General features: G+C 37.5%; 1 protein-coding gene and 1 non-coding gene across 2 annotated transcripts; one reads left to right on the plus strand and one right to left on the minus strand.

Annotated features, from left to right (window-relative positions):
* The first annotated feature begins 26,168 nt into the window (after positions 1 to 26,168).
* Positions 26,169 to 26,275, plus strand: LOC141644737 (small nucleolar RNA R71). Its single transcript, XR_012544346.1, has one exon. It is a non-coding gene; the product is annotated as a small nucleolar RNA R71 (small nucleolar RNA).
* A 10,812-nt stretch (positions 26,276 to 37,087) lies between these two features.
* On the minus strand, positions 37,088 to 58,358 carry LOC141641048 (uncharacterized). The gene is made up of 4 exons (XM_074449725.1): positions 57,884 to 58,358; positions 56,873 to 57,125; positions 56,392 to 56,740; positions 37,088 to 37,180 (listed from the first exon to the last, which is right to left on the minus strand). The coding sequence occupies exons 1-4, from the start codon at positions 58,356 to 58,358 to the stop codon at positions 37,088 to 37,090; spliced, it is 1,170 nt and encodes a 389-aa protein (XP_074305826.1).
* Between the last annotated feature and the right edge of the window lie 13,731 nt (positions 58,359 to 72,089).

Raw genomic sequence — 72,089 nt, forward strand, 5'->3', positions numbered from 1 at the left:
CATTCAACTCCACTCTACCACTTTGCTTTTTCACGTTTGTCAACGCGTGTTTTACGCGGTAAATATCGTTAGCTACGTATTTGCAAAAATTATAAAAGTTAGATATTTTTAATGTACTCGTAAAGACGAATTAAACAAGATCACACATGAATATATTTTCACTTATGTATTGAGAGAAAATCGAAATTGAATGTGTATTTGTGAATAGTGTAGAAAATGAAAATAGGTAGAGTGGAGTTGAATGGAGGAAGTATAAGGGAAAATAATATTTGAAGGGCAAATCGGTCCATTCACATCATATTTCACCGGATAATGTCACTGGTATCAAAATTTAAAAGTTGTCGATTTAAAGGTAGTAAATTTTAAAAATATTTATAAAAGGGAGTAATTTTTAAAAAGTTGTATATAAAAGGGAGTAATTTTTAAAAAGTTGTATATAAAAGGGAGTTTTTGATAATTTACTCTTAATTAATAGTTTTATTTTAACTTTATTAAAAATTGTATAATAGGGTATAGTTATGTAATTTAATTATTAGTAATTAGATGAAGCTTCTAAAGACGGAGTTTTCATGAAGACGGTGTTTTCGGAAAGGCGTTCCGAAATCCTAAAGAAGGAGGCCAATTTATGAAGACTCAAGGACCAAGGAGTTGGTTTCCGAAGTGTAATAATTTTAGTTAATTAGATTAACTAGGTGGCCATATTAGGACTTGTTTGTTTTAATTCTTTTATGCATTCATGCCAAATCGTCACTACATGTTTTATTTTTGTTGTTATCGATTTAATTGTCTAGCATTCACCAATTTAGTTCACTTAAAAGTGATAGACAATTAAATTGATAAGATCTCTCACATTTTGTTTAAAATTGAGATTAAGCCTTACCAAATAATAGCACCTATGAATCCCTTCTTCATTAGAGGTAGGTTCGGATCACCGAGGTACACTCTTTTTACGTTGGGTAAGTAGGGTAATAAAAGTTATTACACGTGAAAATTGGTTGGACTCAACGGGATAAATATGGGTTGAATCGGTCCACCGTGCCCATATTTATTCTGGGGCTAAAAGATATATTTTAAGAAAATCCGTCAACCAAGAGTTCTAGTAGTAGAATCGGTCAAAATGTTGACTCACCAAATTTCTATAAATATGGGTTGAATCGGTCCACCGTGCCCGTGTTTATATAAAATTGGATCTTGGAATCATTTATATAATTCAGTGGGAGATCATTATATAAATGGGAACTTGTTAAATAGTTTCACAAGTTAAATATTTCTAGACGATAAATGTTAATCTTTCCTTTATTTCCTTTGTAGTAATCACGATGACTTCTACTAGTGAAACCGCCACCATAGCTAGAGATTCATGGCTACGTTCTTTTATGGACAAATATGTATTAAAATCCGACGGTAGTAATTTTAAAGATTGGGAGGAACAACTTCGATTAGCTGCCGCAGGTGATGGCAAATTACGCTACCTTGTCGATCGCTCTCCCCCTTCACCTAGTACTAGGGCCACTGCCGATGTAAGGGAGGCTTTTCAAATTATCAAAAGGAATCGGCTGCAATAAAAAATGTTTTGATTTTTTCAATGGATCCTGCTTTACAAAGGCAATGTGTCAAGTTTCGCGATGCACGCGAAGTATTCTCGAGGCTTTCTACTATGTTTTCTTAAGCCTCGAGAATAATTCAGTATGACACCGCTGTTCGTTTCTTTGAGGCTAACCTCAAAGATGGTCAACCTTTAAGTTCACACGTACTTAAAATGATTGAGTACGTGGAAACTTTAGAGGGGTTGGGATGCAAGATCCCCGACGAACTTGTGGTGGACCGAGTGCTCCACTCTCTCTCGCACGTCAAGGGATTTACCCAATTTAGGGTAAATTACAATATGACAATCATGAGAAAGAGTTTACATGAGCTCCATTCTCTGCTTGTGCAAGCAGAGAAGGACATGGGATTGAGTGGGAGTACGAGGAAAGATGTGCTTGCGACTAACGTGAAGGGGAAGAAGCAGTTTAAGAGGAACGCAGGTAAGAAGGCCGTTCAGGTGGAGGGCAAAGGTAAAGCAATTGCGAATTGCTCTACCAAGCAAAAACCTATAAAGGGTAATCCTCTTAAAGATACTTGTAATTATTGTAATAACAAGAGACATTGGAGACGTAATTGTACAAAGTACCTGGATGACATAAAAGCTGGCATTGTGAAGCCGACATGTAATTTCTCAACTGAATCTTTTATGATAGACATAAATTATGCTTCAAATACAACTTGGGTATTAGATACTGGTTGTGGTTCTCACTTTTGTAATCATTTGCAGGGCCTAAAAAGCATAAGAAAGCTAAACAAGGGTGATGTCGATCTCCGAATGGGAAACGGGTCTAAAGTAGCTGTCGTCTCTGTAGGAACTTATGTACTTAGTTTAGCTTCAGGGTTGGAGTTACATCTTAATAATTGTTATTTTGTACCAACGCTATCTAGAAATATAATATCCATTTAAATGGTGTGGCTGAAAGGAGGAATCGAACTTTATTAGATATGGTTCGATCGATGATGAGTCAAACAGAGTTACCTAAGTCATTCTGGGGTTTTGCCATTTTATCTGCTGTACAATCACTTAATAAAAGTCCCACTAAAGCAACTGATAAAACTCCATATGAGATATGGAAAGGGAAAGTCCCAAATCTGCGATACATAAAAGTATGGGGTTGTGATGCTTATGTCAAGAGTAAGTCTCACGATAAGCTTGCACCTCGTTCTGAAAAGTGTATTTTTGTAGGCTACCCTAAGGAAACTTGTGGATATTACTTCTACAATAGTAACGAGAACAAAGTGTTTTTGGCTCGTGAAGCTGTCTTTCTAGAAAAAGAATTTATTTCTAGAAGACGGAGTGGGAGAAAATTTGAACTTGACGAAGTTCAAGAGCCACAAACTGATATGACAATACAGGAAGATGTTCCTTCTACGTCTGAATCGGTTATTATTCCTTCTGAACCTAGGAGGTCATAAAGGGTTAGTCGCCAACCTGATAGATACCTTGATATTATCGAGGAAGATGGTGACTATGAGGTTTTACTTTTAGAAAGTGATGAACCCAAGACCTATAAAGCAGCTATTATGAGTTCTGACTCTAAGCTATGGCTCGAAGCCATGCAATCCGAAATGGATTCCATGTACAATAATCAGGTATGGGACCTGGTTGACTTACCTAAAGATGTTTGACCTCTTCAGTGTAAGTGGATATTAAAGATTAAAATCGGCATGGATGGACATAAAGATGTCTACAAAGCTAGATTGGTTGCAAAAGGTTTCACTCAGGTTCATGGTTTACACTATGATGAAACTTTTGCACCAGTTGCTATGCTTAGATCTGTTCGGACAATGTTAGCGATTGCTGCATTTCATAATTATGAGATATGGCAAATGGATGTCAAAACCGCTTTCCTGAACGGGTTTCTGGAAGAGGAAGTGTTCATGACACAACCTGAGGGTTTTGTGGATCCTAAAAATCCTAACAAAGTATGCAAACTTAAGAGATCCATTTATGGTCTTAAGCAAGCGTCAAGGAGTTGGAATCATCGTTTTGATCATGTTATTAAACAGAATGGTTTTTCTCGAAGAGTTGAGGAACCATGTTTATACATGAAGTTTAGTGGGAGTAAAGTTGTTTTCTTACTTCTTTATGTGGACGACATATTACTCATTGGGAATGATGTTGATATGCTTGCTTCTGTTAAGAAGTGGTTGGGAAATCACTTCCAAATGAAAGATTTGGGAGAAGCTCAGCGCATCTTGGGTATCCGGATCTATAGGGATAGATCCAAAAGGATATTAGCATTGAGTCAAGAAGCCTATATCGATAAGATTCTTTACCAATTCAATATGAAAAACTCCAAGAGAGGTTTTCTACCTATGGGCAGTGGGATCACTTTGAGTAAGTCACAGTGTCCTACTTAGCCTAAGGATATTGAACGCATGAAATCGATTCCCTATGCTTCTGCTGTTCGATCGATCATGTATGCTATGATGTGTTCTCGTCCTGATGTCTCGTATGCTTTGATTATGACGAGTCGTTTTCAGAAAACTCCAGGTGAGAGTCACTGGATAGCCGTCAAGAATATTCTGAAGTACTTGAGAAGGACTAAAGATTCATTCTTAGTGTTTGGAGGAGAATCTGAATTACGTATAAGAGGTTATACGGATGCAGGTTCCAAACCAATAGGGATGATTTGAAATCCCAGTGGTTTTGTCTTTTTCTTTGAAAGGGGGGCGGTTTCTTTGGAGAAGTTTCAAAGAGTCTGTGATCTTGATTCTACAACGGAAGTTGAGTACATTGCGACCTCCGAAGGCGCAAAGGAAGTTGTTTGGATTAGGCAATTTTTAGAGGGACTGAAAGTAGTTCCAACCGCTGAGGATCCTATCACTTTGTATTGTGATAACAGTGGGGCTATTTTTCAAGCAAAAGAGCCGAAGTCTAGTAACAAGTCTAGGCATGTACTTAGGAAATTTCATGTAATTAGAGATTTAATCGAAAGGAAAGAAATTACAGTTTGTAAGGTCAGGACAAATGACAACATCACGATCCTTTAACCAAGCCATTGTCTCAAGCTAAACATGATAGTCATGTAGTTTCGATGGGGTTGAGACGAATGCCAGAACTGTTGTAAATTATATGATATGTAATAATCAAAATATTGTATTTATTATTTCATATATGATAAGTTGCATTTATTGTTATATTCAGTTTTATGTCTGAATTTATATACTTTGTTTTCTCCAAATAGGTTGTAAAGACAATGTCGAACCCTATTAAGTGAACTGGATTAACATTGTATTTTGTCCCTAGTTACTTAATGAGGTGACGTCTCGGAGTGACTAGATTGTAAGGCGATAGATGACAGGTTCGACTGTCATATGGTCATACTGGTGACTGGTCGATTACATAGGCATATTGTGAGACAATTTGTCGGACAGTGACCATTTATAGAGTCCTTTTGTTGCTAGGTCGTGGTGAGGATTTCTATATATTCCCTCGAGTCAATTCTTTAGACTGGTGACTATTTGTCTGACTTGGTACGGTTTTCTGGTGACTTTGGTTTTTGTTTTAGGTCGCACCGTAAAAGGAGGCCGATGAGCATTTACTGGGTCATTGTGATCTATATCGAATGAAGAAAATAGGTCAACAGGATTGTCCTTTTAAGTCATATTTTATCTCAAGGCAACTCGAGGAGAGATGACAATGAATGCGTGGCCACGCTCGGATGAGATCTATAGTAGATTATCCGGTCAGACAGTCATTCTCCTAATCGAGGAAACCACTTTATGATATGATCACGTGCAAGAACGACCTGAAAGACATCTTGCATTGAGTGGGAGATATTATTGGACAAGAGAACTGGTAACACACACTTGTGTCAGACAAGTGGGAGATTGTTGGAGTAGTGTCCTCCACAATAAGCGCGTTTACATATTAAATCTCGTAAAAGGAATATCAGGGATTTATTTATTTATTTGTCAGCTGATCGTCGTTAATCGGTAATGATTGGCTGACTAGAGTTTGACATTACTGTCGTGTGACGGCGGTGATCAGCTGATCCCTTTAGGTCACACCTATAGGATGACGCCCAAATAGAATAAATTAATTGTTTGTATGAGATACGAGATAATTAATTCCTTGTATTATTTGACTCTTAGTTAGTCACATAAATGTATTATTTGATGACGGGTTACGAACTCGGGACAAAGGGATTTATTATTTAATTATGAGATATTTAAATAATAAATGATTAGAATTTATTAATTAATTGTTAATTAATTAATTTTATACGATATGTGTATATGTTTTGAGGTGGAATTAATTAGCTATTAAATTTTACAAGAGGTTGTAAATTAGCTAAATGGGTTAATATTGACACATTGAATGTTGATAAAATGGTCTTATGATTACTTAATAGTTAAGTAGTCATTGGTAGTTAATTTATATTATTTAAGGGTTAAATAAATTAAATTAATATTTAATTATGTAAGATAATTAAATATACGACTTATAAGCATTTGTGGGGCAAATATCGAAAACCGAAATGGACCAAAAGTAGTCCACATATACTGGTTTTTTGAGGACATCACAAGTGTCCTTTAGGTAGATTTTTCCACTTATAATTGTCCCCTCAAATTGCCTATAAATACCATTGAAACTCCATCATTTCTCTAGTTGGAAAAATTTGAAGAAAAATTGGTCTAGGTTCATATACACTACCTAAAGACCAAATTTTTCTTCTTATTTTGTTCATCTTTTATATCAAAAACATATATAAATATTAACTAATAATATTATCAAAGTAATAATATTTATTAGTACATCATATATACAATTAAACAAGGTTTACTACTACATATATCTAGTTAGTATTGTAGTAGTATTTTGGGTTGATTCTTGGGTGTATCCTTAGGAGACCATGTTTTTGGTGGTTTGTTGTCTTGGAGGATCATCCATTTTCATAGCTCAAGAACAACATCATGGAAGGAGTCCTTGAGTTGTGCCCAAAACTTGCCTTATACAATGTAAGGAACTTTTGTCTTAAGATGGTTTAATACCATCTTTTATACTTTTATTTGCATGCATGTAGATTTAGACCATTTTAAATTAATTTGCAATTTTAATATCATAAGATGAGTATTAATATGGTCTAAATAACTAACAGGCACGTGATTGATTAATTCCGTGAAAGGAATTGAGACTTCTAAATTCTTCACAATTTCCATAAACTTTCCGAGTTGGTCATCAAATTTGGGCTTGGCTTGACGACTTGGAAAAGGAAGTCTAATCACAATGGGCTCCTTCTCCTTGACCTTGTCTTCATTTTTCTTTGAAATTTCTTCTTTTGTTGATTCTCCATCTTTGGAGTTTTGCACAATTTCTTCCTTATCACTAGCTTCCACAACTTCATCCTCAACTTGCTTCTTCGGTGCTTCATACCTTGTACCACTTCTCAAGTGAATGGCACTAACAGTTTCATGTCTTGGGGGATTACTTTGAGGTGGTAATTGCCCCTTTTGTATTTATGAGCTTGAAGATGCTAGTTGAGTTAATTGTGTTTCCAACATTTTGGTGTGAGCTAGGATGTTGTTGATGGTGGTTTCCTTTGCTTGACTATGTTTTTGAATTTGAGTGAAAAATTCTTGTTGATTCTTTTGCATTTGAAGGACCGCTTTTTGAACATCAAAACCATGGTCATTTTGTTGATTGTACGGATTTTGATTTTGGTAACCTTGGTTTTGGTTGTAAAAGGGTCTTTGATTTTGGTTTCTCATGGGAGGTGGGGTGTATGTTTTTTGAGTGTTTTGAAGATTTTGGCTTTTGTATGAGAGATTTGGATGGAATTTGGTGTTTTCATTGTAATAGTTAGAATAAGGGGTACCACTCTTGTATGCTTGGAAAGCATTCACTTGTTCATTTGTTCCTCTATGACACGTCTGTCGCGTACCTGTCAAAAATAACCAACTGGTTCTAACTAATATAGCTAGGGAAGTCGGGTCGAATCCACAGAGAGGTAGGAATTTGTCGGCTGAATTTAAGTTCGTCTAAGTAACCAATTTGGGGGTTTATAAAATGTGATTTCTAAACTAAGAGAATAAGGAAAAGTGAAATAAAGGGAAGGAGTTTAACAGATAAAGGAGAATAGCTAAGACAAACGGTTCACCATAATCATCTGGTCGAGTAATCTAGGTCCCAGGTCAATGCAGTGCGTCTAAGGGGTAGCGAACGTCACCTTTCGGTCCTTAATTCACCCTAAAGTGTAAACAGTTTAACTTTCGCCCTCGCTGCAATACTCTATTGTTCGCTACTAGTCTGCCCCTTCCAACCTTTCGGTCCAGGTCAAGGTCCACTAAGAATAAGGGTCTAATTGCGTCGACTCAATTAGGCAATTACAATTATTTGTAGCACTTAAACAACAAAGATGGTACTGGCATTAACCTAGTAGATCGATTACTCTCCCTTCAAATTATGGATCCCCTATAGTCTTAGCATAGGGAAATTAGCTACTCATAATCGTCAGATTAACAATTACGATAATCAAATAATTAAAACTAAGCATGATGATAATACTATGGGGGAACGATTGAACAATTATAAAGCAAAGAGAAAGAGAATTTAGAAGCAGTAAATACGATTAAGAAATAAAACTAGATTGATAATACCGAAGCCGAATAGCAAAGTAGAGAATGGAAATCCAAAACAGTGACAGAAGTAGCAGTCGAAATGTACGTGGTGAAGAGATGGGAGTAACGCGATGTTCTCCTCAGCCTTATACTGAAAAATCGTCTTAAACCTAATCTATGGACTAATTACAAAAGCCCATAAAAGATTAGGCGGAAATAAACTAAAAGCACACGAAAACCCCTCGATCGAGTAGAAAGATTACTCGATCGAACGCAAATCACTCGATCGAGCTAGAACAACCTCTCGATCGAGCATTGCTTGCAGAACTTCCTCGATCGACTCCTTTAAACTGGTCGATCGACCAATCTTGAGTGTATAGAGCATTCGATCGAGCAGTAGACCACTCGATCGAGCTATATGGGCACGTTAGGACTTGAATTGCTTTCAAAACTCAACTCATACGTCTTCCAAATGTTAAATGTCCAAGCTCCAGCTCCTTATTTTCCTTGAATGCACACAATTGGGACAATTAAGGCTCGATTTAGCTCCTCTCCAGTCAATTCCTGCAATTTACAATAAACGGACCAAAGTAGAATATTCGGGGGTATTTGTAGCCAGATGCTACATAAAAATCATAGAAATACGTGCTGAAATAGGCTAAAAAGACTATACATTAGGCACGTATCAAATCTCCCCAAACCAAACCTTTGCTTGTCCCCAAGCAAAAATGAATGCAACTAAGGGTGAACAATGGAACGAGACCAACGCATCAGCTACAAATCATCCACTAGAACCAGTTTAATGCAACAAAATGACAAAATGGCAACTGAAACGTGCAACCGAGTTAAATTAATGTTTCAAGCTTACTGAACCGTCGACCTTGCAAGACTCGAAGATGTCGGACTCTCACGGGTCGCTCATCACTCAAAAACAGGCACAGGCGAGTATAAACGTGAAACATAGGAAAGAATCAGACACTCGCCTAACTCGACCTATAAGAACATGCATGCAGTTAACATGAATAAAGTCTCTATAACCGTACATATGCATTCCAACCATACTAATGACCAAGACACGTGCCGAGGACTTACATTTGGGTTAGTGAGGTAACGGGTAAAAAGGGGCTAAAATGAATTTGGATATGTGGGGTTAATAGCCAGGCTAGCAACAACGGATCCAAATATAGACTGCATCCCAACTTCGTACTTATAACAGCAAGATGAAACGGTGCAAAATTATGCACTAAACTCACAAAACACCAAAAATCGTCAACTCCCCATAAAATATAAATAAGGCATGGGAGTGTGAAACATTGTGCAATTCTCATTCTTTTTTTTTTCTTTTCTTCATTTCGAATTTTTTCTGTCTCTTTTTTTTCTTTCTTCGCACTTTTCGTTCTCTTTTGTTTTCAATTCAACAATTTTTTTTTCTTTCTTTCCCTTCAATCTTTCCACCATCTTCTGAAATCAGATAAAATAACCATATTGCAATAAAACATTCCAAGAACTACTCGTTACTAGCTCAGCTAGGGTAGGAAGTATTATAGAAGGTAGTTGATAGGACAAAAAGGCAATTTAGCTATGTGAGGCTCATGGGTAGAATGAAATAAGGGGGAACTGCCTCTCCTAACACGTGTCACCATCCACAGACCGAATGCATACAGGTATTAAGAAGACTAGACTCATGGTTATGCAAATTGATGTTACATGTCTTAAAGAGAGTACTACTTACATCCTAAATGAAACCGGTCATGAATGTCACCAGTTTAATAAGCTCTAACCTCAGAATGTAATGTAGCTTGCCGACATAGTGAATCAAGTCTATTCGTTCAGATAAGAGAGAAACAAAAACTCGTAGATTATGCACATAATCAAGCCAATTAAATGTCAAGAAAATGCAGGGCTCAAATAAGGATTCAATGTAGCGTCAGTGTTCAAACGTTCCGACTCAAATTAAACATGAAATTTTGAAATTTTTTGAAATTTTTGAAACAAACAACAATGCATGCGGAAATAATAAATATGGAAGTAGAAATGCAATGAAACATGCAGACACAGATATGGATGCATACCTCCCCAAACCAAACCGTGCAATGTCCTCATTGTACTAAAAATAGGGAAAGAAATGCAAACTGAAAGGAAAAAAGAGAGGCGGAGTCGGAAAACTTACAAAATGTCATAAGGAGGGACCTCCCCAAACCGACCATGAACATGGGAGGTCAAAGGAAGTCAAGCAGTGTCTCCATAGACGTAAAACAGCAGCTGGAGATCATAACTACTCGATCGAGCGCCTGGAACAGCTCGATCGAGTGAACCGGCGTATTGGGGGAGCTCGATCGAGTGACAACCCACTCGATCGAGTAAGAACGGGTTTGGATCTGGTCGATCAAGGAGCACATCACTCGATCGAGTAACAGCTGCATCAGAAAATGCTCGATCGAACACAAAATCATTCGATCGAGTACTGTGACCTGCAAAAGACGCATTAAAAAGTGGGAAAATACAAAGGAGGTTCATAAAACAGCGTCTAAAGTGTAACGTAAAGCTAAAGGAAAATAAATAGTTCAACAACAGTACAAATAAAACAGTCCGGGCTGCCTCCCGGAGAGCGCTGGTTTAAGAGGTCCCGCACGACCTTTCTGGTATCAATTAACTGGCGCATCGAGCTCGTCGAAGCGCAAGACTTCAACGCGGTTGTCCGCTTCACTCGCCTCGTGGTAATGCTTCACATATTGGCCATTCACCTTGAATCTATGACCCTCGGAATCTTCAAGCTCTACGGATCCAAATTTGGTAACAGCTGTCACCGTATATGGACCACTCCATCTGGACTTGACTTGCCGAAATAGTCTCACCGGGCATTAAACAACAAAGACACTTCTCGCCCCATGAAACTCCCGAGGTAGGATTCTCTTGTCATGCCATCTCTTCGTCTTTTCCTTGTAAATGCGCGAGCTGTCATAGGCGTTAAGCCTAAACTCCTCTAATTCATCTAGCTGCAAAAGACGATTCTGACCACACAATTTAGGATCATAATTAAGCTCACGAATTGCCCACCAGGCCTTACATTCCAGCTCAACAGGTAAATGACACGATTTCCCATAAACCAACCTATAAGGTGATGCACCAATTGGTGTCTTAAAGGCAGTTCTATAAGCCCATAATGTGTCATCTAGCTTAAGACTCCAGTCTTTCCGTGATTTAGAAACTACCTTAGACAAGATCTCTTTCAGCTCTCGATTAGAGACCTCTACCTGACCACTAGTTTGGGGATGATACCCGAAACCACGCCGGTGTTGGACACCAACTTTAGACAGTATGGAAGTGAGTTTCTTTTCCTTAAAATGCATCCCCCCCATCACTAATGACGACCCTAGGGACACCAAAACGAGGGAAAATGATCTTTTTGAACATTTTTATCACGGTCTTACCATCACAATGAGGTGAGGCAATTGCCTCAACCCATTTTGACACATAGTCTACAGCTACTAAGATGTACCTGTTACCTTTACTGGACGGGAACGGTCCATGGAAATCAATGCCCCAGACATCGAAAACCTTAACCTCTAAGATGCCGTTTTGTGGCATCTCATGTCTCTTCGAAATGTTCCCTGATCGTTGGCAAGCATCACATGCTGAAACAAAAGACTTGGCGTCGGAAACAAAGAAGGCCAAGAAAAAAACCAGATGAAGTACCTTAGCCACGGTGCGCGATGGACCGTGGTGACCACCATATGAAGAGGAGTGACAGCCTTCCAGGACTATTTTGGTCTCCCACTACGGAATACACCGTCAGAGAGACCGTCTGCACATTCCTTAAACAAGTAAGGATCATCCTGTATAAATCGCTTAGCGTTATACGAAAAACGCTTCTTTTTCGATGAGAAAGGTCGGGCGGCGACTTGCCACTGACAACGAAGTTAGCGATATCTGCATACCAAGGTTCTTGGTCAACAATAGACGATATAACAGCAATTAAAGTATCGTCAGGAAAAGAATCATCAATAGGTAGAGAGTCTTCCCCTTCTTGTCGCATCAGTCGCGACAAGTGATCGGCTACAACGTTCTCAGCTCCTTTCTTGTCCTTAATCTGCAAATCAAACTCCTGAAGAAGGAGTATCCATCTCAGTAGCCGTGGTTTAGCCTCCTTCTTAGCAAGGAGATGCCTCAAAGCTGCATGGTCGAAAAAACAGACTTCGACCCAACTAAATAAGTACAAAACTTCTCTAAGGCATAAACTACATTAACGGCTCCTTCTCGATGGTAGTGTACTTCACTTGAGCCTCATCCAGAGTTCGGCTCGCATAGTAAATAGCATTCAAGGCTTTGTCTTTCCTCTGGCCAAGCACCGCTCCTAGTGCATAATCACTCGCGTCACACATGATCTCAAACGGCAAGTCCCAATTGGGAGGTCAGTATGATCGGCGCGGAGATTAAGGCCTCGCTTTAACCTGTTAAAAGCGAAAAGACAAGCGTCAGTAAACACAAAAGGGGCATCTTTAAGCAACAGCTGTGTAAGTGGTTTAGCAATTTTGGAGAAATCCTTGATAAACCGGCGATAAAAACCGGCGTGACCAAGGAAGCTCCTCACCCCCTTAACATTAACGGAGGTGGCAATTCTTTGAATCACTTCCACCTTTGCTTTATCAACTTCTATTCCCCTATCAGAAACTAAGTGCCCTAAAACAACTCCCTCGTTGACCATAAAGTGGCACTTCTCCCAATTCAAAGACAAGGTTAACCTCAATACAAATGTGCAAAACTTTCTCAAGGTTAGACAGACAGTTAGAAAAATCACTTCCGTATACACTGAAATCGTCCATAAAAACTTCCATGATAGACTCAATATACTCTGAAAATATCCCCATCATACACCTTTGGAAGGTGGCGGGGGCATTGCACAAACCAAAAGGCATTCTCGCGATACGCAAAAACGCCCTTAGGACGGGTAAATGTAGTCTTAGCCTCGATCGTGCAGGTGGATAGGGATCCGAAAGAACCACGAGTACCCGTCTAAATAGCGAAAAAATTTATGAGCACTAACCTTTCTACCATTTGATCAATAAAAGGAAGGGGAAAGTGATCTTTCTTGGTGGCGGCATTCACTGTCTCAGTAATCTATGCACATCCGCCAACCAGTCACTACTCGAGTAGGTATTAATTCATTCTTCTCATTCTTAACTACGCTTGTCCCTCCTTTCTTCGGGACTACCCGTCTTGGGCTTACCCATCTAGAATTACCTACGAGTAAATAATACCGCATCCAAAGCAGCTTCATTACCTCAGCCATCACAACATCCTGCATCTTCTGGTTTAGCCGGCGCTGACCCTGTCTGCAAGGTTTGTGATCCTCCTCCAGCTCTATCCTGTGCATACAAATATCGGGACTAATCCCCGTGATATCGTCCAGTGAATAGCCCATTGCTTTCCTGTTTTTCTTAAGTACAGCTAACAAAGAGGTTAGCTGATCATCACTAAGCTTGGCACTAACGATGACAGGATATTGCTCTGTATCGTCTAGAAAAGCATATTTAAGATGAGATGGGAGAGGCTTACGTTCCGGTACCTTTACCTCAATGGAGCAAAGAGTGCTGATCATTTGTTCCACCTGCTCCCCGTCATGCTCATCTAAATCATCAACAAGCAAATCCAACGCAGCGTCATCGTCTTACGGGCTATCTCGCACACTCATCAAAAAGCATGAGAGCTTCCGGTGGGTCCTTCATAAAAGAACCCGACCAGAAGTCATAAATAGACTCATCAATGATATCGACCGAATAGCAAGTGTCCTCTATCATTGGGTGGGCTAAAGTACTGGGTAAACTAAATGTGATAGCGTCATCCCCTACTGCAAGAGTCAGACGCCCTTGTCTGACATCAATAACGGCCCTAGCTGTACAAAGGAATGGTCTTCCTAAGATAATTTGGGTCCGGGTGTCCTCAGCTATATCCAAGACAATGAAATCTACTGGGATGTAAAGCTTGCCTATTTTCACAGGCACTGTTGGGGTTGGTGTCCTTAACAGTTAGTGCAAGGACTTGTAAACCTCTAAAAGGATCAAAGGGCATACTTTGGTATTATTATCAGTTGATCCACGTTTATCAATAACGGTTGGCTTGCTAGATAAGTTTGACGTTATTGTCATACGGATGGCGGTGATCAATGGTCCTAAAAGTCACACCTATAGGATACGTTCGAGAGATGTGACGGTATGAAAATACTTGTCATGTAGATGCCAAATATTGACTAACCGGTTAGTCAAGTTATTTGACTAAGTAATTAGTCAAATATGTGATGTTGAGATATTATATTTAATACGGATTAAATATCATGGGCTAAGGCGAATTAACCAGTTAATTCGTAAAATTAAATATACGTGATTTATATTTAATTAAATGTATATTAAAATAAATTATAAAATACTTTTTTTTGTCGGACACGTATTAATAATTCAAATAACCCGCATTATTAGCCGATGCCTTAATTTCCGATAACCGATAACGCTTTATAATCGGACCGCGTCATATACATTTAGCCATTTGGGTTCGGATTACGAGTCAAATAGAAGAGGAAATGGAAAAGCCCATTTCCTCCCCATGGACTCGGCTTGGCCGAACTAGGAGAACAAAAGGAGAGCCTTCTCCTTGAGTTTAACCTAATCATCATTAGTGAAAGAATTAGGGTTTCGAGATTAATTTTTCTCTCGAAACCGAGATCTCTCATCTCGACAAAACTCACAACAGTTCTCCCTATATTGCAAGGCAATCGGAGAACACTGTTCTAGCACAAGGGCATATCTCGGACCAAGTCTTGGGTGCAACGATTAGGAGGGAATCTGCTTAGATTTCTGATCTTTACGCCGCAATTAAAAGGACCCGAGGTTGATTTCTGTACACTTATCGTTTCTATTGTTTTATCGTTTTATGACTATAAATTGCATGTAAATTTTGCGTTATAGTCCTGCAATTTAAGGGGTAGTATACGGATATTTACCCACAAGTGGTATCAGAGCGAGGCCACGTAAATTTTTCATGTGTTTTTCATAAAACGATTTTTGAAACGATGTTTTTGTGCTTGAAAACCCGTGCCCAGTTTACACGGCAATTTCATCTTTTTCGTTTTGTTTTGTTGAAACCGTGTCATGTATTACACGGTTTTATCATCTTTCTCGATTTGGTTTTATGCATGTTGTTGTTTTATACAGAGATTATAACAATATGTCATGTTTTATCAATTATCAAATCTGTTTTGATGCGTTTTGATCAAAATTTTAATTGATTTTATCTCGAAAATCAGTTTTCACGAGGGTTTGGGATTTTTCAGAAATTTTTGTACTTGATCGAATAAAGTTTCAATCGATCGAGTGTTTTTTCTGCTTGTTTTTGTTCGATCGAGTCCCTGATGTACTCGATCGACCACGTGTCAAAAACCTTTTCTCGATCGAGTCCCCGTTGTACTCGATCGACCCCCTTTCTAAACCTGCTTTGCTCGATCGAGTTGTCCTCGTACTCGATCGAGTAGTGTTGCTGATATAGGTACTCGATCGACCATCAGTTTAGTCGATCGAGCACCTCTGATTAGCATACCTCTCGATCAACTTGCGATTCGATCGATCGAGCTCCACATCCTCGATCGAGCACTTATGTCCCTGGATCGAGGGATTTAAATCTTTAGCACTTTGAAAATTTGTTTCTTTTGATTTAAATTTTCCTTTGGCTTTAATATGTACTTTATCCGGATATAGTACACTCGCTTAATAGTGAATCGGTTCACTCACGTACCATATAGTTGTTTTAAAGTGTCTTTAAAATGACGGATTATAATAGATTAAAATTAAATGATAGAAGCGGTTTTATCACACGAATTTTAATCATTAAAAGGTGGTTTGGATAAATTTAACATAATTACAGAATTATGTCACGAATGAATTTGTTTTAGTTGATGCTTTTTTATTTATCGTTTTGTTGAATGCCGTGAATGCCTTTTAATTACGTATTTAATTTTACAAGCGATTGTAACTTAGTGTGGCCTTAGTAGAACGTGTTACCGTAATGATGGAACACGGTCTTGGTTGTATTTTGAGATCTTGTATCTCCGTTTTGGATTTTTCACTTGTAATTACAGTTTTAATTAGAATGTAAATAGGTTTATATTTGTAATTTTAATTGTAATTTTTGAGAAGACCAAAGACGGAGACCGGATGCTCACTCCCGCTACTTGGATCAAGATGGAACATCAAGACAAGCTTTTCGGGTCCAACGGTGGATTCCAAAGTTGTATTATGTTCTTTTACTAGGATAGGCCACACTAGGACATTTTTATTTACGTTTTTGCATTCATTTATTTATTTTTCGCAACGATAATATGCATCATATTCCGCCTAAAAACCAAACCACCTAATTTATTGCATGAAAACTGACACATATAGAGGTCACGAGTTAGTTTTCATTGACATTCTCATGTCACACGTATTTAAAGCCATCATCCAAATAAATTCATTCACGACAGACGCTAGTTATTCGTTCACTTAAAAATGAATTATAATTTAGTTGATGGGATCTTCCTCGTATAAACAAAAATTGAGAACGGTCTTTATAGGTCAAACTCCAATGAGTCCCTTCTTCGTCGGTAGGCATACTATGACCCCTTCTACGTCGGGTAAGTTGGAACCGATTGACCTATTTTATCTCAACACTATGGTCACTCGTACGATCCTGTGATCATGGTGGACTATAGATAGGATTTACGGAAATCTATCGACCAAGAGTTCTTCCGGAAGAATTAGCTAAACAGTTGGCTTATCAATTTACTGAAATTGAGTCTTGGGATCACTTGTATCATTCTTGAGGGAGATCAATTATGCAAGTGCGAGAGTCTACATGTTTAAAATGAATTTTAAAATAGACTTAAATCACCTCGATGAGTTGCTTATTTCGTTTTGTTTTTCTTTCTTTTTCAAAGTGTAGATCACGTTTTAAATCGCTAAACATCAAATGGCTGGTTCAAGTGATAACCCAATGCCAAGTGCCACATTGGACCGTGAGTCCTGGCTTAGGATCTTCATGAATCGGATGAATCGGTCTACTCGATCAAGAATGATGGATCAAACTTCGCGGACCGGGAGGCGGCATTACGGAATGCTGCCGCTGGCGACGAAAGCTCAAATATCTACTTGAGCCCATGCCGCCACACCCAGTTCCCACGGTACCGGAGCTAACGAGATCGCTACTTATAACGATTTTGTCGTGGAAGCGGGTGCGATTAAAAACGTGCTCATTTTTGCAATGGAATCCAATTTGCAGAAACGCTTCATAGCCCAAGGTGCAAACAAGATTTTCACCACGCTCACTAAGGAATTCTCGAAAGCACCGAGAATCGTGACCTATGAGCATACCACTCGCTTCTTTGATGCGAGACTCTAGAAGGGCCAACCGGTTAGCCCACACATTCTCGGCATGATTGAGAATGTCGAGAAACTGGAGACCTTTAATTGTAACATCAGCGAGAATATTGTTATCGACCGTATTCTTCATTCACTCCACGATGGTTATTCGCAATTCAGAGCGAATTACTATATGAATGATTTGAAGAAAACTCCCCATGAATTGCACTCCCTCCTCGTACAGACCGAGAAGGACATGAAGTGCGGTGGGAGTTCGAAACAGGATGTCCTCGTTGTGTCAAACAAAGGGAAAGGTAAGGGCAAAGCTCCGGCAAACCTAACAAATGAGGTAAGGCGAAGTTCAAGAAGTCGGGTTCGGGGAAGAGTGGTCCTGGTGAGTCGAGTAACTCATCGTGCATGACAAAGAGCAAGAGTGAAAACATGGAATGCCATCATTGCCACAAGACTGGGCATTGGAGACGCACATGTCCTGTTTATCATGAGGACTTAAAGGCGGTCGTGTTAAACCCGTTTGGTATGTCTTCTCTCTCTTCTACTTTTATTCATATGATTGAGATTAACCACGCAAGTTACGGAACTTGGGTACTTGATACTTGGTTGTGGTTCTCATCTCATTGTAATCATGTGCGGGGGCTCAAAACATCGAACCCCTCGTAAAGGGTGAGGTGGACCTGCGTGTTGGGAATGGAGCAAGAGTAGCTGCCATCTCCAAAGGGACATATGTGATCCAGCTTCCTAGTGGATTTGAGTTATCATTATATGATTGCTATTATGTACCCAGTCTCTCTAAAAACATTATTTCTGTTTCTCACGCTTGATAAACTTGGTTTTTCATTTGTAATAGAAAACAATGCTTGCATTTTCTCATTACACGATATGATTTACTGCAAGGCGCTTTCCATGAATGGAATTTATGTTTTAGATCAGACCAATGAAATATTACACGTAATGAATAAAAAGTTAAAGGTTGGTGACAAAGATCAAACGTATCTATGGCACTGCCGTATGGGACACATTAATGAGAAACGCGTAAAACAGCTCATCAAACATGGAGCTATCTCGGCCTTTGATTTTCAATCATTTGGCACGTGTGAATCATGTCTCATCGGTAAGATGACTCGTATTTCCTTCAAAGGTGTTGGAATGCGCGCTGCTGACCTATTAGGGCTCATACACACGGATGTATGTGGTCCTATGTCAATCACCGCACGAGAAGGCTATAGATATTTCATCACTTTCACGGACGATTTGAGTAGATATGGCTATGTCTACTTAATGAAGCACAAAAGTGAATCCTTTGAGAAATTTAAGGAATACCAGAATAGGGTGCAGAACCTATTAGGTAGAAAGATTAAAACACTGCGTTCAGATCGTGGTGGCGAGTATCTTTCTCACGAGTTTGATCAACACCTGAAGGACTGTGGGATTGCCCTACAGTTAACTCCACCTGGAACACCTCAGTTGAATGGTGTGTCCGAACGGAGAAATCGAACACTACTTGATATGGTTCGATCCATGATGAGTCACACGGTTTTACGATTCATTATGGGGTTATGCTCTTTTGTCGCCGCTCTAATACTTAACCGAAGTCCGTCTAAAGCTCATGACAAGACTCCATATGAACTATGGAAGGGAACGGTCCCTAACTTGTCCTTTATACGGGTTTGGGGCTGCGAGGCTTATGTCAAGTGGAGACACGAAGATAAGCTCGGCCCGCGATCGGTCAAGACATACTTTATAGGTTATCCTAAAGGAACACGTGGTCATTACTTCTATTCGCCAACCGAACAACGCGTTTTTGTTGCGGCTAGTGCGACATTCTTAGAGAAGGAATTTCTCGAGAATGCAAAGAGTGATAGAACCTTCGACCTGTCGGAGATTCCAGAACCAAACACCGAGCAACCATTGGAGGAACCAATTCCTTCAATCCCGGCTGCGGTGAATATTCCTGAGGAACCTAGGAGGTCGGGAAGAGTCTCTATTCCTCCGGACAGATACATCGGTATGGTCGAGGAACATGACATAGATGACGTTCTACTCTTAACGAGTAGTGAACCCGCAACCTATAAAGGTGCCATGACCAGTTCTGACTCAAAGCTATGGCTTGAGGCCATGCAATCCGAGATGGACTCCATGTATGAGAACAACGTGTGGGATCTTGTTGACTTACCTGCTAAGGTTCGTCCCCTTCAATGCAAATGGCTTTACAAGATAAAGCATTCTGTGGAAGGTCAGCAAGATATCTACAAAGCACGACTAGTTGCAAAAGGTTTCACCCAAGTGCCAGGTTTGCACTACGATGAGATTTTTGCACCCGTAGTTATCTTTGCGTTCCATTCGGATTATCTTAGCGATTGCCGCTTTTCATGACTATGAAATTTGGCAAATGGACGTGAAAACCGCCTTCTTAAACGGCTTTTTGGAGGAAGAGTTGTACATGGTACAACCCGAAGGTTTCATCGATCCTAAAAATCCTAAGAAAGTGTGCAAGCTTAAGCGTTCCATTTATGGACTTAAGCAAGCATCAAGGAGTTGGAATCATCGCTTCGACCAAGTGATAAAAGAAAATGGATTCACTCGATCTGTCGAGGAACCATGTCTATATATCAAGTCGAGTGGGAGCAAGATTGTCTTTCTAATATTGTATGTTGACGACATACTCCTGATTGGGAATGACATACCTCTCTTAACTTCGGTGAAAGTATGGTTGAAGAACCATTTCCAGATGAAAGATCTGGGAGAGGCACAAAGAATTCTTGGCATCCGTATCTATCGAGATAGATCACGACGGATGTTATCTCTCAGTCAGGAGTCTTACATAGACAAAGTCCTAGAGAGATTCAGCATGACTAACTCCAAGAAGGGGTTCCTTCCCATGTCCCCAGGGGTGCATTTGAGCAAGTCTCAGGCACCAGAGACACCGGAAGAGAAAGAGCGCATGACAAGGATTCCTTATGCTTCGGCAATAGGATCAATCATGTATGCCATGATATGCACACTCCGGACGTGGCATATGCATTGAGTATGACAAGTCGACTCCAACAAAGAACCAGGTGAACCACATTGGTTGGCTGTCAAGAACATTCTTAAGTACCTCCGGAGGACTAAAGATTGGGTATTGACTTATGGAGGCTCTCAAAAGCTATGCGCAACCGATTCTGTGAGATGCTAGCTTCCAAACGGATCGAGATGACTCGAAATCTCGGTCCTGGATTCGTTTTTACTCTTAATGGCGCTGCAGTCACCGGAAGAGTTCGAAACAAACTCACTACAGAGATTCTACGACCGAGTCCGAGTACTATGCCGCGTCTGAAGCAACAAAGGAAGCGATATGGATGCGTCAATTCTTACATGGACTATCCGTAGTGCCTAGTTCGAATGACCCGATCACCATCTATTGCGACAATAGTGGTGCCATCTTCCAAGCTAAGGAGCCAAAGTCTAGCAACAAGTCTAGACATGTACAACGGAAAGCTCATCTAATCCGGGATTACGTGGAGCAAAAGATAGTAGTGATAGAAAAGATTGCTAGAGATGATAACATAGCAGATCCTCTCACTAAAGCATTACGACAAGATAAGCATGAAGGGCACGTAAATTCCATGGGAATCAAACGTGTTCCTGAGTTGTAGTACTCTTTTATGGATCAGATTCATTCTCCTTTGTACTCTATACGACATCATCGTTTTGATATTTTATATATATATATTGTTTTTCATGTGGAATTGTACGACAATTTTGAACACCACAAAGTGAACTGAACAAACATCATATCTTGTTAGTCCTTAATTGCCCACATGAGCTGATAACTCGGCAATTATTCTCGTGACGTTGGTTGATGGTGGGTTCAACGAGCCATAAGTCAACAGGTTGACCGACCAATCACGAGGCGATTTATACGGATATTTCGTAGGACACAATTGTGACATCGACGTGGAGTCCTAAATGTTTTATAACATTCGTTGCCCGGTCGTGGATAGGACTTCCATGGTGATCCTAAGAGTCGATTCTTTGACTATCGACTGTCTCTTGAGACTACGGCCGATTTTGGGTGACTTTGGTTTCTTTCTCACGGTCATCCGTAACAGGGGGCCAAGTAGATTTTTTCTGGGTCATTTCATGTTGTGCTTAGATCGGAAGGAGTCGAGTTGAAGGAAATATTCAGCCTTTATCGTGTACTCGATATTTCTCGGGGCCACTCGAGGAGTCAGAATCGAAATGCATGGCCATGCTCGGATACGGATTCGTTTTATCGGTTAAGTTACTCTCTAGTCGGGGAAACCACTCTAGATACGGATCGATTGTAAAATACGACCTTTGTGGATCCGGATCTGCAAATTGTTTTACATTGAGTGGGAGAGATTTTAAATGAATATGAGAATCGGTTATCGCACATACACTTGTTCGGACAAGTGGGAGTTTGTTGGAGCTTGTGTCCTCGAGTTAGTGCGGATAACGTCATTGCACATACACTTGTACGGACAAGTGGGAGCTTGTTGGGGTTGGTGTCCTTAACAATTAGTGCAAGGACTTATAAACCTCTAAAAGGATCAAAGGGCATACTTTGGTATTATTATCAATTGATCCACGTTTATCAATAACGGTTGGCTTGCTAGATAAGTTTGACGTTATTGTCATACAGATGGCGGTGATCATCTGGTCCCTAAAAGTCACACCTATAGGATACGTTCGAGAGATGTGACGGTATGAAAATACTTGTCATGTAGATGCCAAATATTGACTAACCGTTAGTCAAGTTATTTGACTAAGTAATTAGTCAAATATGTGATGTTGAGATATTATATTTAATACGGATTAAATATCATGGGCTAAGGCGAATTAACCTATTAATTCGTAAAATTAAATATACGTGATTTATATTTAATTAAATGTATATTAAAATAAATTATAAAATACTTTTTTTGTCGGACACGTATTAATAATTCAAACTAACCCGCATTATTAGCGATGCCTTAATTTCCGATAACCGATAACGCTTTATAATCGGACCGCGTCATATACATTTAGCCATTTGGGTTCGGATTACGAGTCAAATAGAAGAGGAAATGGAAAAGCCCATTTCCTCCCCATGGACTCGGCTTGGCCGAACTAGGAGAACAAAAGGAGAGCCTTCTCCTTGAGTTTAACCTAATCATCATTAGTGAAAGAATTAGGGTTTCGATTAATTTTTCTCTCTCGAAACCGAGATCTCTCATCTCGACAAAACTCACAACAGTTCTCCCTATATTGCAAGGCAATCGGAGAACACTGTTCTAGCACAAGGGCATATCTCGGACCAAGTCTTGGGTGCAACGATTAGGAGGGAATCTGCTTAGATTTCTGATCTTTACGCCGCAATTAAAAGGACCCGAGGTTGATTTCTGTACACTTATCGTTTCTATTGTTTTATCGTTTTATGACTATAAATTGCATGTAAATTTTGCGTTATAGTCCTGCAATTTAAGGGGTAGTATACGGATATTTACCCACAGGCACATCCTCCAAGACACCTAAAGGTCTCCTAACAGATCTATCGGCCATCTGTAGGGTAATGTTAGTCACCTTGAAATGACTCATCTTCAATTCCTTGCAGATAGGAAGGGGCATGACACTAACACTGGCACCTAAATCGCAAAGGGCCTTATCAATAACCATATTGCCTATGACACAAGTAATAGAAAAGCTGCCCGGGTCTTTCATTTTTGGAGGGGCCTTATTTAACAGTAGATTACTAGACTCTTCCATAAATGAAATTGTCTCAAATTCGATCAAATTCCTCTTATGCGTCACGATATCCTTCATAAACTTAGCGTAAGTGGGTACCTGAGTAACGAGTTCGGAAAAAGGGACAGTTACCTGGAGGTTCTTCACGATGTCCACGAACTTACCGTACTGTTGCTCGATCTTTGCGTCCTTCAGACGACTTGGGAAGGGTACTCTGGTAGCGATGAGCGGTCCTGCAACCTTTTCTTTACCCTTATCAATGTGTGACGTCTCCACAGCAGGGGAAGATGACACGGTGGCGGTATTGGGCAGTAAATTAGAATTTTCGCCACTTGAAGTACTGGATCGAGTACCTTGATCGCTCGATCGACCATGTTCTTCACTCGATCGAGTGATCTCTTCAGCTGAAGTTCTCGATCGAGTAGTAGTGTCACTCGATCGACCGTCTTGGAATTCTGCACCTCTCGATCGAGCACCATTTTCACTCGATCGAGTCACTGGACGATTAAAACCGCTCGATCGAGTAGAAGAGTCACTCGATCGAGTGGTTACAGCACACGCAGCGAGTATTTCCTGCAAGAACTCGTCTAGATCATCATCTAAGTCATCATCAGCTGTCAACACCTCGTTTTCTTCATGAATACGGTCATTTTGAAAATTCATCGCACTGGTTGGATCGCAAATTGGAAGAAACTTGGCTTGATCCGTCGCGTGTGTCAACTGCGCGACTTGCTCTTTCAATTCCGATATAACCGTATCAGATTTCTGTGACATACTCATCATAATGGATTTCAACTCGGTAATTTCTTCTCTTGCAGAGGGAGAGACCGGTTGTGGTACTGGCGTAGAAGGGGTAGAGACGCTTTTTATCTCTTCATATAACTGAGAAAAAGGCACCCCTTGCTTGTACTTCTTGTAAGCAAGAGCGCGCTCTATACTTGCTACACATTCATAAAGGTCATGTCCTTCCTCGCCACATCTACCACACGGCTCTGTATGCTCTGTAATCGTAGGCATCTTGCAAACAGACTTCCGAGGCAAAAATTCCCTGAGACGAGAGACAAACTTTATTAAAGCAACAAATATGCGCCACCTCCCCGGCAACGGCGCCAAAATTTGACACGTCTGTCGCGTACCTGTCAAAAATAACCAACTGGTTCTAACTAATATAGCTAGGGAAGTCGGGTCGAATCCACAGAGAGGTAGGAATTTGTCGGCTGAATTTAAGTTCGTCTAAGTAACCAATTTGGGGGTTTATAAAATGTGATTTCTAAACTAAGAGAATAAGGAAAAGTGAAATAAAGGGAAGGAGTTTAACAGATAAAGGAGAATAGCTAAGACAAACGGTTCACCATAATCATCTGGTCGAGTAATCTAGGTCCCAGGTCAATGCAGTGCGTCTAAGGGGTAGCGAACGTCACCTTTCGGTCCTTAATTCACCCTAAAGTGTAAACAGTTTAACTTTCGCCCTCGCCGCAATACTCTATTGTTCGCTACTAGTCTCGCCTTCCAACCTTTCGGTCCATGTCAAGGTCCACTAAGAATAAGGGTCTAATTGCGTCGACTCAATTAGGCAATTACAATTATTTGTAGCACTTAAACAACAAAGACGGTACTGGCATTAACCTAGTAGATCGATTACTCTCCCTTCAAATTATGGATCCCCTATAGTCTTAGCATAGGGAAATTAGCTACTCATAATCGTCAGATTAACAATTACGATAATCAAATAATTAAAACTAAGCATGATGATAATACTATGGGGGAACGATTGAACAATTATAAAGCAAAGAGAAAGAGAATTTAGAAGCAGTAAATACGATTAAGAAATAAAACTAGATTGATAATACCGAAGCCGAATAGCAAAGTAGAGAATGGAAATCCAAAACAGTGACAGAAGTAGCAGTCGAAATGTACGTGGTGAAGAGATGGGAGTAACGCGATGTTCTCCTCAGTCTTATACTAAAAAATCGTCTTAAACCTAATCTATGGACTAATTACAAAAGCCCATAAAAGATTAGGCGGAAATAAACTAAAAGCACACGAAAACCCCTCGATCGAGTAGAAAGATTACTCGATCGAACGCAAATCACTCGATCGAGCTAGAACAACCTCTCGATCGAGCACTGCTTGCAGAACTTCCTCGATCGACTCCTTTAAACTGGTCGATCGACCAATCTTGAGTGTATAGAGCATTCGATCGAGCAGTAGACCACTCGATCGAGCTATATGGGCACGTTAGGACTTGAATTGCTTTCAAAACTCAACTCATACGTCTTCCAAATGTTAAATGTCCAAGCTCCAGCTCCTTATTTTCCATGAATGCACACAATTGGGACAATTAAGGCTCGATTTAGCTCCTCTCCAGTCAATTCCTGCAATTTACAATAAACGGACCAAAGTAGAATATTCGGGGGTATTTGTAGCCAGATGCTACATAAAAAGCATAGAAATACGTGCTGAAATAGGCTAAAAAGACTATACATTACCCTACATTCACTTGAGTCATGTCCCAAAGTTCCACAATTCTCACATATCCCACTTGGGATTGATGAGGATGCCGTCATGGCATTAACATGATGCTTTGGTGATTTCGAGGCTTCTTCAAGTCTAGCCATAGCTTTTTCAAACTTCAAGTTGATTGTATCAATGTGAGCACTAAGTTGAGCACCCAATTGAGTAACGGAGTCCACTTCATGCTTTCCTCCTCTAGTAGCCTTGCGAGGTCTACTATATTGTGAGTTATGGACCGCCATTTCCTCAATTTTGTTCCAAGTTTGATTGTCATCAACTTCGGTGAACATTCCATTTGATCCCATGTTGAGAATGTTCCTTGAATCTTCATATAGACCGTTCCAAAATTGTTGTACCAAGAACCACTCGCTAAGTCCATGGTGAGGACATGAGCGACAAATTCCTTTGAACCGCTCCCAAGCTTCATACAAAGATTTTTCATCCCTTTGCTTAAAACCCATAATTTGAGCTCTTAGCATGTTAGTCTTTTTCGGTGGGTAGAATTTTTTGTAGAAAGCTAGAGGCAACTTTTTCCAAGAATCAATTCCGAGAGTGGCCTTATCAAGGCCCTTCAACCATTGTTTCGCGGTGCCAATTAGAGAAAAAGGAAATAAGACCCATCGAATTTGGTCTTGATTTACACCGGTTTGAGAAATCGCATCACAATAGTCACAAAAGGTCTCCATATGAGAGTGAGGGTCTTCACTAGGCATCCCTCCAAATTGGCTCCTTTCGACTAATTGGATAATTGCGGATTTGGCAATGAAATTTCCGGTTAGATGTTGTGGTGTGGGAGTACCATTGGGTAGGTTCTCCTCGGTGGGTACGGAATGAGATGAAAACTTAGGCATTGTGGGTTGATTTTGTGTTGTATTTTGTGTTGGGTTCTTCTCACCTTCTCTTGCAAAACGGTTGATGAACTCAATATTTGGTTGAATATCTACAACCTCACTAATACCTCTCAAATTTTTCCTAGCAAGTCTTCTATTGGTTGTCAAAGTTCTTTCAATTTCACGATCAAAAGGTAACAAATCACCTTGTGACCTTCTAGACATGCAAAATCTCAAACAACTCGAAAACAATTAGAACAAACCTTGAGGAGTTTTACTTCCTCAAGGCAAAGAAAGAAATAACTAATAACAATATAAGAAAATCTAAATCAAGATAACACCGTCCCCGGCAACGGCGCCATTTTTGGTCGGACCTACTAAATCTTTTCGGTAACTTGTCGTTAGGAGCACCTAGACCAAAACACAATTTATAGCTTCACAAACAACTCTACAATTAGTAAAGAGGCAAGTAAAGGTCGGATCCCAAGGGACGGGGATTGAAATGAGATTTCTATTGAGACTAGTGGTGTCTTAGGGGTGTCATAATTTGGGTTGATGTAAAAGGTCACTAAACTAAATAGCAATGAGAGTAAATAAGCAAGATGAATTGAAAGGGTTGTAAACAATTGATAAAAAGCACTAGGGTGTCATGGGGTCATAGGGGATTCATGGGAATTGATCATACAAACATGTTCTCAAATTATAAGCAAGCAATTATTGTTGTGATGGATTGAGTTGGGTTATATCTTACAATCCTAGGAAAGTTTGGGTCCCGGAGCCGAATCGATTAGATTGTACAACACCTACAAGTCGACTTAGTCTTCCCTACTCAACAACATGCATGGTCTAATGAGACTCGAGTTGGTTTATATCTTACAAGTCTCATTGAAAAGGTAGGTGATGGGTAAAAAATGCAAGGATTCATAGGCTCGCATTTCATCAAACATAACATGTGCATGAGTTGAGATCAAAACAAGCAAGCAAATAAACCATGAAAGCATATTAATTTAAGCATGAATCATTCCCCATGTTGGTTTCCCCTAATTACCCATTAACCCTAGCTATGGAACTACTCACTCATTATCCTGTTGAACATGCTAGCAAGGTTGTCAATCATACCAACAAAGTCAATCTCCCAATAATAACCCAAATAATCTTCAATTACCCAAAATAAAGGACGGACAAAAGAGAGATTAAGGAAATAAAACTTGTATTAAAACTTGATTAATTGTTGATTACAAAACTAAAGAGAGATTTGATTGATATTAACTACTCTAAGAATTGATAAGAAGAACATCCTCTTCCAATTAAACTAATGGGGTATTTATAGTGGAAATTAGGTGGATGCATGAGGGTTAACTAAGGGCTTAAATGATGATTAAGTCCCTACTTAAGGAAACCCCGGTATTTTCTGAAGGAAGGGCATCTTTCTTGAAGCTTGAAGAAACGAATTTGCGCTGTCTTGGAATCCGTGCGTCTTAGGCACGGGACGGCCGGATTCCTGTGTCTCTGCCCGGGCGTCTTTGGGAGAAGACGGGCGTCTTCTGGATGCTGCTGCCCGGGCGTCTTTGATGGAAGACGCACGGATTGTGGTCCTTGGGATGGGCGTCTTCAGGGGAAGACGGGCGGATTGTCATGCAGCATACTTTCTTCTTCTTTTCTTCATAAAATCCTTGGGGATTTCCTTAGGATGCAAAGATCTTTTCTCATCATTGCCCAACTACTATAATATGTACAAAGGCCTTCTAATCTTGTCTCTCCTTGATGCTTGGTCATTGGATTCAATCAATTTAGTTTCATTTTGCCATGAAAATACAAGGTTTGCACTCCTTTCCTACCAAGGACACAAAACCTCAAAGAATATGCAAAACAAAGAACTAAAGACAATAAATGACCCAAATATGCACTAAAAGCATGGGAACAAGGCTAGTTCGGGGACTAAATATGCGCTAATTATGGTCACATCAAAACTCAAAGATCCGGGAAGCTTCTCAATACCGTGTACCATTGGCGACACCACGATCAACAAAGCCTTATGTGATCTAGGGGCTAGTGTGAGTGTTATGCCGTACTCGGTAAGTAAAACGTTGGGGATGGGAGAGCTTAAATGCACCAATATCACAATCCAAATGGCCGATAGATCGACGAAAACACCATTAGGGATATGGGAAGATGTTCCCGTAAGAATTGGGAAATTTTTCATCCCGGTGGACTTTGTCATTGTTGACATGGAAGAAGACTCCAACATTCCAATCATTCTAGGAAGACCTTTCTTACACACCGCGGGTGCGGTGATTGATGTGAACCATGGAGAGCTCACTCTAGAAGTGGGAGATGAGAGCATAACTTTCAATCTTGACAAGACAATGAGAGCTCCCCGTTTGCATGAACCATGTTTAATGGTTGATCATTATAGCCGGAAGGATGATAGGAAGAAGTCGGAATTCCAATGGAAGAAGAAAATTGAAGATGCTCCATTCAAAGAGCAAGTGAATTGTAACAAAGAGAGCTTGAAAAGCTCACCAAAGTCAAGCAATGAAGAGGATGGCCTCATTGGCCAAGACAAGAAAATGGGAGAGTTGTCTCCATCAACTCGAGAGATCTTTAGTGATCAAGTAGATGAAGTTTGTAGTCTTTGGGACGATGAGTTTTAAGGGATTTTTAATCCTTATATTGGTAATGCTATCGATCAAGACCGACAATAAGGGCAAAGGTCTACTGAATATCTTTATCATGATAATGAACAAGCTTTTGATTACTTCTTCAAGGTGTTGAGCAACATCAACAACACCTTGGACATGCCCCCATGACATCTCACTAAGGATGAGAGTTTGGTGGAGTCCTCCCTAAACCACCATTTGTAAATATTTCTAACTCCCTAACTCGCATTTTAATTCTTACATTGCATTTTTGTCATTTTTGGATTTTTATGCTTTGATCAAGATAATTATCATTTTTGAGAGAAGTGAGGGAGGGACTAATAATTCAATTGATGTGTAGTGCCTTAGCTTAGTGTGGGGATAGCAATTGCCTAGGCTATTCATGCCTTAGTAGTGCCCCCACAATGAAGAACACGAGATTTGAAGAATGGAAAATGACACGGGATATGCAAGTACACGGATGGAACTGAATCCGGGTAAAAGGGGCAGAATCCGAGCGTCTTCATGAGAATCCGCCCGTCTTCAGGCAATCCGGGCATCTTTGTCAGAATCCGCCCGTCCATCTAAGCTAAGAATTTAAAATTTTGGGACTGTTGATAAATCTGAGCATCCTGCAAGAGAATCCGCCCGTCTTCAGAAAAGACGCCCGTCCTGAAAGAAAAGACGCCCGTCTTTTTGGCTGGAAAAAACAAGAAAAATCACTGGAAGAGAATTCGCCCGTCTTCAGCAGAAGACGCCCGTCCCGCAGTTGAACAATCCGAACGTCTTTACTGAAAGACGCCCGTCTTTAGGCGAGAATTCTCAAACCAAAACAAGCAGAATCCGAGCGTCCCGAAGGAAAGACGCCCGTCTTCCCCTGCTATTTCAAATTTTTCGGGTATTTTAAATACCCCATCCCCCATTCATTTCTTCATTCCTTCATTCAAAACACTACCCATAAACCCCAAAACTCAAAACCCTCATCATCCATCACCAAAACAAGATTTCCTCAACCACATTCATCAAAATCAAATCAAAACATCTTTATAACAACAATTAATCACTCCTCTTTCAACAAAAATCAAACCAAGCACCAAAATATTCAACCTTTGAGTCGATTTTTGAAATTATAAAGGCAAAGCCTTTCACCTTAAAATCGATTTGGGTATACTTGGAAATTGAAGATTTTCACTCTTTTCTTGGTTCAATCATCAATGGCAAGGACAAAAGGAGCAACAAAGGCACTTAAGCAAAGGCACCTAAGGCAAAGGCACTATCAACAAGACAAAAGAGTCTTCAAGCAAAGAAAGCTTCATTGGCTATGGTGGTAGCTAGCTCAAACTTGGAAGTGCAACAACAACAACCTCCCTTGGAAGCAATAACATCAAAAACTCCGGAAATTGCTCAACTTTCGAACTATCCGGAGGTAATTTTCATTTCTAACTCCCATAGGGAAACATTTGCCAAGTATGCTAGAAAATCCTTTATATCCACCAAATTTATTTGTGAAGATGCCTTGAATAAGTTGGGTGTCCTTGAGAAAACTAAACCTTCTTTGAAGCCATGGGGTTGGGAAAATTGTTTGCTGCAAAAGAATTGACATACCCCTCCCTTACCTTAGAATTCTTGAGTTCTTTGAAAGTTACAAAGGTACAGACTAGAGAAAACATCGAGTTCCGCCTAGCTAATGTGAGTAGGCGCATCACCTTTGATGAATTGGGTAAAGCATTGGGTCTTAGTGATTCACCTAGTTATTTCAAGAATCCCGGAAAGTATGACCCCGCTCCTCTTTGGGAGGCGATTTCCGGAAGGAAATTTGAGAACTATCATGCTAATCGCGCTCTATTAGTCCACCATCCGGGCATTAGCGTGTGGCATAAGGTCATCGGGAATACCATCATTGAAAGAAAAGACACCAACCACTTTACCAAGCTCGATTGTGTTCTTCTTGAGTCGGCCTTAAATATTGGAAGGGAATTCACCAAGCCTTACAATTCTCTAAGGCTTTTGGTGGAAAGATGGCTAAATGTTGATTGTGGGAAGCAAGGCACCACCGTTATTGTAAATGGAGGTCTAGTCACTCTTTTGGCTAAGTACTTTGATCCGAATTTCAACAAGGATAGCAAGTATGTAGCGAAAAAGGGGGGTCATCTCATTGATATGGATGTTATGATTAACAAGTACAAGTGGGTCACTCATAACCCTCTTGACACCAAGTATGGGTGGCTCACCAATGAGGCTAGATATTTTACTTTGCCTTCTAAGATTTGTCGTTTGAGTGTCCATCGGACCAACTACCTCCTTCCCCTCTCAAAAGACGCCGAATACATTATCCGACAACAAAGGGATGAAATTGAAATGCCCTCCTCTTCCATTGTCACACCACCCTATCCTTTCAAGTACCAAGAGTTCAAACCCGAAGGTGTTGAAGCAAGCAAAGATTATTTGACTCTACTTATGCAAGAGATGCACAAGCAAGCTTTTAAGGATCGGGAAGATGCTTACTTAGCCCAATATCCACCCCTCCTTCATTTAGCTAGGCAAGGACTACTTGATCCTTCTTGTACTTTGCCTAGTTGGACGGATAGGGAAGTCTTCTTTTTGAGTGCATCTAGGGGTGAGATTCCGGGTGACGATGTGGTTGTCGGTGATGAGGTTGTTGATAGCATTGAGGAAGAGGCTAGTGAAGAAGAAGAAGAGGATGATGAAGGAAGCAAGCAAGAAAGTGAAGAGGGAAGTGGTGATGAGTCCACTTCTATTGAGGAAAATAATGATAATGATGATATGGTGGAAGACTAGCAAGCTTTGGAGGCTCCTACCCTCTTGAGGTTTGCTTACTTCTTTCTTTGTTTTATTTACTTTATCTTGATCATGGTTGGAGTAGTCCTAGCAACATTGAGGACTAACACCTCGGCCCCATTGAGGTGTTCTTATTTCATTGTTCACACTTTTGAAAATCCAAAATGACAAATTTAGTTTCATGCATTGCATCTTGTGTGCATGAACTACCCCAACTTTAGGACATTAGAAATAATGTCTAACTCGGTTTGGGGAAGTACATGCATACGCAACGGGAGGTAATCTAAATTACGCTCTCTGCCATAAACAAAAACTCATGCATCATGTAGTGTAGATTAGTGTAGCTTGCATTTAGAGCAGAATTCATGCATCATGCTTGCATGATTTCCCATCATTTTGGCCATTGAGGACAATGCCCATATTAGTGTGGGGATGGAGAATTCTAACTTAAATTTTATTCAAAAATCCAAAAAAATCAAAAAATTTGAAAAACCATACAAATTTGAAAAAGATTGAAAAACCAAAAACAAGTTCATTTCCTTTGTAGTGTAGTCATGTATATATTGTTGTATATATTGTGTTTGTTTATTCTTGTTCACATTGATCGACTACGCCACATCCGAGACATGAGGATATTGAAGACCGCATGGTATGATCTTTCCAATCTTCTTTTTCCTCTTTATGTTAATGACTATGTGGCTTTATTTTGATTGATGCGATATAACAATGTGAACTTAGGACTTGCATTTAGTTTATATGGCATATTAGTTGGTAGAATCATTTACATTAGGATGTTTATATGCTAGTTGTATCATGGCATGTAGTTTGCATGTTAGAAAAATTTTGTGAAACCGTCTACTTGGTAAGCTTGACAAGTGTACATAGGCCCTAGTAGATGCTTTTTCTTCTTAAAACTTTGCTTGTTAGAATACTTGTAAATTACCCTAGGATGTGTCATGCTAGTATCCTTTGACCCATGGATTAAGGCCTAGTCAAGAGTACCTTGTGGTGTGATAACTCCTTGGCTACCGCTTATTCCAAGGTGACCCTTGAAACCATGCATACATCCATCATCCATGTTCTACCACATTTTTGTCATCAAAGGGAATGGGCACAAAAAGAAATCAATTTGAGTTCAATGAAATGAAAAGTGAAAGAAAGTTTACAAAAAAAAATGCATCAAATGAAAAGAGGAGCAAAAATAGAACTCCTAAAGCTTCAAATATAAGCCACCCTCACTACATATGGGGCGACTTTTAAAATGTTCAAAGAGAAATGCAAAGAAAAGTTGAAAGTTGTCAAGTATTGTAATGCCAAAAATCAAAAAGAAATGGCAAGGAAGTGTACTCAAATGTCAAATGCCACAAGAAATTGGGGGGAAAAACAAAAACAAAAGCAAACTCCCAAAGTGAAACTCAAATATCTATTGATCCCTTTATCCATCGTATCCATTTTTGTGCATGGTAGAGAGGGGACGACCCTTCTTCTTGTCTAGGCAAGAGGGGGAATTCCGCGATCCTCCAGTGTTTCTAACACCATAGGGAGTCTATTCTTGACAAAAGCATTTAACGATTGAGGACAAAGGTACCCTAGCTTGACAGAATTTGGAGGTGATTTATTTGTATCCTTCTAGGCTTAGTAGTTTGAATAAATTGCATCGATGAAGGAGTGTGTACCCTTGAATTGCTTCCCTTGTAGATAATTTCCGCCACTTAGATGAGGAAAGTAGCTATTCTTTTGTAGATGCATCCATTATTTGATTTTGTGTGCTTAATGTTTGGATGTGTCCCTTGCCTTGCAAGAAGGCATCCTACCTCATGGTTGTCTTGTTGTGAGTTGAAGAGGCGGAGTGAGACCCGCTAATTATCTCATATCGGCTATGTTATTAGGTTAGTTTAAATAATGGTCCTAGTCTTTGTCACCTCTTTACTCGGGTCGAGCAAAGGTTCGGTTTGGGGATATTTGATGTGACCATAATTAGAGCATATTTAGTACCCGAATTAGCCTTGTTCCCATGCTTTTTAGTTCATATTTGGGTCATTTATTGTCTTTAGTTCTTTGTTTTGCATATTCTTTGAGGTTTTGATCCCTTGGTAGGAAAGGAGTGCAAACCTTGCATTTTCATGGCAAAATGAGGCTAAGTTGATTGAATTCAATGACCAAGCATCAAGGAGAGACAAGATTAGAAGGCCTTTGTACATACTATAGTAGATGGGCAATGATGAGAAAAGATCATTGCATCCCCGAGGAAATCCCCAAGGATTTTATGAAGAAAAAGGAAGAAAAGAAGAATAAACAAGACTGCCCAGCAATCCGTGCGTCTTCCCCAGAAGACGCCCGTCTCCACCACCACAATACGTGCGTCTTCACCCCAAGACGCCCGGGCAAAGACTCCAGAAGACGCCCGTCTTCACCCCAAGACGCCCGGGCAGAAACCACCAAATCCGCCCGTCCCGTGCTAAAGACGCCCGGATTCCCAGGCAGACCCATTTCGTCTTCTTCAAGCTTCAAGGAAGGATGCACATCTTTTTCTAGAGACCGGGGTCTTTCCAAAAAGACCGGCGTTTCCTCAACAAGGGACTTAATCGTCATTTAAACCCTTAGTTAACCCTAATTCATCCACCTAATCCCCACTATAAATACCCCATCAGTCTAATTAGAAGAGCATGTTCTTCTTAGCAATCTTTAGTGTAGTTAATATCAATCAAATGTCTCTTTAATCTTGTAATCAACAATTAATCAAGTCTTAATACAAGTTTTATTTCCTTAATCTCTCTCTTGTTCATCCTTTATTTTGGGTAATTGAAGATTATTTGGGTTATTATTGGGAGATTGACAACCTCTCAATCAAGCATCAAATACTTCTTTTATTCTTTGCTTTATTATTGGAATCATTAGTAGGTATAATTCTCTTAATCCCTCTTTAATTATTGTTAATCACTTTCAATTATTCATCATGTTTCACTTTGGTTGTATGATTGACAACCTTGCTAGCATGTTCAACATGATAATAAGTGAGTAGTTACCTTAGCTAGGGTTAATGGGTAATTAGGGGAAACCAACATGGGGAATGATTCATGCTTAAATTAATATGCTTTCATACTTTATTTGCTTGCTTGTTGTGATCTCAACTCATGCACATGTTATGTTTGATGAAATGTGAGCCTATGAATCCTTGCATTTTTTACCCATCACCTATCTTTTCAATGAAACTTGTAAGACATAAACCAACTCGAGTCTCATTAGCCCATGCATGTTGTTGAGTAGGGAAGACTAAGTCGACTTGTAGGTGTTGTACAATCTAATCGATTCGGCTCCGGGACCCAAACTTTCCTAGGATTATAAGATATAAACCAACTCGATCCATCACAACAATAATTGCTTGCTTATAACTTGAGAATATGTTTGTATGATCAATTCCCATGAATCCCCTATGACCTCATGACACCCTAGTGCTTTTTATCAATTGTTTACATCCCTTTTTATTCATCTTGCTTGTTTACTTTCATTGGTATTTAGTTTAGTGATCTTCTACATCAAACCCCAATTGTGACACCCCTTAAGACACCACTAGTTGCAATAGAAATCTCATCTCAATTCCCGTCCCTTGGGATCCGACCTTTACTTGCCTCTTTACTAATTGTAGAGTTGTTTTTAAAGTTATAAATTGTGTTTTAGTCTAGGTGCTCCTAACGACAAGTAACCGAAAGATTTAGTCCCGACCAGGCGTATTGGCTAGTTTCGAATTACGACCCCTTTAAAGGATCGTTGTTTGATGGGAAACTCCCTGTTTTAGAGGAAGATATACATATGTGCCTGGGATTGCCAATGGGTCAAAACATTGTCGTTGAAGCAAAAAATGGAGATAAGTGCCCTTCTTATTTGTCTGTTTTGGAGGAGTTCAAAAGTCCATACAAAGGTAGTTCCATTGAAGTGAAAGACATTATGCACAAGCTCTCTACACAAAGAGATGGTGGAGATGATTTCAAGCACAATTTCATCATTTATATCTTCAATGCTCTTTTAGGCGGTGTTGTAGGGAATCGGGCAAGTTTGAGACTTCTTAAAAGTTTGGTAAACATTGACTTGATCTCCGAATTCAACTGGTGCAATTTCATCAAACGGAAATTGGCTGCCCAAGTTGAGTCTTGGCAAAAGAAGGAGTTTGAGACCAAAAAGCTAAAAGAAAATTGGTTTGGTGGACCTATTATGGTCTTGGTTTTCATTTATCTAGACCGATGTGTCTTCAAATCACGCCTTGTTACTCGGCAGTTTCCAACGCTCTCAACTTGGACTAAAGAAGCTATATCCCGGAGAGTTAAGGAGGAAGTGAATGACAAAAATTCGGACAAGAAAACTTTCGGCAGGGGTTCTGTTGAGCCTCTAATGGTCATCACTCATAATAAGCCACATGCACCTTTGCTGCTTCTTACTATTGAGTTTAGGCAGTCTTCAAAGCCAACGAGTGAACAACAACAATCTGAACAACAACAATCGGAACATGAAGACCCTACTGATCCTCCTCTACCTAACAATTCAGGTTGAACTACTGAGTTTATTAATAAACTTGCGCTTTCTGCAAAGGTTGATCCTCATTTACCTAACAATTCATGTAGTACTACTGAGTTTATTAATAAACTTGCGCTTTCCGCAAAGGTCATGGCTCAAGCTTTCGCGGAGTACAAATGTCTTGCTAGTCAAGCTCTGAGCAAACTACTGTCCTCACCAACAGTTTCTAAACTAGTTGCATTTGTAGATGGTATGGCATATGGTTTTAGGTTATCTCAACAAGTCAATAATGAGGAGAATAGGGAGAATGTGAAGAATGAGGATAATGCGGAGAATTTGAAAAATGAGGAGAATGTCCAAGAGAGTGTGGAGGGTAATGTGGAGAATAGTGGGGATAATCTGGATAGAATCTGTGGGTGGTCTAACACTGAATTGTTGGAGGCGTTGGACGTGATGGGTGAAGCTTTGCAACCAATATAGTCACGTTGTTCACCACAAAAACCAGAATGCCAAATCATACCACTTGATGATCATCTTTTATCTCAACCTGAACCTTCAACGTCTTGTATTCAAGCTGATGAACAACCTGACCATTCTGAGCCAACTCCTATGTTGCATAGTTTATCTCCCTCTCATAATACTGTTATTGATGATGTCCCTCCCATCAATGAGCCATAGTGGTAGCAGATGATCATCTTAATCAAGAGCGGTGGGTTGAGTACAATAGGAGGAGAACAAGCGAAAGAGATATGCAAACAAGTTCCAGTGCTATTGATGATGTCCCCCCCCCCCCCCCCCCCCCCCGTCAATGAGCCCACTCACCCAGCCGTTACTGTTTTAGCTATTCTTGCGACTTCTACTCCTCCTCCTGTAGTAGGGAACAGTGATCATCATATGGCCATTGATACACCAATTGTTTCCGGCCTTGATAAACCATCCGCCAGTAAGGAGTTGAGGGCGTGCGATCAAGTTAGTACATGTTCAAAGAACCTATCCAGAGAAAGAGTCCAAAATGATGCACTATAATGGCCTCGATACACTGACATGGAATTGGTGAATTTTGTTCGAAAGAGATCAAAGAAAACTCAACAGTAATGTCATATTTTTGCTTTGATTTTTTTTATTGTAATAAATATATCTACTAATTGTATTTTATCAATAATGAAGTGATGTTATGGTGTCTACTCCGTGGATGGAAATCACAAGAGATGCTTTGCAGACCCTTGGACCGCGTGGCCTTATTATGGATCAAGTAAGTAACCCCTGAGTATTATTTTCCTTTTCATGCCCATGTTTTCATTTTGTTCACGCCACTTAACCTGTTTCATTTTGTTCACATTTCATAAAATCTGTTAGAAATCTAGATCTCTTTATATAACATATTCATATATGTTTCAAATTTATTTAGTCATAAAATAAATTCTAGATCTTATGCATGCAAACTAAAAAGGTAAGAGAAGAAATCATGTTCCTTACTATTATAATTTCGGTCATATTGGGCACCAACAAGATCTCCTTCTTGTTAGTTCTTGAGCTTTCCATTAATGGATGAACATTCTTGACTTCAAATTAGAAGCCCTCCAATTAGTAGCACCCAAAACTATCCCTTAATACCACAAACTAACATGTACTAGATGTTTGTCATGTAGTTTACCTTAAAATCTATTACTAATACTCATATACTACTTCTAGTATTATTAGTGTTTGATTTAAACAAATTGATTCACAAAAATGAATTTTTATGAAGAACAAGAGAGAGAAGTAGTTGTTTTTCATAAAACATGAGAGAATAATAAAAAATGAGGAAAAATCCTCTTACAATTCCATCTACAAAACCGGTGGCCTTGGTGGGTATTAGGACCATTTTCTTTTTCTTTTTGTCTTCACAAGACAAATGGTGTAAGGCTTTGTCATTGTCAAGTCACTATCAAGTGTCATGGACAAATGAATAAGACAAATGAATAAGACCAAAACCCACTAAAACTCCCACCTAATTTCGGTTTACATGTTGTAATATGGAGTCCATTTTATTTTTGTCAATTGTACAATTGTATGTCATGTGACATGTGACATGTCTTATGTCATGTTTTAATTTAAAATGCATATTTAACAAATTAAATATCATTTACAAATTAAATAAATCATATTTAACAAATTGACTAGTAATTTAAAATTACTTTCTCATAAAATGGTCATTTAATTACTAGTTAGTATAATTCACAATATCTTGTAATTATAACTAACCTATCATTCTCATCTCACGTGTTTCGCAAACACCGATTAATTTTAGTAATATAACTTCTTAAATTACTAAATAAAATCTCATTTAATCACATTATAATAAGATGTCATTTTCTCTCTTATGATAATAATTTGTTCAATTTTAAGGAATTAATTAATCTGTATCGGTATACAACCAATTAACCTTTTCAATTAAGGGAATCGTCCTTTAGGTGTGACCTCAAGGGATCAACTGATCACCACCGTCGCACGACAGTAATGTCAAACTCTAGCCAGCCAATCATTACCGATGTGTGGACCAGTTGACTATATATTTAATGTATCATCCCTTTCGTATTCTTGATATGAGATTTAATAATGATATTTAAATCATGTGATCGCACTATTGTTGAGGACACATTTCCCAACAATCTCCCACTTGTCCTCGACAAGTGTGCGTTACCAATTCTCTTATCCTATTACTATCTCCCACTCAATGCAAGGTGTCTTTCGGGTCGTACTTGCAAGTGATCATATCGAGAGTGGTTTCCTCGATCTGGAGAATAACTGATTGACCGGATTTATCTATCATAGATAACTTCCGAGCGTGGCCACGCATTTCCAGTTCATTACTCCTCGAGTGGCCCTGAGATATTGTTTTAACCCTGACAAGGGGGTGGACAATTCCTATCGCACTTATTCCCTTCGACTAGCCACAGCCATCATAACCCAAAATATGCCCATTTGACCCCATTTACGAAGGTCGTAGTAACACAAATCAAAGTTAATCTGAAACTGTGCCATCTTAGGCGAACAGTCTTTAGTCAAAAGAATCGACTCATTATAATACTATAGTAGCTCTCGCCACGACCAGGCTATATAAATTTTCCAGAACTCTATAAGCGGTCACTGCCCGACAAAGTGTTCCTAACAGTCTGCCTATGTGATCGACTAGTCATCTCACATGACTCTATGGCACTTGAACTTGCCATCAATCACATCACACTCTAGTCACTTCGAGACGTCACCTCATACAAGTGACTATGGGCGAATACAATGCTAATCTGTGTTCACTTTAACGGGGTTCAATGTTGTCTCTACAACCCGTTTGGATGTAACAAAGTATAAAAGGAGAGTTTTTAAAGTAAAAACTCGAACGACAAATGCGATTATCACATATGAATAGTCAATGCCTGATTACTATTTCATGTTCTATAATCTAATTTGATCTTGTATGTAGTTGTTCATTTCAATTCAATTGAAATGACATGACTCATCATGTTTAGCCTATGAGAAGGCTTTGGTTAGTAGGTTTTATCAACTTCTTGTACCTTACTCAACCTTACTACATACTCGTTTTCTTTTGTAATGTATATATTTGCATTACAAAACTTTCTGAGTACGTGTCGAGATCCAATCAAGACATAGGCCTTCTAGCCTTAGAATAGCTCCCACTGTTTTCACAGTGTGCGGGACTCATCCTTCTTGCACATCCCATGATTGCAAGTGTACTCAATTTCTGTTGTAAATTTTTCTCATTGTTCTTTATTGCCTAGAACGATTCTAGAAAATCTATTTCTTAAATAACATAGCCACAATGGTATCTTAACCATCCCAATGTGTTTAGATTATGGTTTTGTCGGAAACCATGCGCAATCTCAATTGTCAATTGTCACTTGTGTAACCCTTTTACACAAAATTGCATCAAAAACACTTTGCATTATGCACTTAAGGGTAATCAATATGGCAACTTGGTAATTATTTCTTGAATTCGATTTTGAAACAATTCATCATACTCAAAGTATATGAAGTGTTATACATCATTTTCTATTTAATTGATTTGGCAGCGGAAGCAAAATGAAATCAATCAAATATGTTCAATTTTATTGAACTTAGTCATGAATCTTATGAACATAAGACTTCTTATTTGACGCTAATATCATGTGGATTTATCTTCATAAATCCGGATATTTAAGATGTATTATAATACTCCAAAAGTCTTAAATCATTCTTGATGATCAATATGTCATTCACATATAAGACTAATTAAAATTTCCGTAACTCCCACTAAACTTCATGTATAAACACAACTTCTCGACTTATCGAGAAACGTTTTATAACATGATCAAATCATTGATTCCAACTCATTGATGTCCTACTTAAGATTCTCTCTTAAGTTTCACATTATCTTAGGATTGCAAGAATCTACTAAACTCAAGACATGTATTGAATACATTCCTTCTAATTGAAGAAGTGGGTTTTAGATTCACTTGTTGTATGTGTATCCTCATAATAAAACACAATCCCTAAGAAGAATATCCAAATAGACTTAAGCATTTCAACTGGTGCAAAACCCTTTGCAACAAATCAAACCTTGAAATCTGTCTTTATTAGTACAAAACCCTTTGTCACTAATCAAGTCTTTTATTTCGGATTCTCATGGCTCTAAGCCTTGTATTGAGTTGTGACTTAAACACTCTTATGTAAGTCATTTGTTTGTTACTTTCCAGAAGTAATCAACTTGAATCAAACAATTTCTTTGTAAGTTGTAAGCTCTTTACTTTCTTAAAAGTAACATGAATTCATCATCTTTAACAAGTGACGAATTTAACCTCCTAGGTTTTGAAGAAACAACGTCTTACACAAAACGTCTCATGTAGCCAAGAAAGACCAGTTTCCTGCGACATAACATTCTTTGTGGCTCTTGAATAATTTCTCCCACTCTGTCTTCTAAAAATAAACTTGTATTTTAGAAAGACAGCTTCACGAGCCGCAAACCCGTCGTATTCGTGATAATTGTAAAGAAAAATGAGCATTTGTTTCTTTTGAAAACTTACAAACATGGTACCTTACCATATCATATCTCATATGATTCGTTTTAGTTTGAGTGGAAAAATAATCTAGACAAAATGATAAAATCCCCAAAAGGATCAAGTAACTCAAAGTAACTTGTTTGAAGTCCAAACCATATCGAATAGCGTTTGAATTCTTATCCAAACACACATTAATCCATAATGCGTGCTAAGAGTGATTAACTTGTGATTCTATATCACATTTCCTTTGGCTTATATTAAAGTCTTCACTTTGATAATCCCATCACGACTAAATCGTGATTCTTTGAACATTTGAACTTTTTCAAAGATTTCTCTATTTACCTTATTAAGTGAACACATTAGCGTCAATTTAAATCGTTGGTAAAAGAAAAATGATCAACCTATTATGAATCAATGATTTATAACCTCGATCTCCTTTTCAACCAAAAGGCACGAGACATCTTGCTTTGAATACAAGATACGCATATACCATAAGATCTAATGGTTTCAAGAGTACTCGATAACTCTTAGCGTTCATCATTCCAGAATCTTAGGTTTGATCTTGGGTTACCAATTTGAGTCTTGCATCATCTTCATGATATATCATTCTAGTTTGGTTTAGAATATAATCACCTTGATAATGGGCTAGCCATACATCAAATCGTGGTGTATAGGGTCACAAAAGTGAAACCTCTTTTGTATCGTAACAAGTATATATTCTTATGTAGAGTTTATGTACTTAATAGTCATAATTAAGTACAACTATAAACCCAAAACTAGATTGATTACATAATGACTCTATCTCTCGATATTATTGTTGCTAGTCGTCATATTCTAATCATCTTATGTGTCGAATACAATGATGAAAACCTCCACTGGTTTCTAATATTGACGAAGTGGTACTAGCAAAATTTATGTTTAATCAAATAAACATTTAAAGAAGAAGGTCCCATTAGATGTCCCACAACTAACTTGTTGATTCTTCAATAATTTGGGGTAGTTTCCTTTCTAGTGTCCAACATTTAAGACAATGGAAACTTTATCGGTCGGGATTGATAGGTTTAGTATCGTCATTCTCAACAACTTTACCTTTAACATTACTTTGTATCAATTCCATTATAATCCTTACTTCTTGAACCTCGTCTTCATCTTAACGGTTTAAGAGAATGCTCCCACTCATTTCAATGAGTCTTTGCTTTGAGAAGCAAAATTGAATTCATGAAGATTACTCTTCATTTGTTCGTTTTAGTCTTAAAACTTTCATTGAAGTGGTTGCGTTATTTTGGTCAATTACGAATTCTGACAAATCTAATTACCAAAACAACTTATCGCTTCAAGGTACTTAATTCAATTAAGTATATGAATAACAATCCATTGTAAGTAGATGTGTTAGTCAAGAATCAAAAACCTGTTTGATAATGAATAACTTTAATCTATACTCTTTTCAAGAGATCCTTAGCAATGGTTAATTCGAGGTTTTTAGAAGAAAATTCATATTTGTATTTAGTTACGATGTTTTAATGGAGATTTGAATCAAAAACGAAATGATATCGTATAAAAATGCGGTAAAGAAATAGAACAATATGATAACGGAATAGTGGAAAACTCAACATTTATCGTTTTATTAATACTTGTAAATAACAAGTAAAGCATTTACATAGTGACCTCTACCCAACTATGATAAATGATTCCGAGATCCAAATTCATATTAACTTGGGCACAGGATAGCCGATGGAACCCTTATCAATATAACTCGGTGGACTAACTCTTTAATCGATTCTACTTTTAGAATTCTCGGTCGATAAAATTACTCTAATATTTATCTATAGCCCAGAACACATGCGACTACGGTCACGAATACTTCCGTTGAGCTCAATCCAAATTTCGAATAAATGTGTCCATGATCCAAATCCACATCAACTTGGGCACGGGATAGCCGATGAAACCCTCATCAACACGAATTCAGTGGATAGACATTTATCACCCACTTCCCCTACGTAACAAGGTTTGTACCCCGGGATGGCCGAGTGCACTCCCTCATGAAATAGGTTTTCATGGTTTCTACTTTTTGGTAAGGCTATGTCTCAATTGATTGTTTTAGCGAGAGGTCATGTCAATTTATCATCTATCACGTTTTAAGTGAACTAAAGCGGTGAACTACGATAATTATAATTGACACGGTCGATTAACTCGATTAAAATGATAATGCATGTTTTAGTTATGGCGATTTAGCGATGCATGCGACATATAAATAAAATGCAAAGCATAAATTAAATCCTAGTATGGCCTTCCTAAAATAGAAAATCTAATTAACTATTACATATTCGGAAACCAACTCCATTGGTCCCTTGAACTTCATTTTTAGCACGCATCTCGAGGTAACACCGTCTTTATGTATCGCCGTCTTGAATGAATCCGTCTTTATGAAACTCCGGAATAATTAAATTACATAACAAATTACATAATTTCCTATTATACATATGTAATTAAAATAAATAAAAATCTATTAAATTACAAGACGGTGATACGAGATCATAATAAATTACAACCGAATCGATATTCCCATACATTTCGGGTAATACCAATTAAAAAACTAAGGCCATACTAAGTAAAATTACATAATTCAAAATTACATAAATTAAAATTATGAAAATCATAAATAAAATGCAGCATTATAATATGTATGAACATGCCCAATTTTATGCTAAATCGCCTTTAAGGAGCCAATATCGTATATTAATCGCTTTTTACGGATTTGCGTGATTCAACCTTTTAAAATCACAATAAATTACATAAATTCATATTTATGCACAAGTTAATTACCCTAACCTCTTAGGACTCAAAATTAGTCTCCTCTAACTATTTGACCATAATTAACTCATATTTCTAAAATTGTTCATTAACGGACCTAAAATTACAATAAAAAGCTATAAACTTCAAATAAATCACAAAATTCCAAATAAATTCAAAATTTGAAATTTAAACTCATGAAAATTCTGGAAAAATACCATGACACTCATAATGTTCAAAAACTTAGGTTAAAATTTTCGAAAGTTATCGGGAAAAACAATGTTGCGGTTTATCGGATTTATCAATAAAAATCATAAAAACATGAGAAAAATTATATTCATCAACTTTTAAATTTTAGATCTGAAAAAGATAATAAAATGCAACATGTGACGTTTTTCCTTAGTCATGAAGTATGTTTTAGCAATTATTCACGAATTAAGTCACTATTTATGCTATTTTTCATCAAAAATCCATAAATCATGCATGAAGTCTTCATTATAGCCTATTATGTTACACAAATCTTGTAAAATTGCATGTGACAACATACTAAATTTCTATGAGCAGATTCGAAATATTTCTCATATTAACCTATTTTTCATTTAAATTCGATTTGTAACATAAAAAATCCATATTTCGAGCATAAGAACTCATAAAAATGTGAAACTTTCCAGATCATCTAAAAATAATATATGTGAAAACATATCCAAAAACTACTAGAAAATTCGAAGTTTAGCTACTTTTCGTCCAAAATTGACATTTTTATCATAAAAATCACATTTTAATGTCAATATTAAATAAAATGAACAATAAAAATCCATAAATTAACCAAATATCCTAAATACATTTTAGGATCAGAAACTTTAACATGCAAAAATTATTTTCGTGATATATCATAATAACACAAATTTACAAGTTTTATATGTTAATCGTATAACTCGGAAAAACTATAACCGATTTGCATGCAAACAACCTTGTGCTCATGATACCGCTTGTTAGAAATCTAGATCTCTTTATATAACATATTCATATATGTTTCAAATTTATTTAGTCATAAAATAAATTCTAGATCTTATGCATGCAAACTAAAAAGGTAAGAGAAGAAATCATGTTCTTTACTATTATAATTTCGGTCATATTGGGCACCAACAAAATCTCCTTCTTGTTAGTTCTTGTGCTTTCCATTAATGGATGAACATTCTTGACTTCAAATTAGAAGTCCTCCAATTAGTAGCACCCAAAACTATCCCTTAATACCACAAAATAACATGTACTAGATGTTTGTCATGTAGTTTACCTTAAAATCTATTACTAATTCTCATATACTACTTCTAGTATTATTAGTGTTTGATTTAAACAAATTGATTCACAAAAATGAATTTTTATGAAGAACAAGAGAGAAGTAGTTGTTTTTCATAAAACATGAGAGAATAATAAAAAATGAGGAAAAATCCTCTTACAATTCCATCTACAAAACCGGTGGCCTTGGTGGGTATTAGGACCATTTTCTTTTTCTTTTTGTCTTCACAAGACAAATGGTGTAAGGCTTTGTCATTGTCAAGTCACTATCAAGTGTCATGGACAAATGAATAAGACAAATGAATAAGACCAAAACCCACTAAAACTCCCACCTAATTTCGGTTTACATGTTGTAATATGGAGTCCATTTTATTTTTGTCAATTGTACAATTGTATGTCATGTGACATGTGACATGTCTTATGTCATGTTTTAATTTAAAATGCATATTTAACAAATTAAATATCATTTACAAATTAAATAAATCATATTTAACAAATTGACTAGTAATTTAAAATTACTTTCTCATAAAATGGTCATTTAATTACTAGTTAGTATAATTCACAATATCTTGTAATTATAACTAACCTATCATTCTCATCTCGCGTGTTTCGCAAACACCGATTAATTTTAGTAATATAACTTCTTACATTACTAAATAAAATCTCATTTAATCACATTATAATAAGATGTCATTTTCTCTCTTATGATAATAATTTGTTCAATTTTAAGGAATTAATTAATCTGTATCGGCATACAACCAATTAACCTTTTCAATTAAGGGAATCGTCCTTTAGGTGTGACCTCAAGGGATCAACTGATCACCACCGTCGCACGATAGTAATGTCAAACTCTAGCCAGCCAATCATTACCGATATGTGTGGACCAGTTGACTATATATGTAATGTATCATCCCTTTCGTATTCTTGGTATGAGATTTAATAATAATATTTAAATCATTTGATCGCACTATTGTTGAGGACACATTTCCCAACAAAATCAAGTCACTCGATGTCTATGTTTGCTAACAAATTTAATTTTGTAGGCCATTGATATGTTTGGAATTAAGTGCACACTCGGTAGAACAAATGTACTCTACTTGCCAAAAACAGTATGTGTCAGTTTTAAATCCTTTATATGTTGATATTCAAGTATTTTGCGTTCTTAAAGTTGCTTTGTTTCTAAAATTGCCTTTTGCTGACATGTAGACTCTTCATCGAGAAAACAACCCCATTGTTTAGGGTCAATACATAAAGTCTCATTATACTCCAGTTGACGGTAGCCATATCGACAAGGTCAGATATTTGTGATGTTTATTTTACTTATTTGTGAATCCTGGAACTTGTTTTGTGAATCTTGGAGCTTATTTTGTAAGTCTTGGAACTTATTTTGTGAATCCTGGAACTTATTTTGTGAACTTATTTGTGAATCCTGGAACTTATTTCGTGAATCCTGGACCTTCTTTTGTGAATCCTGGACCTTCTTTTGTGAACTTATTTTATGAATCCTTGACCTTATTTTGTGAACTTATTTTGTGAATCCTTGAACTTATTTTGTGAATCCTGGACCTTATTTTGTGAATCCTTGACCTTATTTTGTGAATCTTGGAACTTATTTTCCTTATTATAGTATTAATCTCATGGTTTGTCTTGTACATTTACTATCTCAGGTTTTTATCTCTTTGTATAGTGACACGTCGAAGCATTGGTCGGCTTGTGTCTGTGATATAAAGTAGGGAAAAAATTTCATCCTTGACTCAAGCGTGTATATTAATGTGCATCCTAACAACAAGCATGCCAAAGAGCTTGTATCATTTTTTTCCAAAATATTGTTATTGCCTTTTATTTTAAAAGTATACTCCAAAATATATTTTGATCTTGTTATTGCCTTTTATTTTTTTTAGTTGTACCATGTTTCATCTATTTTGGGACAGTCATATAAATCTTTGGAGTTCATGCACACGAACGAATTTGTCAATCTCGAAGTCCCTCAACAAACAACATGGTATGTAAGCATGTACCTTTTTCCTTTTGTTAACAGATCAATAGTTATTATTTTGAGAAGTTCTACGAATGAAAATTGGACTTTCTCATTTGCTGTCTTTTTTGTCTAGTTATGATTGTGGAGTTTTTGTGTTGAAGTGGTTGAGTGCCTTGGACACTGATAGTTTATGGACCAAAAGTGAATATTTTGAGGTAAGTTCATTAGTATACGAAAATAAAGCCTTATCTTGTGAATTTCAGACCTTGTTCAGTGAATCTTAAGGCTTGTTTTGTGAAATCTGGTCATTATAAGTGGTTTAAAATCAACAAGCTCTGAGATTCACTAAACAAGCTCTAAGATTCACTAAACAAGGTTTGAGATTCACAAAACAAGGTCTGATATTCACCAAATAAAGATAGGTTGTATATATATACTTCATTAATATATGTCACTCTTTGCAGAAATTGCCACAATATCGAAAATCGATCATGTTGGAACTACTTAGATGGGATGAAAATACTAAAAAGGTACACTTCATTGTCTTAAAAATGATGTGAAGTTCATTTCTTCATAACTTTGGCGAATATTTCGTAAATAAGTCGATTGTACTTGTTTTTGGTTGTATAGGTGTTTAATTAAAGAAGACAATTGTTCGTGTTGATGGGATGATGTGAAGTCATAATATGCAAAAGTGGGTCGAGTCTCCTGTAAAGATTGTTGACAAGATTGTTGCCTTCATCAACTCTTGTAAAGATATTTGATAGTTGTAAAGTCATAATAATTTTTATGGGTCACTTATGTGACTTATGTGGGGAATTTGACATTGAGTTGAGTAATTTGAGCTTGGCTTGGACTACTGTTATACGATTTCCCACATTTAAGTTCATGTTTCACGAAATCACCTTCCACCTTCCGTAGGATTCACAAACTTTTCAAGTAAACAATTAGACAAATTAAAGTCTAGCATTCACAACATTGAAAACAAATAAACGTCGTAAGTAAATCAACAAGCTCTGAGATTCACTGAACAAGGTTTGAGATTCACAAAAACAGGTCTGATATTCACCAAATAAAGAGCAAAATAGATGCTTTTAAACCACTTATAATGACCAAGTTTCACAAAACAAGCCCTAAGATTCACTGAACATGGTCTGAGATTCACAAGATAAGGTCTGAGATTCACAAAATAAGGTCTGAAATGATAAAAACGCTTGATGCTAGATTCAGGACCAAGTTTCACAATTTTATGTTCCAGTTTCACAAGATAAGTTCCAGGATTCACAACATTGACCAAAATAAAACGAGCTTAAAACTTGTCTTCTTCAATCGTCATCTCTATTCTCGTTGCTTAAGAATACTCCTTTACATCATTATTCATTCTCGACTTCTTCCCCTTCTTCCTCTTCTTCCGATGTGTCTCCCTATGTGAAGAATCAAACCTTGATTAGATACTTTTTTTTAAAAAAAAATTAGTAGACAAGAGTAGTTGCGTTTTCAAGTAATAATAAAATGGACATACTTGATTCTCAGGAGGATGCTCTGCAAACTCATTTGGACAATTTCTTTTATCGTGGTGTGATATGCGTTTACACTGATGCGACCATAATTAGTGCATATTTAGTCCCCGAATTAGCCTTGTTCCCATGCTTTTTAGTGCATATTTGGGTCATTTATTGTCTTTAGTTCTTTGTTTTGCATATTCTTTGAGGTTTTGTGTCCTTGGTAGGAAAGGAGTGCAAACCTTGCATTTTCATGGCAGAATGAGACTAAATTGATTGAATTCAATGACCAAGCATCAAGGAAAGACAAGATTAGAAGGCCTTTGTACATATTATAGTAGTTGGGCAATGACGCGAAAGGATCCTTGCATCCCCGAGGAAATCCCCAAGGATTTTATGAAGGAAAGGAAGAAAAGAAGAAAGAAATTAAGCTGTCCAGCAATCTGTGCGGATTGACTGGAAGACGCCCGCCTCCACAGCACAATCCGTGCGTCTTCCTTCAAAGACGCCCGGGCAGCAAGCCTAGAAGACGCCCGGATTCCCTTGAAGACGCCCGGGCAAAGCCTCACAAATCCGCCCGTCCCGTTCCTAAGACGCACGGATTCCAGCCCAGCACAAATCCGTTTCTTCAAGCTTCAAAGAAAGATACCCTTCCTCCGAAAAATACTGGCGTCTCCCTACTCTAAACTAAAAAGTGTAATTACTAATTTAGCCTTAGTTAACCTAATGAATCCCTACTATAAATACCCCATTTGTAGTAATCAAACGGACACATCTTTTTAGCTAGAAAAATCCTTCCTTAGATTAGATTAGGAGTAGATTAGAATAGATTACTCTTTAATCTTTCCACAAATTACACATTAATCTTTCCATAATTATTGTTCAAGTTTATTATTCAAGTTTATTATTGGGTAATTGAAGATTATTGAGTTATTATTGGGAGATTGACAACCTTCCATCAATCATCAAGTTCTTCTATTATTCTTTGCATTATTATTTTGGAATCTCCATAGGTGTAATTCTCTTAATCCTTGTTTTAATTATTGTTAATCTTTATTACTTGTTCATCATGTTTGGCTTTGTTAGTATGATTGACAACCTTATTAACATGTTAAACTTGATAATAAGTGAGTAGTTTCTTTAGCTAGGATTAATGGGTAACTAGGGGAAACCAACATGGGATTGATTCATGCTTAATCTAATATGTTCACATGATCAAATTGCTTGCTTGTTGTGATGTCAACTTTGTGCACATGTTATGTTTGATGAAATTCTAAGCCTATGAATCCTTGCATTTACAACCATCTCTTATCTACTCAACTTGACTTGTAAGATATAAACCAACTCGAGTCTTGTTAGACCATGCATAGAAGTTGAATAGGAGGAAAGTAAGTCGACTTGTAGGTGTTGTACAATCTAATCGATTCGGCTCCGGGACCCAACTCTTCCTATGAACCGTAAGACATAAACCAACTCGGTTTCTCCACAACATTAATTGCTTGCATATAATTGTAAACATGTTTTTATGATTAAAACCATGAATCCCCTATGACCCCATGATATCCTAGCACTTTTAATCATTTGCTTACATCCTTCCTTTTATTGCTTGTTTTACTTTATTGCTTTTATTAGTCTAGAACACAACTACAAACCCAACCAAATTGTGACACTAGCATAAATTAAGATAGATAGACTTAGAACCCAAAGCACACCGTCCCATGGATCGACCTCGACTTACCGCTAATTAGTTGTTTGTTGAGTATTATAAATGTGTTTTGATTGGGCGTACAACTACACGCTCACGTCAAAAATGGCGCCGTTGCCGGGGACGGTGCTATATGATTAAGTTCTTACTTGTTTGTCTATTTGATTTTGCTTTCACCTTGAGGAACTTGTTCCTCAAGAATTGTTCTTACCGTTTTTGTGTAGTTTCCATGCTTGTAGTTGTTTCCTTGTCTTAGCTATGATGGCTCAAGACTTGACATATGGAGTATGTGGTGGATCTTTTGAGTATGACTATGGGTATGGGGAGTTTGAGGAGCAAGTCAACACAAACCTACCTTATTATTCATATAATGAAAATCCTAACTACTACCCCAAATTTTCCCACCAAAATCCCCACATCCAATATCAACAACAACCACCCACCCAATACCCACTTCATAATGAATTTCAATTGCCACAATACCACCACTTTCACACCTACCCATAACAAGAAGATGAACCCATTGAAAATGTGATTCTCCAAATGATGGGAGATCAACAAAACTTCTTCAAACAAATGCTAGAGGAGAGCCAAAAGAGGGACAATGTTCTTCAAGGCATTGTTGACCACGGTGAGGAGTTGGAGATTCAAATTGCCCAAATGAGAGAATCCCAAGAAACCACCCCCCACCACTCCTTGGACATTGATCATGAATGTGAATTTGAAGTAGTAACCTTTGATGTGGAAGATGAGAAGTGGGAAGAGCCAATCTCCTTGAGCTCTTGTGAGTATGAAAGTGTGGTATTTGATGAAGAAGACATGAGGTTGATTAAGCCAAATACTCTTAACCTTTGTGAGTATGAGGGTGTGTCTTTTGATGTGAACATTGAGGTGTTGGAGAAAGAGTTAATGAAGAGGAGTGAAGCTCCTATCTATGATTCGTATGGAGATAGTGATGATGACAAGCCTATGGAAGAAGCTTATGCGGGATATGTGTCTTGCAATGAAGAAGAGGAATGGAGTTGTGAGATTGCCTTACTTGAGGAGCCCATCCTTGAGAAGTTTGAGGTATGCTTCCATGAAGATGATGAATTCTTTTTCCCCATTTCCCATGAAGACTACTTGGCCCCTACCATGGAGCCAATGATTGTTGGAGAGGATATGGTGGACCTTCTTCAAAAGGTCAAGGCATCATACAAAAGCTACTTGGTGGCAAAGCTCAAAGAGAAACTTGCACGTGAAGCTACTTGTGGAAATTTGGCACCCACAATGTCCACTTCCAAGGAACTCGGTCATCAAGGTCATGAGAATTCTCCTTCTACTCTTGAAGGATTGATAAATTCAAAAGCTATCATCGTCACCAAAGCGGAAAAAGAAGGTGGTGAGTTAAAGTCTCCGGACGAATATGAACCATACTTCTTACCATATAATGACAAGAATCATGGGCTAGTTGGTTTGAAGCATCGTGAATATCCAAGTGCCAAGAAGAGGAAGAAAACAACAATGAATGACAAATTCCTTAGGCCAAGCTTCGTCTTGAAGTTAAGCAAACCATACTTATGCTTATTTGAAGCTTGTTCACAAGCTTTTGATCTTCTACTAAGCGCCTTGAGCTCTATGGACAAGAGCGTTTACAATTTGAACAAAGTTTGGTGGAGTCCTCCCTCAAACCACCATTTGTAAGATATCTTTTCCTTTAACTTTGCATTACATTTACACTTGCATTTAGTTATATACATATACATTTAGCTTGCATTTGTATTTTATTTCATATTGCATTTGCATTAGTTAGTTCATATATATAGTTTGCATTGTAATATATCTCACATGACTCATGTAGATAGTTGCATATAGACTAGAATTCATGCATAGTCACTAATGACCAATCCTATTCTTTTCTATACTAAAGATAGTGTTTAAATCGGTTTGGGGAGGTTTGATCATAAGTGACCATAGTTTACTAGAAGTCATGCATCATATAGTATAGTGTAGATTGCATTCATTTGTTATATATGTCATATAGAATTGCATTTCGTTAGAGCATGCATTCATTCATAACATTGCATTTGCACTTCAATTTCCATAAGAACTTTAAAAATCCAAAAACATGTTTTTCTTTTTTCATTCCTACTCCCACATGTACATTGAGGATAATGTCCAAAATAAAGTGGGGGATGGGAATTTATATTCCAAAATACATAAAAATTGAAAATTTTTGAAAACTACAAAAACATGTCTTTTTAATTTCATAAAACAAAAACCCATAAATATTTGAAAAATTCAAAAACCAAAAACATGTTCTTTAATTTAGTAGTATAGAATTGTATATACTTGTGCTTTTGTTCTCTTCTAACATAGATACAACACTACATTTGAGACATTAGCAAAGGAAAATGAAGACCGCTTGGTATGATCGCTCTAATCTCTATTTCCCTTCCATTTCTTTTTCATTATATGAGGAGGATGGGCTTACATGTCAAGGAGGATGTGGTGTATTTTGTTGTTGTGGTTTGTGTATCTATGTGTTGTTAGGAGTTGCATTTAGTTTATATGACATACTAGTTGGTAGAAGCATATGCATTAGGATGTATATATGATAGTTGCATCATGGCATATAGTTGCATGTTAGAAAAATTTTGCGAAACCGTCTACTTAGGAAGCTTGACAAGTGTATATAGGCCCTAGTAGATGCTTTTTCTTCTTAAGACTTTGCTTGTTAGAATACTTGTAAAACACCCTAGGATGTGTCATGCTAGTATCCTTTGACCCATGGATTAAGGCCTAGTCAAGAGTACCTTGTGGTGTGATAACTCCTTGGCTACCGTTTATTCCAAGGTGACCCTTGAAACCATGCATCCATCCATCATCCATGTTCTACCACATTTTTGTCATCAAAGGGAATGGGCACAAAAAGAAATCAATTTGAGTTCAATGAAATGAAAAGTGAAAGAAAGTTTGCAAAAATGCATCAAATGAAAAGAGGAGCAAAAATAGACTCCTATGCTTCAAATATAAGGCACCCTCACTACATATGGGGTGACTGAAAATGTTCAAAAGAAATGCAAAAAGTTTTCAAGTGTTGAAATGCCAAAAATCAAAAAGAAATGGCAAGAAAGTGTTCTCAAATGTTATATGCCACAAGAAATTAGGGGGAAAACAAAAACAAAAGCAAACTCCCAAAGTGAAACTCAAATATCTATTGATCCCTTTATCCATCGTATCCATTTTTGTGCATGGTAGAGAGGGGACGACCCTTCTTCTTGTCTAGGCAAGAAGGGGAATTCCGCGATCCTCCAGTGTTTCTAACACCATAGGAAGTCTACTCTTGACAAAAGCATTTAACGATTGAGGACAAAGGTACACTAGCTCGACACAATTTGGAGGTGATTTAATGGTATCCTTCTAGGCTTAGTAGTTTGAAGAAATTGCATGTATGAAGGAGTGTCTACCCTTGAATTGCTTTCCTTGTAGATAATTTCCGCCACTTAGATGAAGAAAGTGGCTATTACTTTTGTAGATGCATTCATTACTTGTTTTGTGTGCTTTAATGCTTGGATGTGTCGCCATTTTTGCAAGACCCACCTTGCCTTGCAAGAAGGCATCCTACCTCATGGTTGTCTTGTTGTGAGTTGAAGGGGCGGAGTGAGACCCGCTAATTGTCTCATATCGGTTATATTATTAGGATAGTTTAAATAAAGGTCTAGTTTTTGTCACCTCTTTACTCGGGACGAGTAAAGGTTCGGTTTGGGGATATTTGATGTGACCATAATTAGCGCATATTTAGTCCCCAAATTAGCCTTGTTCCCATGATTTTTAGTGCATATTTGGGTCATTTATTGTCTTTAGTTCTTTGTTTTGCATATTCTTTGAGGTTTTGTGTCCTTGGTAGGAAAGGAGTGCAAACCTTGCATTTTCATGGCAAAATGAGACTAAATTGATTGAATTCAATGACCAAGCATCAAGGAGAGACAAGATTAGAAGGCCTTTGTACATATTATAGTAGTTGGGCAATGACGCGAAAGGATCCTTGCATCCCCGAGGAAATCCCCCAGGATTTTATGAAGGAAAGGAAGAAAAGAAGAAAGAAATGAAGTTGTCCAGCAATCCGTGCGGATTGACTGGAAGACGCCCGCCTCCACAGCACAATCCGTGCGTCTTCCTTCAAAGACGCCCGGGCAGCAAGCCTAGAAGACGCCCGGATTTCCTTGAAGACGCCCGGGCAAAGCCTCACAAATCCGCCCGTCCCGTTCCTAAGACGCACGGATTCCAGCCCAGCACAAATCCGTTTCTTCAAGCTTCAAAGAAAGATGCCCTTCCTCCGAAAAATACCGGCGTCTCCCTACTCTAAACTAAAAAGTGTAATTACTAATTTAGCCTTAGTTAACCTAATGAATCTCTACTATAAATACCCCATTTGTAGTAATCAAAAGGACACGTCTTTTTAGCTAGAAAAATCCTTCCTTAGATTAGATTAGGAGTAGATTAGAATTGATTACTCTTTAATCTTTCCACAAATTACACATTAATCTTTCCATAATTATTGTTCAAGTTTATTATTCAAGTTTATTATTGGGTAATTGAAGATTATTGGGTTATTATTGGGAGATTGACAACCTTCCATCAATCATCAAGTTCTTCTATTATTCTTTGCATTATTATTTTGGAATCTCCATAGGTGTAATTCTCTTAATCCTTGGTTTAATTATTGTTAATCTTTATTACTTGTTCATCATGTTTGGCTTTGTTAGTATGATTGACAACCTTATTAACATGTTAAACTTGATAATGAGTGAGTAGTTTCTTTAGCTAGGATTAATGGGTAACTAGGGGAAACCAACATGGGATTGATTCATGCTTAATCTAATATGTTCACATGATCAAATTGCTTGCTTGTTGTGATGTCAACTTTGTGCACATGTTATGTTTGATGAAATGTTAAGCCTATGAATCCTTGCATTTACAACCATCTCTTATCTACTCAACTTGACTTGTAAGATATAAACCAACTCGAGTCTTGTTAGACCATGCATAGAAGTTGAATAGGAGGAAAGTAAGTCGACTTGTAGGTGTTGTACAATCTAATCGATTCGGCTCCGGGACCCAACTCTTCCTATGAACCGTAAGACATAAACCAACTCGGTTTCTCCACAACACTAATTGCTTGCATATAATTGTAAACATGTTTGTATGATTAAAACCATGAATCCCCTATGACCCCATGATATCCTAGCACTTTTAATCATTTGCTTACATCCTTCCTTTTATTGCTTGTTTTACTTTATTGCTTTTATTAGTCTAGAACACAACCACAAACCCTACTAAATTTTGACACTAGCATAAATTGAGATAGATATACTTAGAACCCAAAGCACACCGTCCCATGGATCGACCTCGACTTACCGCTAACTAGTTTTTGTTGAGTATTATAAATGTGTTTTGATTGGGCGTACAACGACACGCTCACGTCATACACTTAGCACACAACCTTTTCGGTTTTTTTGCCTTCATAATTGCCTTATTTTTGCTGCTCACCAACCTTTTACCACTACCTTTGTATTTAAAGACTTTAGGTGGTAAGATCTTGATTTCGTTTGGAGCCTTGCAGTTGAGAAGGACCTCCAATTCTTGTTCTTTGGTCAAAGGCTCTCGGTCTGGCTCCAACTTCTCTCGGAATTTATTAATTAGCTTTTCAAACTCTCTCATATCTGACTCTTCTTCTTTTCTTTTGAGCATATCAACAGTTGCGTAAATCTCAGACCACACCCGAGACATTCCAAATTTACTATTACCAGTAAGATCGTAGTTTTCCAGCAGATTAACATTCAAATCATAAACTGGGTTTCTGAGTGCATTCTTACTCCACCTACGCAAAATGTATTTCTCAGGTATTTCCTTAAACTTTCCCGAGCAAATCCAAATGATGTGGTTGCATAAAATACCTTTCCTTTCAAACAATTTACATGTACAACGGACATCCATTGTTCTCCTATTGTACTCAACTGCATATCTCTTTCGCTTGTTTGCGTCCTCAACAATTGAAATTTCAAAGTTAGTTACTGGATCTGGTGGGGTGTATCCACAAACACTACACACATTTACCAATAATTTAACCTCCTCTTGGAAGTCGAAAAACACTTCATGTGTATAGACCTTAACTGCATGGGCCTCCCAGTTTGACCCGAATAGGGTTTTAGGTATTGAGTTGTGGCTCTGTGGTTCAAGAAGCTTTAGATTCTGCCTTTGTTGGTCTATGACACTCTCAAATCTCATCCAAAATTCTACGAGAGTCCCATATTTATTTTCAAATCTCTTGAAAAAGCTATTCGAACTCTCTGATCTTTGTGTGGTTTTTAAAATTTGCCCATCGGCACATTCCTGAAATAAGTGGGTATCCCCTTCTCTCGTTCCACAAATTTGCCAGTCAACCATTTATTTTCTTCTAACGAAAACTCGCTAATGACCTTAGCCCAATTCTCTTCAAATTCCTCAGGCTCCAAGTCCTCGCTCTAGACAACATTGTTCAGACGACTTAAGAAATCGGTCTCTTTGCAAATTGTGGTCTCAACCTTGTCTGTTACTTTCTTCATAATGTGCCACATGCAAAAGCGATGTCTTGCTTTTTGAAACACTTCTGCAAGTCACAAAATCCACATTATCTATTGTCAGAGTATTATCTTCTATGGTCACAAATCAAGCTTTAATATTCACTAAACAAGGTCTCAGATTCACAAGATAAGAGAAATAACAAAATAGGCAATTTCAACAACTTATGACCAAGTTTAATCAAGATCTAAGATTCACAAAACAAGCCCTAAGATTCACAAAATAAGGAAAAGAGCAAAGAACATGATTTCAACCACTTATGATCAAGTTTCACAAAATTATCATATAAGTTCACAAAACACGCTCTATGATTCACAAAATAAACTTCAAGATTCACGAATAATGTTCCTAGATTCACCAAATAAATAACGAGTTTCACAAAAGTAAGATATTCCAAACACACCTGGAACTGCATTTATTATTCCGGCATCTTGGTCACTGATGATGTAATTGGGTTCTTTGCCATCCATTGCTTTCAGAAACTGCGGAAATGCCCAAATAAATGAGTCATCGTCTTCAAGCTCTAAAAGCACGCATCCAAATGTTATTGACTTTTTCTGATTGTCAATCCCACTGAAAGGCGCGAATTTCATATTATATTTGTTCGTTCCATAGGTTGGATCGAATGAAATAGCATCACCAAACAATGCGTAACATCTGATGGAATCCGCATTTGTCGAAAAAATTCTTGTCAAAGCACTGTCAGCATCTATTTCATATGCAAATACCAACCCTTTTGTTTCTCGGAGTGTTTCTAAATGAGAGATGAACATATGTCCATCCTTGCCATTAAGTAGACACTTACATTCCTTTGGAAATTCTTGAACTGCATAAGGGTAGCTCCCACATTTTCGAAACCCTCTGCTTGTTCCTTGCATAAGTTGTATGTTAAACTAGCCCCGACATTCAATCTCGAATTATGGATAATCAATTGCTTATGATATTCGTTTAGTTGATTTATATTGTCAGCAAGTTTCTCAAATTCCCTATTTTTGACCGGCGTGACTGGGTGATTGTCACCCTCACGGAATTGTTCAATCTTGTACATGTTTTCATGGAACATGAATTTGATCATCGCTTCACAACCCCACCTTTTAATTTTGGTTATTATTGTACCTCTTTGCTTATTGGAACTCTCAACCTCCTCATCACCACCTCCACCCCTTTTCGTACCGGTTTTAGCAGCTGTTTTTCTATTTCCACTTATTGCACCAGCTTTTGTTTTGTCACCAGTTTCAACGGTTGTTGTTTTTGTATCATCTTAGGGAGGACTATTTTTCCTCTTATTAAAACCTTCATGATGGCAAACCATGCATTTTGTTCGAATAACACCATCTTTAAACCTCTTAGTTGAAGACTTCCTTGCTTCAAACCCACAAGCAAAAGCATAAATTTTATAGAACAACATCGCTGACTCTAAGTACACAAATGTTTTGCCAACCACGGGTGTAAACTTCTCTTCAATCCTACTTATCCATTGCTCAGTGCCACCCGGTGTGTAAGTTACCAAAGTAGTAGGTGTGGAAATAGTTGGCATTGTACGGGTTGTTAAGACAGTAGTAGAACCCTCACCATCCTGACCAGAACCAACATTAGAGCAAGGAAACCTACCACAACCGACACGAGGCGTCACACTACACTGTGAGTTGTTGTTGACATTTGAATCAACACCTAAGAAGATAAAAGGTTTACAAAGTCACATCTCACATTCACAAAACAAGGCTTAAGATTCACTAAATAAGGTCTGTGATTCACAAATGAAGGAACAGAGCATAATAGGTGATTCAGAAATAAAGTCTCAGAATATTATCTTCGAGTTACACAAATTATACCTCAAGATTCACAAAACAAGGTCTGAGGATCACAAATAAAGAAAATAGCAAAATAGGTCATTCCTAAAGGGCTCACAAAAAGAGCTCTAGGATTCACAAACACAAGGACCGAGATTCACAAGTTCAGATTATTAGTTCAGTTTTTAATCTTACCCAGGTTGTATATATTAGTTATTAAGTTTCACAAAATAACCTTCTAGTTTCACAAACTAGGGTATCTGCTTCACACAAAAAGAAATAAATAAATTGCATCAGTAATGTTTAACAACAGAGATTCACAAAACAAGGCCCAGGATTCACTAAATAATCACTACTACAAATCCCTTACATTGATGACGCTTTTGCATTGACGCTTTAATAGAGTGTCGACCTCATAATTAACCCTCCAATTTATTATTTTGGAAAACCGCCTAAAAACATTTTGGAAGACGCACTTTTCTAAATTTCACCAAAAACCCCGCTAATAACGCACCCATACAATACATTTATTTTGTCATTTTCCAAAAAGAAAAAACCTTAACCCCCTAACCTGGAAATTTGTTCTTCGATCATCATCAAGGATGACTAAATTTTCCAATTAATTCTGATTTTTCAATTCACAAAGTTACGATTTACCTATCACACATCGAAGGTACGATTCTACATACTGCTCTATTTTCTAATTTGTTCTTGTTTTGATTTTATGTATTCTTTTGCAATTTGTGTATTAATCGATGATTTGTGAAATTGTGGAGTCATCTCTAATCAATCAATTGTTTTATTTTGCTATTTGATTTATAATTAATCAATCGGATTTGGGAAGATAATTAATCAATCGGATTTGGGCAATACCCTCTTCGTGACCTGATCCATGTTAATGTGTTGGTTCAAATTCGTAGTAGTGTAGGCTCGCTTTTTTTGCTGGTTTTTAATTGCTAATTTTGTTGCTAAATGATGCTTTTGTAACTGGTACTTTGGTAATTTAGTACCATTGATTATCAGCTAGCAAGGTTTATATTTTCATTTCACTTTTACTACCAGTTATCTACTTAAGACTGAATAGGAGAATTGCTAGATAGGCGAATTTGTGAAGCCGCAAGTTAGTTTGAACTAATTTTTACTACCAGCTATCTGCTTAAGAACTGCATCCCATCTTCTACAACCACTCAACTTCTGATTCATCTATACCAATTACCATGTACTCATTCCCTATAATCAGCCAAAAATAAGTTTTCAGGCACATTTACTTGTTTGTTTATTCCCTATAATCAGCCACTAATTTGTACAGAAGTTTATTGTCAAAACTTGCTGTGAACATTTGACACAAACTATATTTTAGGGTTATTCGATTTTTGTTAGTTGTCTAATCTCAAATATTGATAATATTTAAAAATGATCAAACATTTGATCCGGTTGATGTCGTCACTCATCCAATCAAACACATTTATAATACTCAACAAACAACTAGTTAGCGGTAAGTCGAGGTCGATCCATGGGACGGTGTGCTTTGGGTTCTAAGTCCATCTATCTCAATTTATGCTAGTGTCACGATTGATTTGGGTTTGTAGTTGTGTTCTAGACTAATAAAAGTAATAAAGTAAAACAAGAAATAAAAGGAAAGATGTAAACAAATTATAAAAAGTGCTAGGATATCATGGGGTCATAGGGGATTCATGGTGTTGATCATACAAACATGTTTACAAGGTTGCAAGCAATTAATGTTGTGGAGGAACCGAGTTGGTTTATGTCTTACGGTTCATAGGAAGAGTTGGGTCCCGGAGCCGAATCAATTAGATTGTACAACACCTACAAGTCGACTTACTTTCCTCCTATTCAACTTCTATGCATGGTCTAACAAGACTCGAGTTGGTTTATATCTTACAAGTCAAGTTGAGTTGATAAGAGATGGTTGTAAATGCAAGGATTCATAGGCTTGGCATTTCATCAAACATAACATGTGCATAAAGTTGACATCACAACAAGCAAGCAATTTGATTATGTGAACATATTAGATTAAGTATTAATCAATCCCATGTGAAACATGTCATTAATGGTGTCAATCGTCACAACAAGTATAAACATGATAATAGAATGAAGAAATGAACAACAAAGATTAAAGAGTAAAGGAATTATACCAACTTAACATGATCCAAATGATAAAGCAAAGAATAGTAGAAGAACTTGATGATTGATGGAAGGTTGTCAATCTCCCAATAATAACCCAATAATCTTCAGTTACCCAATAATAAACTTGAATAATAAACTTGAACAATAATTAAGGAGAGATTAATGTGTAATTTGTGGAAAGATTGAAGAGTAATCTATTCTAATCTACTCCTAATCTAATCTAAAGAAGGATTTTCTACTCTAAAAACTTGATTATCTCTAATAAAACTTGATAAAAGGCTCTCCCCTTTGATTATTTACAAGTGGGGTATTTATAGTAGAAATTAGGTGGATGCATTAGGGTTAACTAAGGGCTAAACTAGTAATTACACTTTTTAAATGGAGCAGGGAGGAGCCGGTATTTCTTGAAGGAAGGGCGTCTTTCTCGGAGCTTGAAGAACACGAAAATGTGCTGGGCTGGAATCCGAGCGGATTGATGTGAAGACGGGCGGATTGGTGAAGAGGAAGACGGGCGGATTGGGATGAAGACGCACGGGTTCCGTGCGCTTTGGACGGCCGGATTCCAGAGAATCCTCACGGGTTGGGCTTCAGTTTTCGTTTTCTCTTGTATTCTTCCCTTTCCTTCACTTCCATTTTGTTCTTGTAGGCTTGGTTTTTAGTTCTTGCTTCCTCCTCATACTAATCCATCAAATATCGTCAAATAGCTTCCGAATATGCACGAAAGACGGGAATTTCCGCCTTATTATCTCCTTTTCTACAAGACATATGAAATGCGATAGAAAAGCAAATAGGAAGGTTTTGACGGATAAAATGGCCATAGAATGTTATAATAGTATGCAAAATAGGCTCAATAAGGGGACTAAATGTGCGCAAAAAATGTTCACATCAAATATCCCCAAACCGAACCTTTACTCGTCCCGAGTAAAGAGGTGACAAAAACTAGACCTTTATTTAAACTAACCTAATAATATAGCCGATATGAGACAATTAGTGGGTCTCACTCTGCCCCTTCAACTCACAACAAGACAACCATGAGGTAGGATGCTTTCTTGCAAGGCAAGGTGGGGCTTGCCAAAATGGCGACACATCCAAACATTAAGCACACAAAATCAAATAATGGATGCATCTACAAAAGGAATAGCCACTTCCTCATCAAGTGGCGGAGGCAACCAAGAGAGAACAAATTTAAGAGCATGTAATCCTTCACAAATACTAGTTCAACAAATTACTAAGGCTAAGAGGATGGCACTAAATCACCTCCAAATGGTGTTAAACTAGACTACTTTCGTCTCAATTTCCAAATGCTTTCGTCAAGAGCGATCGGATGGTGGTGGAATGATGATCCCTATGATGCTAGTAGCATATGACATGACAAGTCTCGAATTCTCTACAAAAGTAAAGGTCATGGATCGTCCCAAGCTCGACAAAGTGGCTTAACAAAAAGGCTTTTTGGGAATGAAATGCTCAAATCATTATACACAACGAGTGAATATGACTAGTATTCAAAAATTGACCTCATTTCACTTTCACATTTCAAAAATTTAAGATGGGGTTTGTCCCTTCCGGGCTAGTGTCCTTTGCTTTCGCCAATCGCTTATTAGGCAACCGGTTAACCTCTAGACAATAGCTTTTCGGGGTGATAGTCACTCTGTCTCTGGGCGGCCGAATTCACAACCGTGTGGGGGTCCAATTCAATGGATCCCGCTCCAAAGCACATCGAAGTGGTACGCCTCCATCAAAACAATTAAATTTCTCAACATTCAACAATTCATAACTTTTGAGGTTTCTTTGGCATTAAATTACTTCCATATGACAAAATTTTCGAAATGAGCACTTCAAGCTTATTGATAGAAAATATTTTTGGGTTGCCTTACCACAAGGTCAATCAAGGTCACCTAGACAAGTTAACCAAGTCCACATCGCATCACGGGGTTGGATAGGTGACTCACATGCAAACCCTTGACTAGGCTTTGGGTCATGGGTCAAAAGACACTAGTATGACACAATCTAGGGTGTCTTACAACCATTCTAGTAGGCAAAGTCTTAAGTTGAAAAAGTATTTGTAATGGCTTAGTTGCTCTTGTCAAAGTTCTCAATTAGGCACTTTGTCAAAATATTTTAGCTAAATGCAACTACATGCCATGATGCAACTATTATATACATCCTAATGCAAGTGATTCTATCAACTAATATGACATATAAACTAAATGCAAGTCCTAGGTTCACATTGTTATACCGCATCAATCAAAATAAAGTCACATAGTCATTAACATAAAGAGGAAAAAGGAGATTGGAAAGATCATCTCAACAAGATGCTTGTGACACAGTGGTAATAGCAAGAGCATCTCAACCAAGAGGTCATGGGTTCAAATCTAATGGTTGAAAAGTGTTCTCACCGTTCTCATTATTATACCAATCGTTGGTTGGCGCAGTAGTAGCATGGGGCTGCGCTTGGTAGGGAGGTCTGCGGATCGATCCCCCACAACTGCGATTGGGAGGGGTTTAAATACCGTAATCCTTGGACACGCCCCGAAATCCGGATTAGTCGGCCCAATGTGGCTCGGATTACCGGATGGTTAGACCAAAAAAAAAGATCATACCATGCGGTCTTCATGATCCTCATGTCTCGGATGTGGCGTAGTCAATCAATGTGAACAAGGATAGAACAAACACAATATATACAAGACTACACTACAAAGGAAATGAACATGTTTTTGGATTTTTAAATTTTTTAAATTTTTATGGTTTTTGATTTTATGAAATTAAAAGACATATTTTTGGGATTGTTTTCGAAATTTTTTAATTTTTATGCATTTTTTGGAATATAAATTCCCATCCCCCACTTTATTTTGGACATTGTCCTCAATGTACATGTAGGAGTAGGAATGAAAAAGAAATACATGTTTTTTGGATTTTTGATTTTATGGAAATAAAGTACAAATGCAATGATATGATATGAATGAATGCATGCTCTAACTAAATGCAATTCTATATGACATATATAACAAATGAATGCAATCTAAACTATACTATATGATGCATGTTTTAAACTATGGTCACTTATGATCAAACCTCCCCAAACCGATTTAAACACTATTTCTAGCGTAGAAATGAAAAGGTTTGGCCATTAGTAACTATGCATGAATTCTAATCTATATGCAACTATCTATATATGAGTATGTGAGATATATTACAATGCAACTATACTATATGAACTCACTAATGTAAATGCAACATGAAATATAATACAAATGCAAGCTAAATGTATATGTATATAACTAAATGCAAGTGAAAATGTAATGCAAAGTGAAAGGAAAGGATATCTTACAAATGGTGGTTTGAGGTAGGACTCTACCAAACTATGTTAAAATTGTAAAGGTTCTCGTCCATAGAGCTCAAGGCTCTTAGTAGAAGATCAAAAGCTTGTGAACAAGCTCCAAATAAGCATAAGTATGGTTTGCTTAACTTCAAGACGAAGCTTGGCCATGGGACTTTGTCATTCATTATTGTTCTCTTTCCCTTCTTGGCACTTGAATATTCACGATGCTTCAAACCAATAGGCCCATGATTCCTTTCATCACTAGGTATGAAGTATGGTTTATTTTCGTCCGGAGACTTCCACTTACCACCTTCTCTTTCACTTTCGGTGATGATGATAGCATTTGAATTTATCAATCCTTCATGAGTAGAAGGAGAATCCTTATGACCTTGATGACCGAGTTCCTTGGAAGTGGACATTGTGGGTGCCAAATTTCCACAAGTAGCTTCACGTGCAAGTTTCTCTTTGCGCTTTGCCACCAAGTAGCTTTTGTATGATGCCTTGACCTTTTGAAGAAGGTCCACCATATCCTCTCCAACAATCATTGGCCCCATGGTAGGGGCCAAGTAGTCTTCATGGGTAATGGGAAAAAGGAATTCATATTCTTCATGGAAGCATACCTCAAACTTCTCAAGGATGGGCTCCTCAAGTAAGGCAATCTCACAACTCCATTCCTCTTCTTCATTGCAAGACACATATCCCGCATAAGCTTCTTCCATAGGCTTATCATCATCGCTATCTCCATAAGAATCATAAATGGGGGCTTCACTCCTCTTCACCAACTCTTTCTCCAACACCTCAATGTTCACATCAAAGGACACACCCTCATACTCACAAAGGCTAAGAGTATTTGGCTTACTCAACCTCATATCTTCCTCATCAAACACCACACTTTCATACTCACAAGAGTTTAATGAGGTTGGCTCTTCCCACTTCACATCTTCTTCATCAAAGGTTACTCCTTCAAACTCACATTCATGGTCAATGCTCAAGGATTGGTGGGGAGTGGTTGGTTGGGACTCTTTCAATTGGGCAATTTGAATTTCCAACTCCTCACCTTGGGTAACAATGCCTTGAAGAACAATGTCCCTTCTTTGGCTCTCTTCTAGCATTTTTTTGAAGAAGTTTTGGTGATCTCCCATCATTTGGAGAATTACATTTTGAATGGGCTCATTTTCTTGTTGTGGATGAGTGTGAAAATGGTTGTATTGTGGCATTTGGAATTCATTTTGAAGTGGGTATTGGGTGGGTGGTTGTTGTGGATGTTGGATGTGGTGATTTTGGTGGGAAAAATTGGGGTAGTAGTTAGGATTTTCATTGTATGAATAGTAAGGTAGGTTTATGTTGACTTGCTCCTCAAACTCCCCATGCCCATAGTCATACTCAAAAGATCCACCACATACTCCATATGACAAGTCTTGCATCATCATGGTCAAGATAAAGATACAACTACAAACATGGAAACTACAAGAAAACGGTAAAAACAATCCTTGAGGAACAAGTTCCTCAAGGTGAAAGCACAATTAAAATAGACAAACAACTAAGAACTTAATCACATAGCACCATCCCCGGCAACGGCGCCATTTAGATCAGGACAAGAGTTGGTCGTCACTCATCCAATCAAACACATTTATAATACTCAACAAACAACAAGTTAGCGGTAAGTCGAGGTCGATCCATGGGACGGTGTGCTTTGAGTTCTAAGTCCATCTATCTCAATTTATGCTAGTGTCACGATTGATTTGGGTTTGTAGTTGTGTTCTAGACTAATAAAAGCAATAAAGTAAAACAAGCAATAAAAGGAAAGATGTAAACAAATGATAAAAAGTGCTAGGATATCATGGGGTCATAGGGGATTCATGGTGTTGATCATACAAACATGTTTACAAGGTTGCAAGCAATTAATGTTGTGGAGGAACCGAGTTGGTTTATGTCTTATGGTTCATAGGAAGAGTTGGGTCCCGGAGCCGAATCGATTAGATTGTACAACACCTACAAGTCGACTTACTTTCCTCCTATTCAACTTCTATGCATGGTCTAACAAGACTCGAGTTGGTTTATATCTTACAAGTCAAGTTGAGTAGATAAGAGATGGTTGTAAATGCAAGGATTCATAAGCTTGGCATTTCATCAAACATAACATGTGCATAAAGTTGACATCACAACAAGCAAGCAATTTGATTATGTGAACATATTAGATTAAGCATTAATCAATCCCATGTTGGTTTCCTTTAATTACCCACTAATCCTAGCTAAAAGACTACTCACTCATTATAATGGGAAACATGTCATTAATGGTGTCAATCATCACAACAAGTATAAACATGATAATAGAATGAAGAAATGAACAATAAAGATTAAAGAGTAAAGGAATTATACCAACTTAAGATGATCCAAATGATAAAGCAAAGAATAATAGAAGAACTTGATGATTGATGGAAGGTTGTCAATCTCCCAATAATAACCCAATAATCTTCAATTACCCAATAATAAACTTGAATAATAAACTTGAACAATAATTAAGGAGAGATTAATGTGTAATTTGTGGAAAGATTGAAGAGTAATCTATTCTAATCTACTCCTAATCTAATCTAAAGAAGGATTTTCTACTCTAAAAACTTGATTATCTCTAATAAAACTTGATAAAAGGCTCTCCCCTTTGATTATTTACAAGTGGGGTATTTATAGTAGAAATTAGGTGGATGCATTAGGGTTAACTAAGGGCTAAACTAGTAATTACACTTTTTAAATGGAGCAGGGAGGAGCCGATATTTCTTGAAGGAAGGGCGTCTTTCTCGGAGCTTGAAGAACACGAACATGTGCTGGGCTGGAATCCGAGCGGATTGATGTGAAGACGGGCGGATTGGTGAAGAGGAAGACGGGCAGATTGGGATGAAGACGCACGGGTTCCGTGCGCTTTGGACAGCCGGATTCCAGAGAATCCGCACGGGTTGGGCTTCAGTTTTCGTTTTCTCTTGTATTCTTCCCTTTCCTTCACTTCCATTTTATTCTTGTAGGCTTGGTCTTTAGTTCTTGCTTCCTCCTCATACTAATCCATCAAATATCGTCAAATAGCTTCCGAATATGCACGAAAGACAGGAATTTCCGCCTTATTATCTCCTTTTCTACAAAACATATGAAATGCGATAGAAAAGCAAATAGGAAGGTTTTGACGGATAAAATGGCCATAGAATGTTATAATAGTATGCAAAATAGGCTCAATAAGGGGACTAAATGTGCGCAAAAAATGTTCACATCAACATTCAAACACCTTTTTAGATTATATGATGATGCTATAGTCTTAGTTAAGGATTTTTGTTTCTCTTTAACATCATCTTATCCTTTAATCTTATAATGTACCATTGCTCTTTCTTTTCATTGTTCTTACTATTTCGTACTCCATATATCTTCTATAAGTGACAGGGCCTACCACTATATTGGCCATACATGGTGTTAAATGCCAGGACTGTTATGCTCATGTTATTACATCTTAGCTTGTTGTTTCGTTTGACGATGTTGAAGCGCAGGTTGATTTCTTACTTGACCGTCAATGGTGTTGGTAGCACTTCAAAATTTATCTACGTTAATTTTCAAAACATGATGATCTGGTTATTTCAGTCTCTGATTAATACAATGGTTATACTAAGTTTAGCTGGATTACCAATGTTATACCAATAATGAGCTCATTGAATCAGTTCCTTTTGTATATTGTAGACTAGTTTTCGTTATAGATTCGTATTCTGTTCATAGGCTTATTGTGTTTTCTCGTTTTTATAACTCTATTTTAGGTATTGTGTGCATCTTGTCAGTCCTTTAGGTTTACATCTACTATATCCTTCCCAATTACTCCCTCCTTTTCGGTCAATTGTTGTCCTTTGGTTTTGGCACAAAGACCAAGGAAAGAGGAAGGGCAATTATTAAATGACAAGTGGAACAAATTGAGTGTGAATGATCAAATTGCTCATCAAGTTCATTCTTAAAATACAAAGGACAACAATTGACTGAGATACCCAATATGGAAAGGACAACAAATGACCGGAATAAAGGGAATATTTGTTTACCTTTCATTAAAATAGTGCCCACGTAGACTATGAAAGGTAAATAAATGATTAGATGGAGGGAGTATCATTTACAGCTTTACAACAACAGTGGGGGTGGCAGGTTAGGTCCCTAAATTAACATCTTTATTTGAAAACTATGTTTGGTGTCAATTCTATAATATTAGGTAGTTGACATAACTAGTTAAATTTAATGGCAGAATCAGACTATTAATTTTTGTAATGTGGTCAATCTAGCATAACTATCAACTTTTATGGTTTGTTGGTTTGAGATAGTTTAGGATGGTGGAAAGCGGAATTGGTGTTTTGGTTAAGTAACACAATGATGAGTAAATTAGTTATAATATATTTCACTCAAGTTTCGTCGTTTAACTATTTACGTTTGATAATTTTTATACATCCTTGTCTAAGTTGATAGATGAACCTTATATTTCTCTTAATGCCATTTTCTGCATTGCTTTATTTTATTTTCTATGTGCTTTTATTGCAGGTGTGAACAATATTAAGTATACTCCTACAAACCCATACTTTTTGGGTGTTATCCTATTAGTGTCTTACGGTAGTTGTCGAGTTTAGAGATCTTTTCCATAATCCCGAACCTCTAGTGGTACTCCATAATAACTTTTCATTGGAGTATTTTTGGTGCATCAAAATGTTGTCGGGTCAATACTAATCGATGTTTTGTGTATAAGTGGTTCCTCACATTCACTTGTAGGTACCTCGATTGTTTTATGTTCACATGAGGAATAATTCACCAACTTTTTTATTGGTTTCGGGTTAAATGACATATCATACAATAAAGATGAAGGGATGATGCCTCTATTAATAAGATTATAGTTGTATATGAGCATACAATTTCAGATTTTTCTTCGGTAAGTTTATAGATGTATAACTTCTAATACCTGTCTACTTAGTATGTTATTTTTTTTTCATGAAATTATGTTTGTCCCGTTTTTCTTGTAGGCAGGAACAATTTCGCATTCTTACATAAAAATTGGTACCATTTAGAGACACTTAAGTTCTCTAAAAATTGTGTCCATATATGTCAGAATAAGTATAGAAATTAGCATTTCATGTTTCAAGTTTGTAGATGTGTATCTTATGTTATTGTCTAAGTTTACAAATGAGAAGGCAATCAATAATGACATATAATGATGTAGGGTAAGCTTACAAAAAAGCAAGAGGTGCATTGGATGATGGCTAAGACGGTCTAGGTCTATTCTTAGGTTCTTTTTCATATAGTTGTCTGCCAGATGACAATATGTAACCATGTTTTGTGAGTTAGCCGCTTTCTGCCATTATAAAATGCCTTTGAGGCCTTCGTCCTCCTAGTTATACGCATATCAAAGACAAATAAACTATGGAAGAATTGTATTGTGTCTATCCTTTGCTTGCACAGAATCTACTCTGAATAATTAGAATTATGAGGTGCTAATGTTTGTATATAAAATGCTCTGATAATCTGATTTTAGCATGTTTGTCGTACCTTTTTCACGTCTTATCTTATGTTCTCATCGGTGTTTAAAGTCTCCATTATAACATTATCAATCATAAAACTGGAAGATTCATAGTACGTTTATTGTTGGTGTAGAACTTAACTGTGAACATGGTCTTTTCCTAGTACTCGTTGATGTAATGTTGCTTAGCCAGAGTATATTGTTTTCCCTCTGATTTTTTATTCTTCAACTTTCTCACATTTACCTCTTATCATTTATAACTTTTGTAGACAAGCTTGATATACTCAGATCTTTTACCTTTTCTTTTCAGTTACGGGAGCAAATTCTTGAAATTAAAGAGTATAATTTGGTCAAGTTTCGGTCTAATTTGGTCAAGTTTCGGTCTTATTATTGTTGTTGTGGATAATCTTTTTTCATGAAAAATACATTGTTGGACTATTGTTGGACTTGTTAACTTCATTGATGAATTGGGTATCTTAATTTGATGGCTTTTCAAGCTAACATTCCTACTGCCGGTGTCTTTGTTTGTTGAGCTATCGGGTTTTGCCATATTTCAATTCCCTATTTACCTCTCGGTTTTTTTGGTATCATTTTTTGCTTTACGTTTGTACTTTTATGCTTTGTCTGATTTGCGTTTGCTCCTCTGTAATTGCTTGCTTTTGGCCATTTCGACGGTTTTATATATTTTCTTATATTGTGTTCCAAATGTTCGGCTAAATGCCTAAGAAAATTGTGTGTTGTTATTTTTGTGAAGTGTATATGTACTAATTAAATATATTTATATAAATTATTTTTTTTGCCCGTTATAGGTTTCAGATTCATCAGATGGTGACGATGCGCCTTCATATGTTGATTGAAGATGCACTTTCATATGTTGATTGAAGTCCCTTTAACATTGTGCCTACATGACTGAAACCCCTACGAGATTCAAACTACTAAGTGTCCTTGTCTAGCTAGTTGCGTAGCATTTTTTACGATTATTTTGGACAACTTTATGTTGGATTTTACTATCGCCCGGGTCTCTTTTGATATTATTAATTCTATCGTACTATAAAGTACTTACAAGTTTATATTAGTTAAATTGTCAATGTTAGTATAGTATTTGTGACGGAGACGATATATGTATCAAACGTATGCTTATTTATAAAAGTACGCGGGTACTTCATTTTATATATATTGCATTATGTTTTTTCATGATTTAGTAATAGCTAGTAGTACTATACTACTTATAGATGGGTCTATTTAATTATTTTCTATTATTTTATCACGTAATCAAAAAGCCAAAATTGTACCGTGATATAAGAAGTGTCAATATATAAATAGTTGACGCCTAATTTTGTCTCATCGAGTGACACATAAAAGCATCAATAGTCGCTGAAGACGCTTAAAAGCGTCAAATTGGTCGACAAATAAAAGAGTCAATAATCAATGAAGACGCTTACAAGCGTCAAAATTGTTGACAATTAAAAGCGTCAATTGTCCGTGAAGACGTTTAAAAGCGTCAAATTTATTGACAAAAAAAACGTCAATAGTCACTGAAGATGGATAAAAGCGTCAACTTTGTTGACAATTAAAAGCATCAATAGTCCATAAAGACGCTTAAAAGCGTCATATTTGTTGACCCAAAAAAGCGTCAAAAAATAACGACGCCCCAAAAATTGACGCTTTGTAAAAGCGTCAATAAACAAAAAATTGACGCTTTAAAGCGTCAAAAGATGCTCGAAAAAGCGTCATAAATGCAAGGGTTGTGTAGTAGTGAATGGCTGAGATTCACTAAATAAAGGCTGAGATTCACTAAATAAAGTATCAGATTATTAGTTCAAATAATTAAAAAAAA

This window comes from Silene latifolia, chromosome 2, assembly GCF_048544455.1.
Source record: "Silene latifolia isolate original U9 population chromosome 2, ASM4854445v1, whole genome shotgun sequence".
In the NCBI taxonomy this organism is placed as follows: Eukaryota; Viridiplantae; Streptophyta; class Magnoliopsida; order Caryophyllales; family Caryophyllaceae; genus Silene; species Silene latifolia.

Excerpts from the sequence above, each read along its gene's own strand:
- LOC141641048 (XM_074449725.1), bottom strand. The coding sequence starts at position 58,358 with ATGCAAGGAACAAGCAGAGGGTTTCGAAAATGTGGGAGCTACCCTTAT. Across the intron at positions 56,741-56,872 it reads CGAAAGAGATATGCAGTTGA|GTGGAGTAAGAATGCACTCA; the intron begins GTACAATAGGAG and ends CATTTTGCGTAG. Across the intron at positions 37,181-56,391 it reads TGGTGAGCAGCAAAAATAAG|GAGTTGGCTCAGAATGGTCA; the intron begins GCAATTATGAAG and ends TATGCAACATAG.